Source organism: Gigantopelta aegis, chromosome 11, assembly GCF_016097555.1.
Source record: "Gigantopelta aegis isolate Gae_Host chromosome 11, Gae_host_genome, whole genome shotgun sequence".
NCBI lineage: Eukaryota > Metazoa > Mollusca > Gastropoda > Neomphalida > Peltospiridae > Gigantopelta > Gigantopelta aegis.
Genome location: NC_054709.1, coordinates 6,569,124 through 6,641,212, shown reverse-complemented (window position 1 = coordinate 6,641,212; position 72,089 = coordinate 6,569,124). Strand labels below are relative to the sequence as shown.

General features: G+C 39.0%; 3 protein-coding genes across 3 annotated transcripts; 1 reads left to right on the top strand and 2 right to left on the bottom strand.

The window, feature by feature from the left end:
* Positions 1-18,006: 18,006 nt before the first annotated feature.
* On the bottom strand, positions 18,007-22,281 carry LOC121385492 (octopamine receptor 1-like). The gene is made up of 2 exons (XM_041516192.1): positions 22,090-22,281; positions 18,007-20,206 (listed from the first exon to the last, which is right to left on the bottom strand). The coding sequence occupies exon 2, from the start codon at positions 19,143-19,145 to the stop codon at positions 18,141-18,143; it is 1,005 nt and encodes a 334-aa protein (XP_041372126.1). The 5' UTR covers positions 19,146-20,206; positions 22,090-22,281; the 3' UTR covers positions 18,007-18,140.
* A 3,879-nt stretch (positions 22,282-26,160) lies between these two features.
* On the top strand, positions 26,161-27,693 carry LOC121385516. Its single transcript, XM_041516222.1, has 2 exons — positions 26,161-26,642; positions 26,673-27,693. The coding sequence occupies exons 1-2, from the start codon at positions 26,161-26,163 to the stop codon at positions 27,691-27,693; spliced, it is 1,503 nt and encodes a 500-aa protein (XP_041372156.1).
* Positions 27,694-36,954: 9,261 nt separating this feature from the next.
* On the bottom strand, positions 36,955-55,881 carry LOC121385469 (methyltransferase-like protein 24). The gene is made up of 8 exons (XM_041516166.1): positions 55,722-55,881; positions 54,696-54,801; positions 51,663-51,745; positions 46,433-46,539; positions 44,644-44,772; positions 43,939-44,013; positions 41,375-41,516; positions 36,955-38,089 (listed from the first exon to the last, which is right to left on the bottom strand). Exons 1-8 carry the CDS (start codon positions 55,836-55,838, stop codon positions 37,760-37,762), a joined length of 1,089 nt encoding a protein of 362 aa, XP_041372100.1. The 5' UTR covers positions 55,839-55,881; the 3' UTR covers positions 36,955-37,759.
* Positions 55,882-72,089: the final 16,208 nt, after the last annotated feature.

The window sequence follows — 72,089 nt, the reverse complement described above, 5'->3', positions numbered from 1 at the left end:
AATTATCGCTTGATGATAAACTTGTGTACCTGGGTTTTTTTTTGGAGGGGGGGCAGATTTATTAGTTACTATATCAATAGAGAACACCAACCAACAAACGGTTTACCTCAATACTGAAAACTCTGTAAACCGGATACCCCTCAAAACCGGACTTTTTCCTTGGTCCCATGGCTGTCCGGTTTTGAGGGTTTCACTGTATTTATATTGGGTACATAATTCCCCTGCCTGCCATTAAACAAGTGGATATCATCAAAACTGAATTGCATTATGCGATTTTTGTTTTCGTAATTGAATAAATGAACTAAAGGCCATAAGTCAAAAAAAAAAATGTTTTGTTGAATGATACCACTGGAGCACATTGCTTTATTAATCATCGGCTATTGGATGTCAAACATTTGGTAATTCTGAATATTAAAGAGAGAGGAAACCCGCTACATTTTTCCATTAGTAGTAAGATATCTTTTATATGCAAAATCAAAGAGGATAGCACATGCCACGGTCCTTGATACCAGTCGTGGTGCACTAGTTTGAACGAGAAATAGCGCAATGAGCTCATCGAAGGGGATCGATCCCAGACCGACCGGGCATCAAGCGAACATTTTGACACTGGGTTACGAGTACGTCTCACTTTCTCAAGAAACAGAGACCAAAGTTACAAAATGATTCCAGTATCTTGTCTTTTTCAAACCACCAGAGCACATTGACTGACAGCGTGTAACAATTCTGGCACATACTCTTCAAAGGAAACACGCAACATTGTTGGGGGGTTTTCTATTACCAGCTAGGGACAGCACATACCATTATATGATAATGACAGTCGTGTAACAAATTCTGGTATACAATAATTAATTATGGTATATAATAATAGCAATAATACATAAGTGGGTATAATTGACAGCGTGTAACAATTCTGGCACATACTCTTCAAAGGAAACACGCAACATTGTTGGTGGGTTTTCTATTACCAGCTAGGGACAGCACATACCATTATATGATAATGACAGTCGTGTGACAAATCTTGGATAGCAAAATTCCAATGGTCAGAACAGAACAAAACTTTATTTTTCTCAGAACAACAAACGATGATACGATGATACACTTGAGGTGGTTTACAAATTATATTTATATATATTAACAGCTGCAGTGTACTATGAACAAATTATGGTATACAATAATTAATTATGGTATATAATAATAGCAATAATACATAAGTGGGTATAATTTTTATATAAGTCAGCAGTGTACTCTAGACGTGTCCCAAATATACTCGGTTGTTTTTCTCGTCCAAGCCAGTGCCCCACGACTGGTATATCAAAGGCCGTGGTATGTATTGTCCTGTATATGCAAAAGTTCACCTGAAAGATTCATTGTTGCTTTCTCGCTAGCAGTAGCCTATGTGACAGCAGCGGGTTTTCTGTAATTTTCGTTTTAGACTAAATGTCGAAATAACAATACGTTAGACACTACATTGCCGAGGTGTCATTGAACAAACATATATTTTCCTTTCCCACTTGTCTCAGGAAAAACAGCAGCAACAACAGAATGAATGAACGAAATAACGCACGAACGAACGAACGAACGGACGGACGAAAGAACGAACGAAAGAACGAACGAACGAATGAACGAACGACTGAATGAACGAAAGAATGAATGTTTAACGACACCCCAGCACAAAAAAATACACATCGGTCATTGGATGTCTAACAAAGGTATGAAAAAGAATATGATTATTTATATTAAAGGGACATTCCCGAGTTTGCTGCATTGTAAGATGTTTCCAACTAATAAAATATGTCTATGATTAAACTTGCATATTAAATATATTTTCTTTTATAGAATATCAGTGTCTGTATATTCAATATGTTTCTGGTCGTCTTAATATTTGTAAGAAGCCCAAACTGAATTTTGTCTTCAAATAATTTCGTACGTAGGAAAAAATCTTTTTTTAGGAATAAAATAAAATTTAACCTAGTACAAATAATAGAACGATCAGAAGCACGTTTAATATACAGCCACTAATATTTTATGCAGAAAAATATATTTGATATGTGATTACAATCGTTAAAAAGTCTCTGTTAGTTGATAACATCTTTAAAATAGCAGCAAACTCAGGAATGTCCCTTTAAAAATAAAAATATATGTTAAAGGGACATTCCTGAGTTTGCTGCATTGTAAGATATTTCCGACTAATAAAATATTTCTACGATTAAGCTTAAATGTTAAATAGATTTTCTTGTTTAAAATATCAGTGTCTGTATATTCAATGTGTTTCAGATCGTCTTAATATTTGTAACAAGCCCAAACTTGATTTTGTCTTCAAATAATTTCGTACGTACGAAAAAATATATTTTAAGAAATAAAACGAAATTTAACCCAGTACAAATATTAGAACGATCAGAAACATGTTTAATATACAGCCACTAATATTTTATGCAGGAAAATATATTTGATATTTAATTACAATCGTTAAAAAGTCTCTGTTAGTCGATAACATCTTAAACATTGCAGCAAACTCAGAAATGTCCCTTTAAACCAAAGTGTAAAGAGCTGTGGGGAAAAATACAATACAACATTTGTTTTTAAATTTGTAGAAATGAAAATGTTTTAAAAACTTTAAAATTAATTCTGGATAGAATTTAATAGATTTCAAAATAATAGCAACAGCATCACCAGCAATCCAAATGATTATGTACTTTACAAAGATGACAATATGTTATTTTGCTAACGTCTCACTTACTGGCGTAGCCAGTGAGGGGAGGGGGCATTGTGACTATGCCGCCCATAACTTCAGGCACACACACACACACACACACACACACACACACACACACACAATTCTGAATTAAATATATTATTGGTAGTGAATCTTAAGATAGAGATGAATTTTACTTGTAGAATTCAGTATTGGAATTTAGGACATCTAGGGTTTTGTTTTTTTAATTTGTCGGAGGGGCATACCCCACGAACCCCCTAGAAACGTTCATTTGCATTCTCGATCTCAGTCATAACAACCCCCCCCCCCCACACACACACACACACACACCATCCACCCACCCGAATGTATACTTGCTTTTCGGCCGTGCCTGTACTTGTTTTATATTTTTCTGTCACGATTCATAGACGCTATTGGGAGCTGGTACCAGGATGCGAACCCATTACCTACCAGCCGAAAGGCAGATGGCTCAAACACTATACTACACGTGCCTATATTTAATAAGGATGTACGCAAAGAAAGATAATTTAAATGCTTGAAGAGTTACATCCCTTTATTTGAGCATCACATGACATGCCTACCCCCCTCCCCCCCCCCCCCCCCATGTTACTGGCTATCCAGACATGCTCGAAACCTTCGTGGTATATGAGTATGATAAAAGTATCCGCTCCGCTCCCTGTTACTCGAATGTTCAATAGTTATAAACAGAAAATGGCACCCACGGCAAGCGTGTTTTAACCACGGTTGGATAAAAGCACGTTCAACAGTCGTGATAATTCGAGACAGTGAGATCCGAAACCGTCTTGCGCCTCATAGGTTACTCGTACGGTGTAGCATCAACAAGCCATAGTCTGCTTTTAGTTTTCAAAACATGTTTTTCATATATAATTTTTGTTTGTGTCAACATAGGGAAAAAAAGAGATGATGTTCTGTGAAATTAAATAACATTCTGTCAAGAATTTTATTATTTTAGGATGCTGTGGTGTACTTCCATGTTAGTCCTAAAATATACTGCAATCACAGGACAGGAGAGAGAGAGAGAGAGAGAGAGAGAGAGAGAGAGAGAGAGAGAGAGAGAGAGAGAGAGAGAGAGAGAGAGAGAGAGAGAGAGAGAGAGGCGCGCACGCACACACACACACACACACACACACACACACACACACACACACCTCTCCTCCGACCCCAGTCCTATTCATGCCCACAATTTAATTTTTGATGGAAAATAATGTTATTTGTACTGTTTGTCCTTTTAAGAACATCGTTGATCCCTCCAATGCAGCTGGGTTTTTTTATAAAACAAAAGTGCTCAAATGATTTATGGTGGAATTTTAATGAATATTTATCTATATATGGGGTATTTCAAGCTCTGACTGTGAAAAAGTTTCATCGGTGACAGTACATTTTTGTTATCTCATATCGATGTATTCACCCATCATTACAATCTGTGCAAAAATGATAACATTGTAAAGTAAATAGTAAATGTTTTAAAAAGTTACTTTTTCCTTTAGTTCCAATGTACATAAAACTTGGTTTAAGTAGTGAATATATGTGCTTGCGTTTGCTGGGTGTCATTTTAAGCAACACAACTAATGCTCTCTTTGTTGCATTACAGAAACGTTTTAAGTTAAATATGGTTAACGGATATAAAACATGATTAATTCGACTACACACGCAAAACAGGAAACGTCATAGTGATTCATACACCAGTTCACTTTATATCCCGTGGATAAAAAAAATTGTACGATTACCTATGATTTTGTGGGGGATATTGTAGTAATATAAGGACATTTTTATAATATGTGAAAATTTCAAGAGGGTATAATGGCTTAAATTTTGATGTATTGAACTCGTTTGAGAAATGTTTTATACCCCTCGCTCTCGATCGAAGTTGATAGACAAATATATTTCCTTTTTTTTTTTTGTGTGTGTGTGGGGGGGGGGGGGGGGGGGTAGAAACATTAGTGTTCGTGTTTTTTCTTTGGCAATTTGGAAGTTAAAAGTTAAAGATTGTTTTGTTTAACGACACCACTAGAGCACATTGATTTAAGTATCATTGGATATTGAATGTCAAACATTTGATCATGCTGACAGTCTTAGAGTGAAAGTGAAAAACCGCAGGCCCGTATGCAGAAATGCAGGGGGGGGGGGGGTAATTGACGGAGTTGCTAGGGGATCCGGGGGCATGCACCCCCGAAATTTTTGTATATCTAGAATGCAGGAGATGCATTTTTCTGCATTCTGGGAAGTAAATTTGAAATATTTCTTCATACAGTTCACATCGTCGGACTATTTTTATATTTTTTACACATCCACGGACGGACCTCGGCAGATTATAGGGGGTGCGTACGCACCCATCGCACAATCCCCCACACACCCCCACCCCCACACACCCGCGTACGGGCCTGAACCGCTACATATTTTCTCGTTAGTAGCGAGGGATCTTTTATTTGTACCATCCCACAAACAGGATATCACATACCACAGCCTTTGAAATACCAGCCGTGGTAGTTTGGAGAAAATTGTTTTTCTTAAGAGATAGAACTTGTTACAGTACTGGGTTTTTTAAATCATTATTCTTTAGCAGTTTAGAGAAAATCGTTTAACTCTCAGCAATCATTTCGATATGTCATTTAATAAACCCCCACCCCACCCTATATTCGTTACAAACTATTCCACGTTCGAACCAATCAAATCCCGCTAAATGCACCAATACTAGCTCGTCGCATTCCATTGGCTGACTGAAATCTGACTGGCTTTTGGAAAACTCTTTTTCTTTTCTTTTTTTCAGCACCAGGTACATTTGTTCCCGCCTTTCGTGTATGACGTCACATCAAAGAACGATAAGCCAGACGATAGGACACACCCTAAAGCGCCGACACTTTCACCGACATACAGGTGATCGAGATTCGGATCAGTCACCTGACCTCTCTTGACGTGCTTCTTCTTCCCATTCGTTGTTTTCTGCGCGAACAGCGACTGAACTAGATTTTTGCTAGACCTACTGAACCTTTTCACAAGACGTTTCTTTATTTTCGTCTTCTTCATTGCCTTGCTGTTTTTGCTGAGGTAGTCTCCAATTTTGGCCAGCAGTTCTTCCTTCCGCGTCGATTCTGCGCTCACCTCAATGTCTAGCTTGGTTTGGACTTGTTTTTGTAGCCGATTGGTCAATGTTTTATCCAGGTAGCATAGCGACGTTACTTCCGGTGACGTATGCCCACCATCTGTTTCTGTATTCTGAAGAAAACAAAATCAATGATATCATGTTTTTTTCAAGAGACTGCCTTCAGTTATCTGCCATTATATAAGATAGATCTGTGTAGGCTAATATTATCCTTTAATTACGATCAATATTGCATACATATTTTTAGAAAGAATAAGATATTATATAAGATCCAGTATGTGTTTGGGTCCCGTTTTACGAAGCTACCTTAGTTCTAAAATCACCTTGGGCTAGCGTAGCGGCCGTAACATTCTGCAATTCGCAGGGGTCTAGGCTGTGGTTAACAAATGTCTAAAGGGTTCAAGTCATGTTGCCCGGGTAAAATGTATTTAAAAAGAAAAAGAACAAAAAAAAAAAAAAAAAAAAATATATATATATAGAGAGAGAGAGAGAGAGAGAGAGAGAGAGAGAGAGAGAGAGAGAGAGAGAGAGAGAGACAGAGAGAGAAGGAGAGACAGACAGACAGAGAGAGGGTGGGGGGGGGGAGAGGCAGAGAGGCAAGGCAGGGGTAAGGCCGTGGTATGTGTCATCCTATCAGTGGGACAGTGTAAAAGAACACTGCTAATAGAAAAAGTCCTGTTAGACTAAATGCCACAAGGACAACATCATTTTAATGTTTAATTTCCAGTGGATGATTAATTTCTGGTGTACGTAGCCAGCCAGAGCCCTGAGGAGGTATGGGAGCCGTGGGCACCTTAGTGACACCTCTTTTACGTCACTACCTTTTATATTTATGTCGCGTCATTACTCGTGTACAGACTACTGGAACTGGGAAACTCTTTTTACGTGCCCCTATCCACAAGGGTTCAGGCACGCCCACCCCGGATTCAGCCTCTGACTACGCCAGTGACCGACTCCGGGGCGGGAGTGTACAGACTACTGTGCATGGCCCACGCCCCATCCAATATACGTGCTCCCAAAATCTTATTAATCCCAATGTGATTAATAATAATAAATCAATATATTATGCTTTAATGGTATCGTTAAAAACAAAACCTTTAACTCGTAGTTCAGTGGGTTAATCCGGTAGGGTTCGGAGGGGGGTGGGGGGGGGGGGGGGGGTCGAATGAATATTTATTATTATTTTTATTTTATTTTTGTTTATTTACAGTGAAATATTAGGCTATTCGTGTCCTAGGAAAACGTACACAAAAGGGTCCAATCTATTCATATTCAAAATCTCCCCCTCCCCCTCCCTCTCCCCACAACAGACCTAGACCATGCTTCGGCACATTCCAGTAATTACATATTAATAGCTGGGAACAATGAGTCTCAGCCCCTATTTCTAATCTTGTTATTAGTTTATCTTTGTGTGATGAGTCTTGTTCAGGCCCTAGAACCGGGGTTTGGTGGCTGTGCCCCCACTCCATGACAAAACTAAGGATTCTGTTTTGTCCTATTCTATATAAATAAAGGAAATATATGGCTTATCACAAACACACACACACACACACACACACACGCACGCACGATTATGGAGGCTGGTAACCCTCTAGAGGTTGTGCCCCCCCCCCCCCCACCCCCCCTCCTCCAGATGTCGTTCCTCCTCCGGGCTTGGTGGCGGGACGTAGCCCAGTGGTACAGCGTTCGCTCGATGCGCGGTCGGTGTGGGATCGATCCCCGTCGGTGAGCCCATTTCTCGTTCCAGCCAGTGCAACACGATTGGTATACCAAATGCCGTGGTATGTACTACCCTGTCTGTGGGATGGTGCATATAAAAGATCACTTTCTGCTAATCGGAAAGAGTAGCCCATGAAGTGGCGACAGCGGGTTTCCTCTCTCAATATCTGTGTGGTCCGTAACCATATATCTGACGCCTTATAACAGTAAATAAAATGTGTTGAGTGTGTCGTTAAATAAAACATGTCTTTCTTTCCTACGGGCCTCTTTATCAACGCCACCGAACTAATTTGTATTAACAAATCTTTAAGAACTGCGCAAACAAAAGGTATTTGCTGCGTTAACAGACTTTTCCTTGAGTCCTGCTGCATTTAATCATCTCTTTAGTACCAGAGTAATAAGTACTAACGGTGTTTACACTTCATTTGGTTCTTTTGTCTTGAGTGATTCGCGTACCATCCGTTCGGCAATATTGTATTCCTCTACAACTAAAGGTTGAAAATCTTAATTAAAGACATTATGTCTAGTTAATCAATACAGATAATCGATACTGTAGGCTTCAAGTACTGGAACATCAATAGCGCATGACCACGGTGTAATTATTGTACTGACGGAGCCTATATGCGTATAGTGTAGTAGAGCTGTGACATATAGTAGTAAAATAGTAAACACATGTGATACTAACATGTCACTTTTCATGCAGTTAGGCCATCTGTGTAGAGTAACACTTGATATAGGACCAACCTGACAGTGGCTCCTTATTGGCCAGGGCTTCGTTCCACGAAGCGACCTTAGCGCTAAGATCAGCTTAAGTGCATAAGGTTGTTATGCACTTAAGGTGAGCTTAGGGCTAAGTTCGCTTCGTTGAACGGGGCCCTGGTGATGTCACAATTCAAAATGGCCGCCAATTAACTGTTTCTTACTCTGTTTGTATCGCATTTAAAAGAGCAAGCTACAGAATATTGGCTCCAATGACAATGTAATTACTATTTATATGTTGCTGTTATATATTGATCATTATTTTTGAAAACAAAATGAATATACTGAACAAAAAAAGAAATGCGTCTAATAACAAATACCCTGCATTAGCCCAGTGGTCAAGAAACAGATATTAATAAAACTTGGTACATATGATCTGTATCATTGTGGGGTCAATTTATAATCAGGACATAAAAACATTATTATCTCCCCATGGTGGACGCTATTTTAGAATTTTAGAATGGCCGTCATTAGCTTCAGTTTGTATTGAAACTCTTATTCTAGAAGGCACATGGAACTTTTATGCCATAACCTATACTCATGTTTCAAGGAACTATGCATCTAATGCTGCATACAAAAATAAAGTAACTCCTTTAGCAAGTTAGCATTATCTCCTCACAATGTGATCATATGTAATGGGCTGTCTGATGCGGATAAAGACAGTCAACGAATTCCGGCTTTATTGTATCTCTTTGAATTGCAAGGCAACGATATACTGGGGTAGGAATTCCCGTGTCATTATATGCAAATTTGTGTCTTAGGTTACTATTAGACTTTGGACTGTTTAATATTTGGATCACACACCATATTCACCAATGATAACAATGTGCAGGGGATGATATTTCCAGTCTGTTCCTCACTTGCCTCACTGAATGAATGGCTTGACAAAAACATTATTTTCAAACTGTTACAGCAATTTAGCAATGTGTATTACAGAATAAAGTCTCCAAATCAGATCACCATGTTAATAGCAAAATTCCCTTATCGAGTCTTGGGGTAAGAACAGCTTGTGCCCCACTAATTATCCGTGTATCAATATCAAGTGCAGTACTAGGGAACAAGGCAAATGAATTATTAGTTTTAGTTCTTGTGTACTGACTACATATAACAGAAATTTATATTGGGGGGAGCGTAATCGACGGCCCAAAGGGCATTCTGGGAAGTAAATTTGACTATTTTTTTTTTTTTTTACACATCCACGGACGGACCTCGGCAGACTATGGGAGGTGCGTACGCACCCCTCGCACGCCCCCCACCCCCACCCCCTCGCACCCCCAGCCACCCCCCCCCCCCCCCCCACACACACACCCCCCCCACCGCGTACGGGCCTGATTATATAACTGATGATAATCTGTTTTAAACAAATCAGTAAATCATTTCTTGTCAGGGGCGGGACGTAGCCCAGTGGTAAAGCGCCCGCTCGATGCGCAGTCGGTCTGGGATGGATGCCCGTCGGTGGGCCCATTCGGCTATTTCTCCTTCCAGCCAGTGCACCACGATTGGTATATCAAAGGCCGTGGTATGTACTGCCCTGTCTGTGGGATGGTGCATATAAAAGATCTATTGCTGCTAATCGAAAAGAGTAGCCCATGAAGAGGCGACAGCGGGTTTCCTCTCTCAATATGTGTGTGGTCCTTAACCATATGCCATATAACCGTAAATAAAATGTGCTGAGTGCGTCGTTAAATAAAATATTTCCTTCCTTCATTTCTTGTCATCAAATTGTCATGTGCCACATTTGCCAATAGTTTTTTTTAACACGTGTAGTAGTGAGATAAAAACCGATAAGGAAGCTCTAGTGTGTAGTCCTACTTGTTCAACAACGTAATCACATGTACCGACACTTTTATAATAGGGCGGGAGGTAGACCAGCGGTAAAACGCTCGCTTGATGCGTGGTCGTAGTGGGATCGACCCCAGCCGGTGGGCCCATTGGGATATTTCTCGTCCCAGCCAGTGCACCACGACTGGTATAATAAAGGTCCTGGTATGTGCTATCCTGTCTGTGGGAAAGTGCATATAAAATATTCCTTGCTGCATTAGGAAAGATGTAGCGGATTTCCTCTAATGACTACGAGTCAGAATTACCAAATGTTTCACATCCAATAGCCGATGATTGATTAATCAATGTGCTCCAGTGGTGTCGTTAAACAAAACAAACTTCTTCTTTTGTAATAGAATAAGTCGCTGGCAATATGACACATTACAATGTGTAACAAGAGGACATTTTCAAATACATAATTAACATACATGACAAGAACAGGCGTCAACATAGAAGTATCTATAATTAACAGAACACAAGATATGCAAACAAAATAGCTAAAATATGCGGAGAAACGTCAGTTCACAAGACAAGATAATCTTTTAATAAATATAGTCAGGTTTTTTTTAATAATGGTGCATTACATAATGACAGCATACCTTTCATTTTAAAAACGCTAGGATTAATTTTATAATATTGGTTTATATATTTTCTTCTAATGTTTTCAATATTATCATTTTTACAATTAAATAAATAATAGTATTCATCTCCAATATCGGTATTACAAAGTTTGCATATTCTATTTTCTCTAGGAACTTTAAACCATTTACCAGTTTCGATTGGTAATCTTAAACTTGACGTACGCAATTTAATTATCCAGCATCTATTTTGATACGATAATCTCCACAAATAGGTTTCGAAATAAAATTCTGTTTTAAATAATGTATAAAATTGATCCCTAGAAGAGTTTGTAATTTTCACACTTAGTTGAGTACTTAAATTTATCGATTTAAAGGTAAGTTCGTATTATATAAATGGTGTATTATATTTTCATTCTTTCCTTAAATTCGTTGACTGCACCGGCCTCGGTGGCGTCGTGGTAGGCCATCGGTCTACAGGCTGGTAGGTATTGGGTTCGGATCCCAGTCGAGGCATGGGTTTTTTAATCCAGTTACCGACTCCAAACCCTGAGTGAGTGCTCCGCAGGGCTCAATGGGTAGGTGTAAACCACTTGCACCGACCAGTGATCCATAACTGGTTCAACAAAGGTCATGGTTTGTGCTATTCTGCCTGTGGGAAGCACAAATAAAAGATCCCTTGCTGCTAATCGGAAGAGTAGCCCATGTAGTGGCGACAGCGGGTTTCCTCTCAAAATCTGTGTGGTCCTTAACCATATGTCTGACGCCATATAACCGTAAATAAAATGTGTTGAGTGCGTCGTTAAATAAAACATTTCTTTCTTTTTTTTCTTTCGTTGACTGCACTAGTCCACAAATTACACGAACATTTGATCACCACAAACAAACGTGATTTCACAGTAAGCATAAACCTTAATTTGAAATACTTTGGTATCTTGCTATATACATGTAAGCATACTTTCAACAACTCAAAAAAGGTGACTTAGTCGAATATAATTTCAACATTATGCATCTTCAATTTTTCTTTCTTGTAATTTTATTTTGTAAAATATGTATACACGTTTTGGAACCACTGTTCTATCTGCTTTAGATTTCGACATTCGAGATTTTCATTGAAAACGTTTACATATGGCGGCCATCTTTAAATCCAATAAGGCGAATATATTACCTACTTTTTAGATGCACTGATGGATTCGCAGGTCATTAAAACATGAAAAATGTTTTGAAATCATGGTTCTATGTGGCCTTAGAATCCGAGATTTTCAGTACAAATTGTAACAGGGCTGATATATTACGTAATATCTGTTTTTAAATTGACACCACTAAGCAATAGTAGATTTGTGTCACGTTTCAAAAAGTGAACGACTCCATCGATATTTAGGCTTTAGCCATTGGGCTATTGTGTGTGTATATATATGGAGCCTGGCGATCTCGCCCCGTGTCGATCTCGCCCTGGCGAAGTCGCCCCGGGCGAGTTCGCCAGGACTTATTTTCATCGTTAGGCGAAGTTATCATACATATTAGACTTGCTAGAAGACATATATTACAACATATATTATAGTATATATCTACTGTCATTATCAGCATGTTTTTGTGCCAAAATTACAGGGTTATACCACTTATACTACTAGTTTTGTGTTGGGACACGCTGTGGCGAGATCGCCATATTTACGTCCGTGTTGCATGTCTGTTTAGCGAAGTCGCCAGTACATTATAACTCAACAATATTCAAGTTACAAGCTGTTATATGTTTACTTCATTAAGTAAAAACATGTGCAGTAGTCATGGTTTGATTTTCTTGTTGTAAAATGTAATACATTGGTAGTTTACATTTCTGACGATTTCACTTGCAAGCCGGGGCGAGATCGCCAGGATTTTTCTTGTTTACGTTTACAGTTTATTATAATAAATACACGTAAAGTACACATTTATGGTTTGTTTCATCATGTAATGTAATATTTTTTAAGTTTACATTTCTTATTATTTCACTTTTTCAGGCTGTGGCGAGATCGCCAGGATTTTCTCAGTGTAGCATTTTTATGTTTCCCGGGCGACTTCGCTAGGGCGAGATCGACACGGGGCGAGATCACCATACTTTATATATATATATATATATATATATTTTTTTATTTTTTTTTTATTTTTTTTTGCTAAGCATATTCATATTTATTTCAAGAATAATTATTAATATATAACAGCAGGACATAAATAGTAACATTATTGTCCGAAATGTGTCATTGGAGCTAATATTTTATAACTTATATTTTTAAATGTGATACAAACTGAGTAAGAAATAGTTAATTGGCGGCCATTTTGATTGACCCCCCTCCCTGAATTAAACGAAAATGCCCGTATTTGGATAACAACATTTATTTATACTGGCATTACGGATAAACAGCTCTATAGGGTTGTAAACTAATAAATACGTAGGTTTACATGGATTACAACTAATATTGCAGGTTACGTAGCTTGATGGAAATTCATATATAGTGTAAAGGTGTCAGCCCAGCTCACTTTGCCCGTCTATCTCTATCATTTTTGAACGAATTTGAATATTTGCTTCAGTAGTAAAATTAAAATTTCCGGAAAAGTCAAAAATTTATATTCATTACCTGTAGATCATGTGAGGTATTTCCGAGAAGTGACGTCACATCTAATGAAATAACATCAGACTGTGTAACATCCATTTGAGATCCCGTGATATCAACGCAGCTAACATCTGGAGTTATCTCCCTATAATCAAAATGGTTGTGCTGTTTTGGTGTGCTGGTCCACTTTTTGACTTCAAAGGTCATTGTCACGGGTAACATCTGCAAGCAGCTGCAGGGTCATCTGTTTCTAGACATACATGCATGTTTGGTGCAATGAACATAATGAATCACACTCGCAGACAAAATGACACTTTGATTGACGTGTGTCATGTGTTACGTCACCTTGAATGAAAGTTAATTAGATGAACAAACATAAGCCCCAGAGACACGGATTATAGCGGCATACAATTGGGCTGGCGTTGGAAGTCGTAACAGAACATTGTTGATCTATTTACTAGTAAATTAGATGCAAATTGGAAGTACGTCTCATATTGCCTCCAGACAGAATTTAACTTAAGTTTCGTCTGGCTGCACAACATACATGTACCTGATAAAGACCACTGTTTACCTGGGTTCGTTTTATTAGTTTTAAATTTATACACACACACGCACGCACGCACGCACACACACACACACACACACACACACATATACATACATGCATGCATATATACACACACACACACACAAACCGACACATTAAAAACAACTTTGTTTTGTTTAACGATACCACTAGAGCACATTGATTTATTAATCATCGGCTATTGGATGTCAAACATTTGGTAATTTTTACATATAATCTTAGAGAGGAAACCCGCTACATTTTCCCATTAGTATTAACGGATCGTTTGTTTGCACCATCCCACAGCCAGGGTAGCACATACCACGGCCTTTGATATACCACTGGCTTACGTCCTGCCTTTAAACACGCAACAAAAAACAAAGCAAAACAGACATGTATATATAAATGTATGTATACTTTCCCACAGACAGGCCATTACTCACACGGCCTTTGATATACCAGTCGCGGAACACTGACTAGGACAGAAAACAACACACACACACACACACACACACACACACACACACACACACACACACACATACATACAGACAGAGAGAGAGAGAGACACAGAGAGAGACAGAGAGACAGAGAGAGAGAGAGGGGGGAGAGGAGAGGGGGGGGGAACAAATGATTTAGAAACAAATAAATAAACAACAAACAAAACAAATAAAAAATAATTAAATTCATATATTCTAAATTTAAATCTAATCTATATATATTTTTTCTTAAATGTCTCGTAGGCTTATATATTTCATACGTTACTCATCAGCAGTTGTGATAAAGTTTGTTGATGATACTTTCAGCTTATAAATAATGTTACTTGTAAGACGAAAACAAGGACAGAGTTCAGATACATTATATAGATTTATGTCCATGTTATTAAGTTGGTGATACATTGGGGTCTTTGGCCGATATGCTGGCCACGCTGCACTGTTTGCGACAGTCGTGTGCCAGCTTATTTAGGAAGCATTTCAGAAAAACACAGTGAAATGACCACACTGATTGCGGTTCCGTTAAACCAAATCAATTGCTATTGACATTTATGTCACAATTTTTAAAATAAAAACTGACGTATTATCCACTTATGTCTGTACAAGCATGTTTCTGGGGAAGATCAGTTATAAAAGTTCGTTTTGTTTAACGACACCACTAGAGCACATTGATATATTCATCATCGGCTGGCTATTGAATGTCAATTGTTTATGGTAATTTTGACATATAGTCTTAGAGAGAAAACCCGCTACATTTTTCCATTAGTAACAAGGGATCTTTTATATGCACCATCCAACAGACAGGATAGCACAATCCACGGTCTTTGATATACCAGTCGTGGTGCAGTGGCTGGAACGAGAAATAACCCAATGGGCCCACCGAAGGGGATCGATCCCAGACCGACCGCGCATCAAGTGAGCGTATTACCACTAGGCTACGTCATGCCCCACCCAAGTCGTAACGTATTATACAAAATGAGAGACGTAATTGCCAATCATCTCTTCGCAAAACAACAACAACGACAGCATTAAGACAATATATAGCAGTATGGATTAATTCGAGACATTTTCCCCATTAGCAGAAATAAATATTTTATGTATAATTTCCCACAGACAGGCCATTACATACAAGGCCTTTGATATACCAGTCGCGGAGCACTGGTTGGGATAGAAAACAACACTTCTGTATCAAACATTGTCGTCTTGATGCTATTGCATTAGATAATTATATATTATAATATATATATATATATATATATATATATATATATATATATATATATATATATATATTATTTATTTATTTAAGGATTGTCTGTTGTTTCTTTTACGTTCATCGGGGTATAATTCCAATCTCTAAAAATCCCTTTATTATAAACCCTTGGATTGGTTAAATTCGTATCACGTGATGATAAAAACTGGCATTCATAGCACCATGAATCTCAGTTTAGCACTGTTTTTGGCTATATAGCCGGAACTACTTTATGAATTATGTCAACAAAGGAATCCCCGAGGAATTTCCTTGAGATTCTATTTTTAGACATCAAACAGTAATCGTCTGCCGTCAAACTTGTAAACATCTAAAACATCTTCACATATAAATTATACCATACAAAATAGGTCGCTTCAGACATTTTTTATTAAAGGTTAAAAGTTATTGAAATTACTTACGTTACATGTTTATAGTGAATTCAAAATCCCACAGCTAAAAATCTATTTTGTCGATCTAAAAAAAGTGTATAATTCCAATGGAATTTGGTCTTTTACAAAAGCGATTTCAAAAACAAAATTCAGTCAGTTCATGCCAACCATTAGCAGTAACGCGGATTCAACGGCATTGTAGTATGACGTACACGGTACACAACACATAGCCACTGCGATCCAATCTTTAAACGACTCGGGTTTTGAAACTAGGCATATCATGTACATGTCGGGACACAGGAACGAAGCTTCAATTCGAAGGTACAACAGAGAATGTTCCACTTTCCAAAAACGAAACATCAGCATGGCACTGTCAAATGTCACGAATACTTGTGTCGCACCACTTGAAGTCACACATGCCAAAACCATCCTGTGTTGCCACTTCCACAATTACAAGGCCAGTAAACACAGAAACTCGCGACACATCTGTTTCATCCATTTCCGGAAACATTGAAACCACTTTCTCAATGTCAAATCTATCAACACATGGAATTTTCACGCCCTCAAATATTTTATAACTGTAAGTTCAACGTCGTAATTGGTAAATCTGGACAGTAATCAAAAAATGGCGCCCATCCACAGTTCGTAGTTAAATATTCATACACCAACCGCTTCACATATAAATTATACCATACAAAATAGATCGCTTCAGACATTTTTATTACAGGTTAAAAGTTATTAAAATTACTTACGTTATATGTTTCTAGTGAATTCAAAATGTTTCTACTTGGTATTGATATTTAATGCAAAAAATTAATATGAATTGTATTAATGATTGTAACATTGTCATTCTCTCATTCGGCTATTGACGGAAAAAGCCGAAACTACCATAGGCATTCCGCTAATGTTGAGTATGAATTTCGTGTTAATAAAATAGTAAATAGTTGGAAAATAGAGTTCACTTTTTATTTTAAAGAGGTTTACATTAATGACATGGTTATGTGTTTGGAATTATAAGAATTGAACGTGAATATTTTTGAGTTTCATACTAGCATGAAACTCAAACAATTTCACGTTCAATTCTTAAATGAACCAAAAAAATCATCCGCAAACTGTGTGAATAGGCGAAGCCGTTCTCACATAAGTTTGCGGATGATTTTTTTTGTTCATACCCCGATGAACGTAAAAGAAATAACAGACAATACTTATAATTAAATTTGAATGATACATGCTAATAATAACACTAAAACATTATACTTTATTTTGAAATATTTTTTATCCATAAACAATAACGCTCATTAAGACAACTTGCCCATATAAAATGACGTCATCACATATGACGTAATTTTTACGTTCATCGAAAAATGAACAAACTCCTGTTGCTACGTCTGGACCAATCGGATGACGTTACGTTGTAATGAATGTAACAGAAATTTAATTATATATATCGAATAATGGCTCTAGACGCAATAAAGTTCTGTTCTCCGCCATTCTGTTCCACTGACAGGTGTCGATCCAAAGGACCATCACTTCCTTGTCCACAGGGAACAAGAAAAAGATACATTTTGAGAAAGCCGTCGCAAAAGGCACCGAAACACACATAATAGGGCCTACTCCGTGTCTCTGAACTTTGAAACTGTTGTCGACGGGGATGTTTTATTTTACGACGAAATGAACGTATTTTGCGTTGGACATATGATTTATTGATCACACATAATAAGAATTTGGTTTGTTTAACAACGCCACTAGAGCACATTGATTTATAAATCATCGGCTATTGGATGTCAAACATTTGGTAATTTAGTCTTAGAGAGGAAACCCGCTACATTTTCTATTAGTAGCAAGGGATCTTTTATATGCACCATCCCTCAAACAAGGTAGTACATACAACTGCCTTTGATTTACCAGTTGTAGTGAACTGGCTGGAACGAGAAATAGCCCAATGGGCCCACAGACGGAGATCGATCATAGACCGACCGCGCATCAAGAGGAGTGTGCAATTGTCTTACATCTACCCATTGATTCGTTAAAACTCGCTCTCGGTGGGAGCCGGTACCGGGCTGCGAACCCAGTACCTATCAGCCCTTATGTCCGTTGACTTAACCACGACACCGTCTGTTGGCAGGTAAGTGTGGGGCCTATCAAATCGGTAAGAAGTTTAGACATTTCCGCTTTATTCGTTTCAACAGAATGTCAAAGGCCTCCTTAAAGTCTTTCCTCAGTATCCCATAAATCAGCGGATTAACTGCGGACGAAAGAAAGGCGGCGAGGCTAGCAATTAGATAGATGTATCTGGGCAACGAGTTCTCCTTGGACACCGTGACGTTATAGAGTTTTGTGACGCTGAAAGGTGCCATGCAAATGAGGAACATGACGACGACAACCAGTAGACTAATAATCGCCCGGCGACTCACGCTGTAGTTTTCAGTCGTCGAAAGGTGGACGTTTACATCGCAGCTGCTCTTCTGACAGGCCAGTCTAAGCACTCGACCGTAGCAGACGACGAGAATCATCCCTGGAATGAGGAAGCTCGTCACGAAAGAAATAATGACGTAATAGACCGCTTGATGCTGCTGCTTGTACCACTGGATAGCGCAGACGACCTCCCAGTAGTTGTATTCAATCCAACGGAAAGCAACGGGAACTACCGAAATACACAGTCCTTGGGTCCACGTGTACACAATGGCGACGAGGACCTTCCTTTTCGTGACATGCCCGGTGTACCGTAACGGATGGAAGATCGCTTGGTATCGGTCGACGCTGATCAGAGAAAGCGTTAGCATGGAGACGACGATGAACAGGTAGTTGGCCATGCAAATGAAGTCGCACCACGGTTGACCAAACGGCCAGTGGTCAGCTACCAGGGACACAAAACTGCTGCCCATGACAAACACTGAAGAGCCGAGATCCACGAATGAGAGGTTGACGAGGAACAGGTTGCAGGGTTCGTCACGGAGCTTGTCACACTTAAATATAGCAGCTATGACCACCAGGTTCCCAAAGAAAGCCAGCAGACATATTGATAGTTGCACAACTCCAATGACGGCTATATCCCACCTCGTTCGCGCCAGAAAGGACGAGTCCGTTACGTTTAGCGAGTCATTTGTTGTCAGATTCATGATGGCGCTGAACTCATGGGAGTTCATTTGACCTTTCAGAGCAGTGTTTCCCTGTTCTTTAGTTGTTGTTTTTTTGTTTTTTTTTTTTTTTGGGGGGGGGGGGGGGGTTTGTAGTGGGTTTGGTTTTGTTTCTTGTTTTTGTTTTAAGTGGCTTTTTGGGGGCTTTTTTGTTTGGTTTCTTTTTTTTTCTTCTAATTATGAGATTCTGTTCTTTCACATGACATATTGTGCTGTACACATCTATATGACCTTTCCACTATAAACCGATTTACGTCGAACCCTTGTCCTCTAAAAGTTTGCTTCTTAGTGGCCAATTCTTTTAAGTTATTAAGATTGTTTTCCACTCGTTAATTCGCATTATATTACGTGTGCTTAATTTGCCACTACTATAAACTGCTTCCGTTTATGTTTTGTTCTTTACTCCAGTTCCTTGCTGGTGTTTTTGAGAGTTGGTTACTCCAATTCCTTACTTATTTTAAGACTGGGGAGAACTCCAATTCCTGAATTATTTTAAGCGTTGATGCATCTCCAGTTTTGTACTAATGCTTAAAGAATGAATCCATTTATCCATTTATCCAGTTTAACGTTCAAGGAGTGAAGAACTTTGTTGATATATCTCTACTGCTGGAGAATAAAGAAAAATCCAGTTTGAAGTTAACTCTAGTTCCTTGCTGCTGTTTCTAGAGTGGGGGAATCTCCAATTCCTTACTTATTTTCAGCGTGGAGGCAACTCCAGTTTCTTACTAATACTTTAAGAGCAAAGGTGAATCCAGTTTGAAAAGAACTCTAGTATCTTACTGGTGTTTTAAGTGGAGGCAACTCCAGTTTCTTACTAACACTTAAAGAATAACGGTAAATCAAATTATCCAGTTTAACGTTCAAGGAGTGACGACGTTCGCTGATCTATTATATGTCTATTGCTTGAGTTGCATACACAATGCACCAGAAATATCACCTTTCACAAAGCATCTTCAACACATATTTTTATACGGTATCCAATCTCCAATCAAGAAATAGATCATATCGTTAGTCATAATTAATTCATCTGTATATTCGTCACATCGTTGTGTGTGATCTTCTGGATGTTTCTGAAAACGAATGGAAAGAAAATTATAACAAAAAAACGCCAATAAAAATGTTATATTCTTGGAACAAAAACGAAAAGAAAGATAAAGCCTATTTGCTTAACGATTTGTACTTCGGTTATTACGTGTCTGACGATTGGCTATTTCGACAATTCATGGGTGTCGAAAGGGGTAGGAGGGTGAGGGGTAGGTCAATCTTATTGGCTCCAAAACTAAACAAAACATTGAGAAGCCAACGAAACATTTGAAAGCGATCTAAATATGGATTTGAATGAATATATTTGTTTTTCACTCAGACTGTACACATAATGTAGCTCATATTTATCTATGTGCGTAGACACCAGGCGCGGATGCAGGATTTCTGAGAAGGGGTGTCCAAATGTGATAACTGATCGCTGACAGTTTAGTTATGGTTGGTTTTCAAAAAAGGGGGGGGGGGGGGGCATGTCCGGACTCCTGGACCCCCCTGGATCCCTACTGGACACTGTTTTAATATGACTGGAGTTGATTATTTAACATTTTAAATTGTTTTATACCAATTATGTATGAACAGATATTAACATAGTTATTTGCAGTTTCCCATAGACAATGATGCACCATTTATGAATCACTGGTTGGGCAGGTCAAAAAACAACAAACAAACAAAAAACAAAAAGAAACAAAACATCACACCTAAGCGTATTACCACTGAATTGCATTTGCTGGACAAGCATAGATTTAATTTCAGATAACTCATATTGGTAAACAGCTGTCGCCGTAAATGCAATACAATATTATACTACACAAATTGAGTCATGCGCCCGAGAGATGGAAGAGTTATTAAAAACAAGCTATATAATTATGCTGTTCTACTATTTTCAGACCAGTGTTAGATACATATATATATATATTTTTAACCACACCACTAGAGCATACTGAATTATTAATAATCGGCTATTGGATGTCAATAATTTGGTAATATTGACAAATGCTAGTACTAGTTTTCTCCTAGAGAAAACCGCAAATGCTTTCATTAGTAGTAGCGTTAGGGTTAGGCTTAGTCTTTAGAGCCTTTGACATGGAGGGGTACAGGTCGAACACTTTCTGGGATCTTTTATATACATCATCTCACAGACAGGATAGCACACACCACAGCCTTTCTTGTGCCATCGTGCTGCAATGGTGGAAATGCGAAATAGCCCAATGGGCTCTCCGACGGGGATCGATCCTTGACCAACCGCTCATCAGTCGAGCGCTCTACCACTGGGCTATATATAAATGCACTATTTAAAAAGTTGCTACATATACTTCAGGCACTGATTGTTCTGGGTATGACTTTCTTTTGACACTGTCACGTACAAAGAACACTATAAATATTTATAATCAATGGCGTTAGGGTTAAGGTTAGTGACAGTGCCAAAGGAAAGTCCTTCCTTTTTCTCTTGCCATAAATGTAGATGAGGTTTGATATTTTCTCCTCCTCAGTTTGCATTATGATATTTCCCTGACGTCCACATGCATATTGAGGTGTGACATTCTATCCTCCTCCACATATTAAAGTGTTATATGTCACCCTTCTCCACATTTTGAAGTGTGATATGTCACCCTCGTCCATATATTGAGGTGTGATATTTCACCGCCCTCAACATTTTTTAATGCTATATTTTACACTCCACATGTTGAAGTCTGCGATTTCTCCCTCCTTCACATTTTCAGGTGCGAAATGTCACCCTCGTCCATATTTTTAGGCGTGTTATGTTTCCACCTAATCCACATTTTGAGGGGTGCTGCTATTCACAATACCCCACAAACCAAAACATAAAAACCGCACAAAATAAAAACAAAATAAAATAACTATTCAGTAATATTGTTAACGACTCCCAAAACCTTCTGCTAGTTTACGTTACGGAACAAGTGCTCCCCCTGCATAGATATCCACTCGAAAACCACATCTGTGTTTAAGAAAATTGTGTTGTTGTGTTTTCTCTCTCTCTCTCCGAAAGGACAGCTTTTTAAAGAGATAGTATGGCGTCGTTTTCTAATCAAACACGTAGTTATCCTTCCGCATAGATACACCCACTCGGAAATCAGTTTACAGCTTATCGGAAAATCACTTTTGCTCACGGCGTTTTACAGATGTGATAGGTCATCATTACTGCCAGCTCTATGCACAGTTGTGTTTCTGAACCCAAGCCGACATCATCAGGTCTACATATGTAATATAAATAAAGAAAGAAAGAAATGTTTTATTTAACGACGCACTCAACACATTTTATTTACGGTTATATGGCGTCAGACATATGGTTAAGGACCATACAGATTTTGAGAGGAAACCCGCTGTCGCCACTACATGGGCTACTCTTTCCGATTAGCAGCAAGGGATCTTTTATTTGCGCTTCCCACAGGCGGGATAGCACAAACCATGGCCTTTGTTGAACCAGTTATGGATCACTGGTCGGTGCAAGTGGTTTACACCTACCCATTGAGCCTTGCGGAGCATTCACTCAGGGTTTGGAGTCGGTATCTGGATTAAAAATCCCATGCCTCGACTGGGATCCGAACCCAGTACCTACCAGCCTGTAGACCGATGGCCTAACCACGACACCACCGATGCTGGTACAAGAAGAAGAAAAAAAGATATACTTACTTACAATAGTGTCTCTTTCTCCTTTTCCCTTGTTTCGTCTATATTTGAGTATTTGTATGTAATCAGTCGAATTCTGTAGGCATAACTGAATTATACAAATGTAACCAGGTTATAGTTATTACTGGAAAGCATGCTGCATACGCCAATTACCCTAGTTTTTTTCTCTTTTTTCTTTCTTTTTTAAAGGGACATTCCTGAGTTTGCTGCACTTTTTAAGATGTTATCGACAACACAGAGACTATTTAACGATTGTAATTACATATCAAATATATTTTTCTACATAAAATATTAGTTCCTGTATATTAAACGTGTTTCTGATCGTTCTACTATTTGTACTAGGTTAAATTTCATTTTATTTCCTAAAATATATTTTTTTCGTACGTACGAAATTATTTGGAGACAAAATCCAATTTGGGCTTCTTGCAAATATCAAGACGACCTGATATTCTAAACAAGAAAATATATTTAATATGTAAGTTTAAGCGTAGAAATATTTTATTAGTCGGAAACATCTTACAATGCAGCAAACTCAGGAATGTCCCTTTAATATTTAGGTGGGTTTTTTTCGTACGATCCATCCTCTCCCTGAATATTGGAACTGAGGTGGCATTTTAAAATGTGCAGCCCCTCCCTAGAAAAATCCCGCACCCGCTCCTGATCCCATACATAAATATTAGATACTGATATTCTAAACAAGAAAATATATTTAATATGCAAGTTTAATCGTAGAAATATTTTATTTTTCGGAAACAGTTTATAATGCAGAAAACTCGGGAATGTCCCTTTAAATAGGGTAGTTTTTTTGTTTTGTTTTTTTTGTTTTTTTTCTTCAATTTTTAAAATTAAATTGTTTATTTCTTCTTTAATCTTAATCAGTTCTCTTCTGTCCCTGGAAAAAGAAAAAGAAATAGTTTTTCAAATCTGATGCATTCGCTCTCAAAATGTTAATATTCCTGAAAGTGTCAGCTTAATATATTTACACGATTCTCATTTTAATGTCATTTTAATCAGTATGTTTTAAAATCATGTCTAGACATTGTAGTGGTATAGAGAGAGAACATCATCTCGGCCACTCCGCCTCCTTAATGTCAGTTTACTTCTGACGTCCCTATGACAAATATCATCCACTGAACATTAATTTCTTAATTATATAAAAAGCAACAAACAAAAACAAAACAGCACGATTTTAAAAGCACAGTAATGTAGAGTGTCTTTAGTAAATACTTACATAGAAGTGTTCTTTTGAGGCCTTCAAAAAGCCTTCATTACAGGGTAAGTGTTGGCGGCAGTGGGGGTTGTGGCGACGGTATGGGGGAGGGGGGGGGGGTGACGGTGGTAGTGGAGGTGGTGGTGCTGATGGCGGTAGTGGTGGTGGCCGCTGTTGCATAAAATTCGTCACTGGAAATATACAAATATTACTTAAAAGTACAAGCATTGATCAAAACCGTGTATATTGTATAAATAACCTTTTGAACATCGCCATGTGGAACATAAAATATGGTGTAACATAAAAAAAAAAATCAACTATGACGATAGTGAGTTATAACAAAACTCTTACCTCCACTGGTCGATCAGACTGAAAGTCAAATTGATCGATTCTGAGAAAGAAAAGGCATTTATAAGTTTTAACGTGAATGGGATTTTTTAACTGAAATTTAGATGTAAAATTAATTTGTACTGGAACAAAACAATACCGTTTTTAAATGATAAACTTTAAGTGTTGCAGATGCAGTATATGTAAATTATTTAACTAAATGTAACTAAAATAAAATAATGAATACAGTAAGAATTTAACACTTACGCATTATCACCGTGGAAGTCCATGTGTATTAGTAATGTTTTACAATAGCGTGAATATATACCCCCTCGTTGGCACGACCTGTCCCAGTGACCCACCCACGAGGCCACACAATTGGCATAGAAACCTCCAAAACTCCTGAAAAATTACCAAACGAGAAACAATTTCCATAATTTTGGCGCCAATTTTTGTCATCAATACGTTTTCTCTCAGCATTATAGAAAATGAGAAGGAAAGAATGGAATAGCGTTGTTCAATAATAAGTTACACAATCCAACGCAACAACAACACCGTCTCTTGGTGCTAAAATTGCAAAATGATATATTTTTTCACGTGCAATAGTTGCAGGCCAGTACGCAGTGGGGATGCGAGGGGTGCGTACGCCCCCGGATCCCCCTATCAACTCCGACCCTTTGGGACGTCGATTCCGCACCCCCCCCCACCCCCACCCCTACCCCCCATATAAATTTCTGCGTACGGGCCTGAGTTGAACAAAGCATGACAAGTAAATGAATGCAAATCACCAAATCAATTAAATATAGTTTAAAATATAAATAAAAAGACTAGTGTAGTAGCGCACACACATGAAGGATAAGGTTTAAATTCTTAAAATCCATGACCGCCTCGGTAGTTTGAAAGGGCACTTCAGAAAAAGGGGGGTTCGTTCGAACCCTACGAACCCCCCTGGCTACGGGCTTGGGTTATTCTCCATTTCCCATGTGAACTCGTGGAAGCGTGACAAGAAGAAGAATTACCTGAAGGAACCATGTGGGCAGACCTGTGGATTTCGTCGTCATCTTTCAAGGCGACGGAGCCAACATTCGGTTTTGCCACAAGGGTTTCACAGCCATCGCCCATAACAACAAGGTCTATGATTCCTACTTTATCCTCGAGTACCTGATCGACCAGTCGATGTATCCTCAAAAAATCATTTGCAATGGCTCGAAAATCATGTACCTGCAAGTGGAGAGAGGTTTGAACATCAGAATCATAGACAGTTTGAATTATTTTCTACCTTTGAAGCTGGCTGCTTTCCCCAAGGCCTTTGGTTTAAGGGAACTGACGAAGGGATACTTTCCACATGCTTTTAACACCCTAGAACATCAGAATTATCGTGGACCATTTCCAGAACCTAACATGTATGGCGTTAACTACATGGGATCTAAGGACAGAATCAATTTTTTGAAGTGGTATGCTGAACAACAGGGAATGTTCGACTTTCAAAAAGAAATGAAGGAGTACTGTGTCTTTGATGTCGCTGTTCTGCGAGAAGCCTGCTTAAAGTTTCAACAGCTCATGCTGGAAGCCACTGGTGAAAAGCAAATCGACCTTGATATCAAAGCAGTCAGCTACATCAATGGCATCGACCCGTTTGCCGAGTATATCACCATTGCCTCGGTATGTATGGGCATTTTTCAAAGCAAAGTTCTCAAGAAACACCAGCACATCAAACTCACAGATGGACAGAAAATCACAGACTGGATGACGGTCAGAGAGAACGGATCCATCGAGGTCACACAAGATGTGTGACTGATGGAATACGAATTAAGAGATCGTGGGATGACCGTAGCTGAATCGGAAACCGTATCCAGTCCCATTGTTCAGGTTCCAAGTGAGTGGTACATCCGAAAAGATCAGTTTAGCGAAGTGTCCATCCAGTGGTTGAAATGGCTTCAACACCAAACTCAGAACAAGTACCAGATACAGCATGTTCTGAATGGTTGGGAACATCTAGTACCAGGAACTCACTACCGACTGGATGGATATTGTGCTAAAACAAACACAGCCTTCGAGTTCCACGGCTGTTTGTGGCATGGTTGTCGTCAGTGTTTTCCACATGAACGTTCTTCCACCATCCATCCTAGAACCAATCAGTCCATCGATGAACTTTATGCTCTGACGTGTAGAAAGAGAGAAGATCTGAAAGTGAAAGGATACAAGGTCATCGAGATCTGGGAACATCAATTCCACGACCTTCTGAAATCCAACCCAGAACTGTCACAGTTTGTGAACTTGTTGGATCTTCAAGACTGACTAAATCCCAGAGATTCTTTCTTTGGAGGGAGAACGAATGCCAGCACGTTACACTACAAAGCAAAAGAAGGGGAAGAAATCAAATATGTCGATGTTACGTCTCTATACCCTTGGGTCAACCAATATTGTCAGTATCCCGTGGGTCATCCTAAAATCATACACAAGGATTTCAAGCCATTGGATGAATACTTTGGAATCGCCAATGTGAAAGTCATCCCACCGAGAAGACTCTACCATCCTGTTCTGCCTTACCGTTCCAATGGAAAACTCAAGTTCCCCCTATGCAGAAGCTGTTCTGACCAAGAATTACAGACGCCACGCCAACATACTGATGACGAGCGAAGCATCATTGGAACCTGGTGCATTCCCGAAATTCTTAAAGCCGTGGAAAAGAGGTACCAAGTCATCAGAGTCTACGAGGTCTACCATTGGCCTGAAGCAACACAGTATGACCCGGCAACACGCGAGGGTGGTCTCTTTGTCGAGTACATAAACGCCTTTCTCAAATTGAAACAAGAAGCCAGTGGATGGCCCGAATGGTGTGTCACTGAGGAAGCCAAAGACAAATATATTAGACAATACAGAGACAAAGAGGATGTACAGCTTGACAATGAAAATATCGTAAAGAATCCAGGACTTCGTTCGCTGGCTAAACTGTGTCTGGACAGTTTCTGGGGGAAGTATGGTCAACGTCTGAATTTGAAGCAGTCTGTCTTTATTCACGAAAACAATGCAGAAGTCTTCTTCCAGATGTTGGCAGATCCCATCAAAGACGTCATCGATTTTCACGTGCTGACAGAGTCCATTTTGCAGCTCGAATACCAACACAAATCCACCTTCATACCAGAAGACCTAAAAACCAATGTTTTTCTGGCAACGTTCATTACCTGCTGGGCAAGGCTGAAGTTATACAGTGTGCTGGATAAGCTGGGCGAAAATGTGTTGTACTACGACACGGACATCTTTGTGGCCAGACCTGGAAACTATCAACCCGGGAGATTATCTGGGAGATTATCTTGGACAGTTGACTGACGAACTGGATGGTCAGTTTATCACAGAATTTGTCAGTGGAGGTCCCAAAAATTACGGCTACAGAATCAACAAAGGTTCAGAAGTGTGTAAAGTCCCTGAACTATGCCAATGCACAGCTCATTCGCTTTGAAGCTATCCGTGAGATGGTCCTGTCGCCGACCAGAGATGGTACCCTGACCGTGACTAACTCATCGAACATTTCAAGAGAGAAAAGAAAGAGAAAGATTGATAACAAAGTGGAAGAGAAAACCTACAAGATTGTGTACACCAAACGTGTCATTCAAGACAACTTGGACACTCTTCCTTATGGCTATTAAAGTTCATGTCAGTTAAATCAAACTCGGTATGAAACATCAAACTTTTCCCTCCACTTCAGTCTTCACAAAAACATCAAATTTGGCATCAAAAATCAAACTTGGTATATTTCCCTCCACTTCAGTCTCCATAAAAACATCAAACTTGGTATTTTCCCTCCATTCAAACTCTGTATGAAACATCAAACTTGGTATTTATTTCCCAAAATCAAACTCGATATAAAACATTAAACATGGTATTTTCCCTTCACTTCAGTCTCCCTATAAATATCAAATTTGGTATATCTTGTTCGAATCTCTCCGACCTTCAAGTGGTGAACAAGGGGCAACAAGTAATTCTATGTCACTGGCAAACAGGAGAGAAACATCGTAGGACACATGCATGGACTCTGGGTGACACATTTGTATGTTGGAGGGACACATTTGTATGTTAGAGAGACACAGAGGGACATACAGAGAGACACATTTGTATGTTGGAGGGCCACACTCAGGGCCACACCAGGACCACTCAGGGCCACACAGGGCCTCTCAGGGCCACACTCAGGGCCACTCAGGGCTACACTCAGGGCCACTCAAGGCCACACAGGGCCACATCAGGGCCAGATTCAGGATCACACAGGGTCACTCAGGTCCACAATGAGGTCCACACTCAGGTCCACAAAACGCCACACTATAAAATAGTTGTGATTTGCACAGTAGTTTAGTTTGGCAGATACATTTGTCGCTATGGGTCGTGTCAGAAAAGATTGTCCGGTCCCAGGATGTCTGGCCAAGGTTTTGTTGAGAATTCCTAACCATCTGTCTCAAGTACACTATCTAGTTTTGATGGTCGTCTTGCATGGCGCAGGGCACAATCGAGTTCAGCTCTGGTACAGTCACACATGACTGTGAAACAGCCTTTCAGTTTCTCCCATTGTGGTAGAGAAAGGAATATTCCTTTCCTCGATGGTTTCACGAATTTAGTTTCTTCACACCACCACCACTGTCGTACGTCCACACCAGGGATGTTCTTGTCGACGCTGACATGGATGTTGGCACCAAGATGACGTAATAATTTGTCGTCTTTCCCTTGGTTTAATGCTGTTATCGTTTCGTCAATTTGGCTTTTACAGGTGCACAGTTCGATCCACTGCTTTAGACTGAGGGCAATACCTCTCTTGGTGGGGAAAGTTTTCCCCTTGTCACTGTCAAATTTCCTTATGTGAATAGCACTGTCCCCTTTCCATATCTTGGCCACCACATAGACGTTAGTTCCAAGTTCTAGACGACATTTCGTTTCAACACTTGTCGAGCAGGCCATATCAAACGTACATAGATCTGATCTGTAGACTTTTTGGCGAGCGAATGAAAAATTCCAGAAAAATACCTTTTTTTATACTCTTGGGGCTAAGTAAGTAGGTCAGTACCGGGTCAGTAGGACGGGGCCGGGTCAATAGGATGGGGTCGGGTCAGTAGGACGGGTCCAGGCCAGTAGGTCACCGGCCCGTCAGTGGCTAGGTCACCGGGAAGTAGGTCAAGGTCACGGAAAATAGGTCATGACCCTATATAGGCCCTTATACTACTCTGGGTTTTTAATTTTTTTTTTGTTTCTTGTTTATTATTTGGGGGTTTGATGAGAGGTTGTTTTTTTTTTGGTGTGTGTGTATGTGTGTGTGTGTGTGTTTTGTGGCGTTTTTTTGTTTGTTTGTTTGTTTTTTCTTTTTTCTACGATGTTAAACTGAATAACCACGTCAGGATCCAGCGGAAATATAACAGTTTGCAAACGTTTAATGAAAACCGGCTGGATGAACGAGACCATTATCCCTAGCAAATGTTGAGTAGTTTATTTTCCTCTGCAGAACACACCCGTAATGCGGAGAGCACCACAGCGATGTGTTTCAATTGATCCCAGTCGGACCATTAACAGTGTTATTTACGTAATCTAGATATTACGCCATGCTATCAATCCCATTGCTGGCGATTTCTATTAAGCCCACATTATACCAGCAGTTTACTTTTCACTTAATTTATCGTTTTCGTATTAGTAAATGGAATTGCATCACTTTCGATGATCTGGTGTTACTGGAGACAACAAGTTTGTATAAATGTACTTATATTGTTTTCGAGATGCCCACAGAGAATTGGGTACACATTGTGATATTAATTAAAGGTGTACTTTTAAATTAACAGGATGTATTACAGTTCGGAAGGAAGGAAATGTTTTATTTAACGACGCACTCAACACATTTTATTTACGGTTATATGGCGTCAGACATATGGTTAAGGACTACACAAATATTGAGAGGAAATCCGATGTCGCCACTTCACGGGCTACTCTTTTCGACTAGCAGCAACGGATCTTTTATATGCACCATCCCACAGACAGGATAACGCATACCATGGCCTTTGATATACAGTGAAACCTCTCAAGACCGGACCCTCTGTAAACCGGAATTCCCCCAAAACTGTACGTTTAACAGTCCTTTAAAAAAAATTAGAACATAACTTAACCTCTGTAAACGGGATCCCTCTAAAAACCGGACATTTGTCTTTGTTCCAAGTGTGTCCGATTTAGAGGGGTTTCACTATACCAGTTGTGGTGCACTGACCTGAACGAGAAATAGCCCAATGGGCCCACCAACGGGAATCGATCCCAGACCGACCGCGCATCAAGCGAGCGTTTTACCACTGGGATCCGTCCAGGCCCGTACATGATAAATGCACCAATGAAGACCGAACGAACAAACTAATGAACAGACTTTCCAGAAAGAACGAAATCGTCTGCTATTTGGTATCAAACAATGATATATAATTTACAATTTATTATTATTGATATCCAATAAAAGTACGAGCATAAAAACTACCACAAGTTTGTTTTGTTTAACGACACCACTAGAGCACACTGATTTATTAATGATCGGCTATTGGATGTCAACATTTGTTAAGTGACACGCAGTCTTAGAAAGTTTAAGTTTTTTTAGAGAGGAAACTCGGTATATTTTTCCCATTAGGAGCAAGGGATCTTTTATATGCAGCATCCATTAGACAGGATAGCAAATACCACGGTCCTTGATATATCAGTCGCGGTGCACTGGCCGGAACATAAAAAAGTCCAATGGGTCCACCGACGGGGATCGACCCTAGACTCACCGCACATCACGCGAGCGCTTTACTTCCGGGCAACGTCTCGCCAAGGAAATTTCTGTAAAATGTGTGGGGTGGGGGTAGGGTGAGGTGGGGGTCCCCAACCCATAAATGGAAGCCTGATTTGATATGCTTGTAAATATACAAAAAACAAAACAAAACAAAACAGAATCATGGAACTCTGTTGCTGTTTATTATGTTAAAATATATACAATAAATTGGTCCACAATTGAACAAAATTTACAAATAATTGCACTTCCTTTTGTTCGTTTCATAAAATACATATATATATATATATATATATATATATATGCATATGTATACCCACAATTGTATCATCATGTACATACTAAATTGTTTTGTATAAAATGGTACAAAAAGCCCCAGAAACAAATAAGTGTGGAATAAAGTAGATATACCATTGAATAAAATAATAAAACTGTTTGGTTAGTGTTGACAAAACAGCCACGGATCTTTTATATGCACTTTCCTACTTATTCAACTCTTTTTTTTGCGATAGCATTTCAAATTGTTTATGAACTAAATAAACACTTTCTCGGGTCCCCATTACAAACCCTACAACGCCACCTACTTGTTACAGCCTGGTTATAGTCCAAAAGCAAAGGGGGAGGGAGGGGGTGGGTGTGGGGTGGGGGGCGTATATAACCTTAAGGGTTCAAAAGGTCTGAGGGTATCTTTTAATACCCAGATATCTGTAGTTTATGGACATGAGTTTCTTAGTTTCCAAACCTATTACGATTTTAAACAGTTTTTAATAACAGTGTTGAAATCTGTGCCATGAAGGAATTAGGGGTAGGGATAACTAAAATATCTGTAGTTCAGTCAATATACAAGATAGAATAACAAATGACCCTCTATTTTAATGCTACTATAAATTTATTTTTTATTTTAAAAAATATTTTCATTAAGTCAGCAGAGGTCAATAAGTCACCATTTTGGACCGGCGCCTAAATTCTGGTCCATTTTGGTGATAACCTCTCTCTCATTTCAGTAAAATGTGGTTTATCAAATCTTTTAAAACTATTTTTGTATACTTCTGTATACATGGAAGATATATATATATATATGTATACAGTCAAACTTCGATCACTCCACCTTCGATCTCTCGATCTGAAGCGACGGTCCCAGCAATATACGCAAAATGAATGTACCCCAGGCGTCGAAAATGTCAACAGCTGGGTTGGGGTGGGAATGCATAGTTTTCAGAGTTCAGAGGTAGGCAGCGAAGCGCACGCTTCTTACAATATTAAGCGAAATCAACCAGCTGCAATGCTGCAACCAGCTGCAATGCTGCAACCAGCTGCAATGCAGTTTCAAATTTGAACCGTTATATATTAATTTCGAAAAATCGAACTCCCTGAAACTCGAACTATTTCCTCGTCCCCTTCAAGATCGAGTTATCGAAGTTTTACTGTATATAAATAATTGTACGATTACACACTTTTAGATGTATTTAGAGAATAACTAACGAGCTACGAGGAATTATGAATTATCTGTCCCGAGTGAATGAATGTTGTAAACCCGAGCCTTTGGCGAGGGTTTTACAACATTCATTCACGAGGGACAGATAATTCGTAACTCCTAGTAGCGAGTTGGTTATTCTCTTTATTACCCATTGTCAATTTTAACTGATTTTTAATGTAAAAATTCCTCTGCAGTCTACAACAAAGCCATCAGCCATTACGTCATATAATCTTACGCACATTACATGACGTAATGTAAGTGACGTCATAGCATAACGGCGTTCTTTTTACAGCCAAATGTTTACAGTACAAAATAATACGACTGTATTTGCATTTGAAAATAATTATTTTTATATATTACTAAAGCCGCTGCTTATGAAAATATACCATTTCATGTTTACGAAACAAGTGAGTCCATTTGTTTTTGTAAATCTTTGTATATCGTATAACGTATGTGTAATCTGACTCATGAATGGAAACATTATATGAATGAAAGTGAAGTTCCGGCCATGACAAGCAACCAACCAAACATCGTGATTTTTAAGCCAGCCAATCAGTGGCTGTAGAAGCAATCTGCACAATGTGCAGAGATCAACAAATATTACCCCGTATATTTGAGCCCATATGGGTAATAAATGACATTATGTTTCTCCTAACATTAAATATTGGAAATTCTCAAACTTTCACATCACAAAAATCGTACCATTACTATCAGGGTATTCAAAAATACCCTCAAATTTTTTGGACCCTTTCGATTAAATAAACACCCCTCCCCCTTAGCCCTTGGACTATTACTGAATGTTCTATAGTCCTTCCCGCGGGGAACGCCTTTTCTCATTCTATGAAAACTACTACAAGTTATTTATTTCTAAGTCGATTGTTTTTTTAAATTGTACGCAAAAATAGTAGGTTTTTATTTTTATTTTTATTATATCTAAAAAAAAAATCCACTTTTCTTGTATGTCAAACCAAACTGAAATTATATACAAACAAAAAAGAAAAAAAAGAAAAGAAAGAGGATGAACAATCCTATAGATATTGTTTTCGATGTGTGTGTGATTATTTGGTCTGCATTCGTCAGACACCGACATCTCTATATTATATACATTTCACAAATTACATCTGGAATAAGTTAAAACAACCACCCGCAACCCCCCCCCCCCCCCCCCCCAAAAAAAGAAAAGAAAAAAAAAGAAGCCCAAACAAACAAAAAAAACAAAAAAAAAACCCAACCCTAAGAGACAATTCACCCCCAATATAAAATGTTCTAAAAGTTTTACATTCATATCTGAAATTTCACTTTCATTTTCGCAAACTATAACAAATGACAAGTCACAGACTTAGTTTCAGTTTGTGGAATGATTCACATTCTAATTATAAAAAAAAAGATATGTAAAAAAATAAATAAGTATCACATTATTTCTTTGTTAAGTTATAAAAAAAAATATCTAAACTTTTTATTTTGGTCAGTCTTATATTATGATATTTTTAATATGGGATCACCCTGTCCATTACTAAATTAGTCATTTGCTATTTCGTCTAAACTGGCTACAGTATTTATTATTTGGCCAATGAAATGGTCTTTACATCTGCCACTTTTGAATCATTTTCAAGGGAACAGTCTACATAATTATGTGAAAAGTGGCTAAACAAAGTGTGAGCCCTGTTAATAAACAAAAACTGACAGGGTTTCAGACATGAACAAAATCTCACGAGTCAGGTCAGGTCAGGTCACAGTGTTTAACGTGCACATTCAGAGCAAGCTGTTGTAGTGCACGCCTGTCCTGGGCACAGGTGCCGGTCTGGGTCGGCTCCTCCGTCCAGGACTGGACTCGCGAATTCAGCCGTGGAGAATTTCATTGGCCATAGCACTCTCTCTTTTTTTTTGCTGTGGACTATATTAAAATTTGTTTCCATGTCATGGGTTTTTTTCCGTAAACATTTTCTTAATTGCAGGGTTGAATTTCCTAGCGCACCAGAATGTCTACTAATCCATCACCGTACATCACAATAGTATATTGTTACAATAAAACATTAACTCAGCTATTGCTGTTCAAGGGGAGCTATCACTTTGGCTCCCTATTAATACAACATTAACTCAGATCTCGTTGGCTCCCTATCACTCCCCCGAGACTAGATCAAGGAGAGTAATTTTTTGCCTTCCTTAGCACATGAATTAAAAAAAAGAAAAAAGAAACCACTACAAAATGATTAAATATCAATGCACAAAATGTCAATAAATGTATCATTTTCCATAATCTAACTAAGGGGAGCAAATAATCACTCCCCTCAAAAAAAAATTCACGTCGAGGTTTGTTAACTTTAAACGACCATGCAGAGAAATAAAAGCAGTATTATCCCCTCAGCACAAACGTTTGTGTTTAAATACACTATAATTAAATTCCAGTTACATTCATTACCATATAATTACAAAATTTATGCTGTTATATGATTTACTCTAGACTGATTGGACGACGTCGAAGAAACGCTGAATGTTATCCTTCAATAAACCTCAGAAAATGACCTCATTACGTCAAATGGGATGTCATTACGTAAAACAGGTCTACGCGATTTAATACAATTTGTGACTGTTATACATCGATAAATTCACACAACAACAAATTACAAACAATTCGTATATAACGTCATCCTATTGATCCAGCCATAGCAACTGAGTTTGTTTATTCTTCGATGTACGTAAAAATCCACCGTGACTATGATTATTGATAACACATTGTCATGTAATAGAATCTACGGTTACCATGATTAGTAATATTAGTAATAAACAAGTTTCCCATGGGGTCCAATGATCACGGGACACAAAACCCCAAAAAGTGTTTCAAATAAAAAAAATTGAAATCATGTGGCTTGTATTCTGTTAATTCCATATTTGACATTATAACAAACAATTAACAGATCAAATATGAATATTTACATTTCAATTACATTTATTAGAATAAAACGTCATCTCATTGGTCCAGCCGTAGCAACGCGAGCCTTTTCATAGCTCGATATATGTAAAAATGACATCATCAGATAACGTCACTTTATACTGGTGTTTTGTATTATTTTAAAACTAAAAAAACTAAATATAATAAATGAAAATAAAACATGAGCTTTTAGCTTTATTATTAGTAAGTATGTTTTAAATTAGTTATTTATTTTACGTTCATCTGTCTCATAGTTTTAACGGCGGACGGAAAGAAAGCATTTGAAAACAGTTTTGTTCGACAAAAATGTGTGCAGATGATTTGCACTACGTGTATGATGACAATTTATTTCAACAGTAGAACGCAGTAGTTACTAGTTGTAAAGTCAAGAATGTGGGTAGCAGTTTATTTTTCAGTTTGTACATCAGGCACAGTTTGTGACGTTTTTCTCCATTCTGATAAAGGAAATGCGTCAGTTCCCTTATATAATAGCTGATGGGATGTTTCCCGGACAGCACCACAAATTGTACGGAAAGCATCTAATTGGATATTTTCAAGAGAAAATGCCTGATGAATGGTACAATTAGCATAGATAATGTCTGCGTAATTGAATATAGGAAGAATAAATGAGCTGCACCTGTATATTTGTTCTAATGACCTGTATAATCTATATTTAGAAGAACGGAGACAGTTTATTAGTTTACTGATATGGGTTATGTTATGGTTGTCAGCTTACTTGGCCCTAGCTTTTGAACTCATCGGCCTTGGTGGTGTCATGGTTAAGTCGTCGGACATAAGGCTGGTAGGTACTGGGTTCGCAACCCGGTACCGGCTCCGACCCAGAGCGAAGGAAGAAAATGTTTTATTTAACGATGCACTCAACACATTTTATTTACGGTAATATGGCATCAGACATATGGTTAAGAACCACACAGATACTGAGGAAACCTGTTGTTGCCACTTACTGCGCTATTGTTTTCGATTAGCAGCAAGTGATCTTTTATATGCACCATCCCACAGACAGGATAGTACATACCACGGCCTTTGTTACACCAGCTGTGGAGCAATTACTGGGATTGCAGAGCAAGCTGTTATAGTACATGCCTTTCATGGGCGCAAGTTCTGACTATACATCCAGCTCTTCCGTCCAAGAAAGATGATGAATGTCCATAAGTGCAGCTTTAAAGGCATACTGTCACGGATTTAACGACCTTATTTCTCTAAAAATGGATAATAAATAAAAATTACATTAATTGTTGGAAACCAAATCTAGCTATCGCATCACCTTCACTGAAACATGATGGAGTGAAATCCATGTCAACCCTCTCGGGAATTTAGTTTTTGAATTATGGACCATTGCCATAATTCAATAATTTTTACAAAATATCATTAATAAATGGAGTATGGTGCTTATGACGATGGATGAATAAAGTACATTTAGGGACAAATCAAATAATTTTTGTTCAGGTAATACTTGGTTAGACAATTAAATAGGTCAGTGGTCTGGGACAATATGCCTTTAAGCGATCTTTCGTCGATCTAGAACTTACAGTTGTGTGACAAAGTCATCTAAACGTGAAACTTGCTAAGGGGTATTCTCATTACGCGATTAGTCGCACCGACTTGTCGCATGCGATCGAATCGCACTGTTGAGAACACCTAAACTGGAACAACTTTAGTCTTACACGTTCCGATTTTTGTAGGGCCAACAAATCACATGTTACAAGTCGGTTTGACTATTCACATAATGAGGATACCACTTTTATCGCAAAAGTCGACATCATCATCGCTCAAACCCTGCAATTACCCACAGCAATCAGCAATGCCGTGGAGTTTTTAATTCTCCATAACACATTTTTGTTTACCTTGGACTATAATATATATATATATTTTTTCAATGGCATGTTGTTTTTACCGTGGACATTTCCTCAATTACACGGGTTGTTCCTGCAGGGCTAGCTCTGGGTGAAAATAACATTTCGCCAAATTGTTTATTAAACCGCAAAAATCAACAGTTATTTTCTAAAAAAATGTCAGTTATTACATAAAATTATTTCGCCATATTAAAATAAAATTCGCCAATTGCTTTCAAAATTCGCAACTGGCGAATTTGGTTAGTGCCAGAGCTAGCTAGCCCTGTTGCTGCCAAAAAAAAAAATGTAGTACCTATATCCCTCCTTTAGATTTAGTAAAGGCAAGACAACACTAAAGTGTCTCATCTGATGTTAACAAAATGAAGCTCATGACACGCACTTCTTTCCTCCAGGCCAAACCGGGACACGTATTGACAGGCAGCGTTTCTGTGTGTGTGGTATATTCGGAATCCCGCCTTGTAAATATCTTGGAGCAGGCGCAGCGCAAGAACATATCTCTGTTTGCTCGGCTCCTTGTCCGTCAGCTGCGGGTTGTAGACAGAGCACGTCTCGCACGTATGGATCTCGATAAGGAACTGGCGCACGTCATCCAGCTGGTGCTTCCACAGCAGGTCGGGCAGCACCTTCCATTCCCATTCCTCAATGTCTATTTTTAAAATATCCAGCTTAGTCTGCAAGAGAAATACAAAAATTAGGCACTCAATCGGGCAAGATTTCAATGTCTATTTTTAAAATATTCAGCTTAGTCTCCAAGACAAATACAGAAATTAGTCATACAATTGGGCATGATTTCAATGTCTGTTTTTTAAATATTCAGCTAAGTCTGCATGAGAAATACAAAAATTAGTCACTCCAATCGGGCAAGATTTCAAGGTCTATTTTTAAAATATTCAGCTTAGTCTCCAAGATAAATACAGAAATTAGTCATACAATTGGGCATGATTTCAACGTCTATTTTTAAAATATCCAGCTTAGTCTCCAAGACAAATACAGAAATTAGTCATACAATTGGGCATGATTTCAATGTCTATTTTAAAAATATCCAGCTTAGTCTCCAAGACAAATACAGAAATTAAGTCATACAATTGGGCAAGATTTCAATGTCTATTTTTAAAATATCCAGCTTAGCCTGCAAGAGAAATACAAAAATTAGTCACTCAATCGGGCAAGATTTCAAGGTTTATTTTTAAAATATTCAGCTTAGTCTCCAAGACAAATACAGAAATTAGTCATACAATTGGGCATGATTTCAATGTCTGTTTTTTAAATATTCAGCTAAGTCTGCATGAGAAATACAAAAATTAGTCACTCCAATCGGGCAAGATTTCAAGGTCTATTTTTAAAATATTCAGCTTAGTCTCCAAGATAAATACAGAAATTAGTCATACAATTGGGCATGATTTCAACGTCTATTTTTAAAATATCCAGCTTAGTCTCCAAGACAAATACAGAAATTAGTCATACAATTGGGCATGATTTCAATGTCTGTTTTTAAAATATTCAGCTAAGTCTGCAAGAGAGCATCAGAAATTAGTCACTCAGTTGTGCAAGATAATAGAGTCCCTTCCATTCCCATTCTGCAATATCTATTTTTAAAATATCCAGCTTAGTCTGCAAGAGAAAAAAAAAAATTAGGCACTCAATCGGGCAAGATTTCAATGTCTATTTTTAAAATATCCAGCTTAGTCTGCAAGAGAAATACAAAAATTAGTCACTCAATTGTGCAAGATAATATAATATAACCACTTTCTTAATAAACTTTGTTTTGTTTAACGACACCACTAGAGCACATTGATTAATTATCATTAGCTATTGGATGTCAAACATTTGGTAATTCTGACACGTAGTCATCAGAGAAAACCTGCTACACTTTTCCTAATGGGAATCGGAAATTGTTTAACGTGCACATTCAGAGCAAGCTGTTGTAGCGCACGCCCGTCCTGGGCACAAGTACCGTCCACAGCCAGTTCTTCCGTCCAGGACAGGAAAAGGGTTGGGGTGGGTGGAGGAGGGACCGCCTGCACTGGCAGGTGCAAGGGAGCACCTGCAGTCCAACCGTAGCAGGCAACAGGCGGGAGGACTTTTCCTAATGTAGCAAGCGATCTTTTATATGCACTTTCCCATAGACAGGAAAGCACATGTATACCAAAACCTTTGACCAGTTGTGGTACACTGGTTGGAACGAGATAAAACCCAATCAGTTGAATGGATCCACCGAAGTGGTCCGATCCTGTGATGCAAGCACCTAAAGCGAGAACTCAACCGACTGGACTAAATCCCGCCCTTCCACGAAATATGACGTCATCATCTGACAGTGACTGTGAAACACTACTATTTTTAAATGATGTTGATTAAACAGATCACTCAGTGGCCAATGCCAAGACAACTGCCCATTTTAGACCAGACGTGTGCTGTACTGCTTTATCAGTTCGTACAATCACAGAGCAGAGAAATACGATCTGCAACAGAAACTAATGTAACATAACATACTGACCAAATGAAAGTTATGTGCAATATGTGTAATCATGTCGCTTTTACTGTTTTAATGATTTTATTATGCCAGTGTTTCTGCCAGAAAGAAATGTTTGGGTATGGCGCTATGGAACTGAATGCAACCACAGTCAATAGGTGGTATGGGGGACCTCCCCCAGAAGGAAGGAAATGTTTTATTTAACGACGCACTCAACACATTTTATTTACGGTTATATGGCGTCAGACATATGGTTAAGAACCACACACATTTTGAGAGGAAACCCACTGTCGACACTACATGGGCTACTTTTCCAATTAGCAGCAAGGGATCTTTTATTTGAGCTTCCCACAGGCAGGATAGCACAAACCATGGCCTTTGTTGAACCAGTTATGGATCACTGGTCGGTGCAAGTGGTTTACACCTACCCACTGAGCCTTGCGGGGCACTCAGTCAGGGTTTGGAGTCGGTATCTGGATTAAAAATTCCATGCCTCGACTGGGATCCGAACCCAGTACCTACCAGCCTGTAGACCGATGGCCTGCCACGAAGCCGGTCCCCTCCCCGAGAAAGAAAATGGGTTAAGTTTAGGGTAGGGGTTAAGAAAATTGTACAGTAATGATGAGAGTAATTAATTTTGTCAAAAAGTTAACTTAAAAAAGTAAAATTTTGGGTATGGCACAATACCCGTTTTACCCTCTGGCAGAAACGTGTATGCACAAAACACACATGCACCTAAACTATTGGCTAGGAACTGTTATTAACTTATTAACATTGCTATGAGAGAACAAGCAATCTGATTGCACTGATAAAGCAATACATGTCCGCTACGGGGCCCAACAAACATTTCTTATATCTTAAGTTCAAGGGCCATAACTCTGTGTAAAATGGGTAAGTCATCATAAAAGTCAAACTTGATCTGTAACAGTAAAAGAGAAAGCTACACACAAAATTTCAGATCAATATCTTTAAGTATTGCAAAAACAATGTCCACAAAACTAAAGTTCAAGGGTCATAACTCTCCGTCAAAAATGGGTTAATCGCCATACATGTCAAATTTTATCTGTAACTAGACAAAGCAATACACAAAATTTCAGCTCAATATTTTGAAGCACTGTGTAAAAAAAACATCCAGAAACATTTATGTGGGACAGACAGACAGACAGAAGGACGGAGATGAAACCTATAGTCCGCTCCAGTTGGACCAGTAGGAAAAAAAGAAAGAAATGTTTTATTTAACGATGCACTCAACACATTTTATTTATGGTTATACGGCGTCAAACATAAGGTTAAGGACTTCATGGGCTACTCTTTTCGATTAGCAGCAAGGGATCTTTTATATGCACCATCCCACAGACAAGGTAGTACATACCACAGCCTTTGATATACCAGTCGTGGTGCACTGGCTGGAATGAGAAATAGCCCAATGGGCTGGACCAGTAGGGGGCTAATAATAGTGAATATTTCATTCGATACATCTGCTTACTTTCAAGTGTCCCAGCTGTTGTTTTATAGCAGCCAGCGTTTTCATGAGCCAGCCGTCTGGTTGTGACGTTCCGTTGAAGTTGGCCAGCCCAAGCCGGTGGAAGTGAACACCACTGGCACGGCGGTAGTCTTTCTTCTTCATACTGGAGAGAAAAACAAAACAATTCCTTTATCCTTGCTATATAACCCTTTAAAGGGACATTCCTAAGTTTGCTGCCATTTTTAAGATGTTATCAACTAACAGAGACTTTTTAATGATTGTAATTGCATATCAAATATATTTTTCTTCATAAAATATTAGTGGCTGTATATTAAACGTGTTTCTGATCGTTGTAATATTTGTACTAGGTTAAATTTCATTTTATTTCCTAAAACAATTATTTTTTCATATGTACGAAATTATTTGAAGACAAAATCCAGTTTGGGCTTCTTACAAATATTAAGACAATCAGAAACACACTGAATATACAGACACTGATATTCTAAACACAAAAATATATTTAATATGAAAGTTTAATCGTAGAAATATTTTATTAGTCACAAACATCTTACAATGCAGCAAACTCAGGAATGTCCCTTTAAAATCCTCTTTATTGAGGCTTGTTCAGTAGATTTTTACACTTAAAGGTGCTATGTCTAAGTTGCTATAACGTCCATTCCCGCCAAAACTATATTAATTTTTTAAATTAAAATATAAAGTTTATACCTTCAGCTATATGCCTATCAAAAATTACAACCAAATAATTGCATTTACTAGTAAAAAAACCCAGTGTTTTAGGGGTGATCTTGAGAGTATGTCATACACATTAACTAGTGATGTCACTGTTCTATGCGTACACATTCAACACACTAAGGTTTTTTTCATAATTCTTTGCAGACAACTAACAAAAAGACCCAAAGATGAAAGAAAGAAATGTTTTATTTAACAATGCACTCAACACATTTTATTTACGGTTATATGGCATCAGACATATGGTTAAGGACCACACAGATTTTGAGAGGAAACCCGCTGTCGCCACTACATGGGCTACTCTTTTCGAATTAGCAGCAAGGGATCTCTTATTTGCACTTCCCACAGGCAGGATAGCACAAACCATGGCCTTTGTTGAACCAGTTATGGATCACTGGTTGGTGCAAGTGGTTTTACACCTACCCATTGAGCCTTGCAGAGCACTCACTCAGGGTTTGGAGTCGGTATCTGGATTAAAAATCCCATCCCTCGACTGGGATCCGAACCCATTACCTACCAGCCTGTAGACCGATGGCCTAACCACGATGCCACCGAGGCCGGTTCCCAAAGATGATGACCATGCTATATTTAGCCATAAATTATTTGGGAAACACTTCTTGTCATCCAGTACAAAAATTATTATTCTAGAGTTAATTATGGAAAGATTGCGTGGGATCGATTAATTACAAATAAATATGAAAATAATGAAATATTGTAGTTTCAATTTTAACATAGGACCTTTAATGTTAGTTGAATGTAATGTGATACAAAAAGATGGTTCCAGTCAAGCAGTTATTACTGCGGACATAAATATTTACGGACAATAACCACAGCAAGGTCTGCGTAAGCAGAAAATTTCACCAAATTGTCTTAGAAGTTTTAAGAAATTGCAGAAACCCAGTTATTTGTTATCAAAATATTGAATGTTACAGTAACATAAAATTATTTCACCAAATTGAAATGTAATTTGCAAATTGTTTTTAAAATTCTAATCTGACAAAAATTTTGAGTGTCAGAGCTAGGGAAGATAACAATGAAATTTATTCTTTCATTTCATTTTAACTTATTTTCGTCCTTATATCCAATTAAGGTTCAAGCACGCTGTCCTGGGCACACACCTCAGCTATATGGGATGTCTGTCCAGGACAGTGGGTTAGTTGTTAGCTGTTAGAGGTTAAGACGTTAGTGAGAAAGAAGAGGGTGTAGTGGTCTTATACCACTGAGTCGTTAAAACTCGCTCTTGGTAATAGCCGGTACCAGGCTGTGAACCCTGTACCTACCAGCCTTATGCCCACAACACCACCTTTATTCTTTCATTGTACCATTCAGTACACTCAACTCTAGGGGGAGATAATGACATTGTAATGACTTCACTGTAACTATAGGTATAATTATACCCAGGGGAGATAACAACAGAAAGAAAGAAAGAAAGAAGTGTTTTATTTAACGACGCACTCAACACATTTTATTTACGGTTATATGGCGTCAGACATATGGTTAAGGACCACACAGATTTTTTTAGAGGAAACCTCATAGGCTACTCTTTTACGACAGGCAGCAAGGGATCTTTTATTTGAGCTTCCCACAGGCAGGATAGCACAAACCATGGCCTTTGTTGAACCAGTTATGGATCACTGGTCGGTGCAAGTGGTTTACACCTACCCATTGAGCCTTGCGGGGCACTCACTCAGGGTTTGGAGTCGGTATCTGGATTAAAAATCCCATGCCTCGACTGGGATCCGAACCCAGTACCTACCAGCCTGTAGACCGATGGCCTAACCACTATGCCACCGAGGCCGGTAGATAACAACAGTTCACTGTCACTACCACCATACCTGGGATCAAACGAGTGAACTTCACAGCCAATCTTCTTCGAGATAGCATCATCAAAACTGAAATCTTCACCAATACTGAAAAAAATTAAACGAATAATAATTAAAATGTTACACATGTACATTGTGCTTCTTAACATTTCAAATTAGTTGTTTCCAAGACAACAGTGTTCGACAAATGTTTGTGAAAGTCACTAGCCCTGAATGAAGCTTTGACACGTGGATGCATACAGCTAATACCAGGCAAGATGACATCATTTACCTAAATGACATCATTAACCTCTTACCCAAATGAGTACTGACCCCTTACCTGAATTAGTACACGAGACAACTGACCTCTTACCCGAATGAGTACACGAGACAATTGACCCCTTACCCGAATGAGTACACAAGGCAATTGACCTCTTACATGAATGAATACACGAGACAATTGACCTCTTACCAGTGATAGAAATAAGCAGAATTTTTCATTTGTCTACCAGACAAGTGCATCGGGAAATCTACTTGTCCAGCAATATTTTCACTTGTCCAAATAAATGTTTTGGTTTATTCAAGTACAATGACCATATTTTTGATTTCTCAAAATTAAAACTCCATTGAAAATGTTTACTTGTCCACTGGACAACCATTGAGGTACATTTTGCTTGTCCGAGCAGATTTTCACTTGTCAGGACTAACGGACAAGTGCTTATTTCGAACACTGCTTACCCGAATGAGTACACGAGACATGGCTTCTTTGGAATGTATTTGTCGTCCGCACACACGTCCCACCCTCCGTCGGTCACTTTACCAAACCGCTGCTGATCCAGACACTCGATCTGCTTACTGTCAACATAGCTACAAACACACACAAAGAAAGGAAGGAATGTTTAACGACACAGTAGCTCATTTTACAACCCTCTACACAGCGACCGATTTTGGTCACATATTTTTGGCAACTAAAAAATTTCATATTATCAATACTCTTCAAAAAAAGTAGGAGAACTCTAATAATAATTTACAATTGCCAAAATTGTAAGGTATATTAGATGTGGGAAATGGTTATATGGTAATAGTGAATAAATTGGGCAAACATTACAACTAGTAGTTCAATATTACAGTAGGTTTTATGACCACCAAAGATCGTGAAGGACGATTGGGGTCAGAGTGAAATTTGACGTTTTTTTATCAGTAAATCAAAAATTCAAACAATAAAAATGACTAAAAACAAAACAATAACAACTGTATGATCAACAGAATGAAAAAGATTGACAGAAATAATGTTCCACAGTGATTAATGGACCTTCATGGAAATTGTAAAAATCCAGAATGACACTCCATGCATGTGTACAGAAGCAACTGCATGATGCACGTGCAAACTATGGAATCGTTCGGTGTGTTGATAAACAGACCTGAACGTTCTTTACCAGGATGTCAGTGGTTAAAAAGTATGTTTGGTCTAATAGTTGATATTAACATTAATATTTCAGGTTCACCTACCTTTTTTGAAGAGCATATATAAAAAATACAAGTATGCGAAATCTGGCTCCTAGGTGGAAAAGTTAACATGGAGGCCTGTTGTAGACCAAAATAATGTTTTAATAAAAAAGGAAACTATGATTACTTTTTAAACTTGATCAATCTGAGTGAGTGTCTTGTAACATGGCAGACTTATGATCAATCCTGTTGTAGTTTATGAATAAAATATCAGCCTTCACAATTCAGAAATTGACCTCAGAAAAAAGCTAATGTTAAGACAAGTCAGGGCTTGCAGCATTTTTTTTACAAAATCCACTAGCCATGGGATCAGTGATATTAAAATTTTACTAGCCATGATTAAAAATTCACTAGCCCTACTTTACTTAGTTAATACAATTTTACTAATAGTAATAATCAGATATGTTACCTAAAGAGGGAGACAGCGATTAAGAACACTAAGACTGGTGGTGTTGGGGGCAGGATATTCATACATTGTGTATTTACAAAACAGACTTAAATGCAGCATTTGACAACAGCATTTTTTTTCTACTAGCCATTGGACATGGCAATAGCAGTCATTTACTAGGCCAACATTGAATATCAGTAGCCATCTGAGTGAGGCTACCATAAACTAGAAGCTCAGCAAAAGTAATTCACTTCAGCTAAATACATCTTACCTCAGCAATTTAAATTACACTGCTTTTTATGTCACCGTGCTATGACAGAGATTCATCCAGGACTTTCGCCTATTTTTCATAACTGATGGGATTGGGAAAATTAGCACAAGCAGGGGCGGATCCAGAAAATCCATTTGGTGGGGGGGCCCAATGACATGAGGTGAAATGCCAAGGGAACTTTGGAGGGGGATCGTAAAAAAAAATGAAAATATATAATAAAATATATAACTGTCGCAAATTTAGGGGGGGGGGGGGGGGGGCCCCCTAGATCCACCTCTGACAAGTTGGGATATGTTTTCAGGCAATGGGAACCCATACACATATATGTATGTGTACGTCATGTGCAGTAAATCATCACTTACTTGTGGTAGAGATATGATAGCTCTGCGTGTCCGAGACTCGACAGCTTTTTTGGGGACACTGTTAAGAGTCTTTCTGAAGGAGACATCTTCAGTGTGTGTGTTTTAACCTGGAAAACAATTGAGACATTCAATCTCAACAACATAAAGACTGTGCCTATATATACAAGTATATCACTTTTTCTGTAGGTGAAATCTTCTTTGTGTGTTTTAACCTGGAAAACAATTGAGACATTCAATCTCAACAACATAAAGACTGTGCCTATATATACAAGTATATCACTTTTTCTGTAGGTGAAATCTTCTGTGTGTGCGTTTTAACCTGGAAAACAATTGAGACATTCAATCTCAACAACATAAAGACTGTGCCTATATATACAAGTATATCACTTTTTCTGTAGGTGAAATCTTCTGTGTGTGGGGGCGGGATGCAGCCCAGTGGTAGAGCGCTCGCTTGATGCACGATCAGTTTAGGATCGATCCCCAACAGTGAGCCCACGACTGCTATATCAAAGGTCGGTGTATGTGCTATCCTATCTGTGGGATGGTGCATATAAAACTTTTTCTGATACCTTCTTTGTGTGCATTTTAACCTGTGAAACAATTGGAAAAATCTTAGCGGGTTTCCTCTGATCTTCGTGTGTGTGTAACCGGAAAACCCTTCGTGTAATAGAGACATTCAATCTCAACAACATAAAGAATGTGATCACTTTTTCTGTAGGAGAAATCTTCTGTGTGTGTGTTTTAGGGGGCGGGAACCTGCAGCCCAGTGGTAGAGCGCTCGCTACATGTCAAAATTGCCAAATTTTTTACATCCAATAGCCGATAATTAATTAATCAGTGTGCTCCAGTGGTGTCATTAAACAAAACAAACTTTTTTTTGTATGGATTTTAACCTTGAAAATCAGGGTTACAGAAATGAAATATATTCAACTAGCCCATCAGGTCAGAATGAACTAAAATTTACTACCCCGCCAGAATTTCTTCTAGTCTGCCAGCCTATAGAACAATATATTATTGTTTTACAATGAGGCTAAATTGGAACCACTACTAAAACAGAACCATTTTTGTTGGCGAAAACGGAATCGATTTGGATATAACGGCACCTCAATGTATTGGTAAAGACGGTATGGTTTTAAATAAAAACATTTTAGCTATAAAGGCATTTCAATGTATTGACTTCACTTATATATACAAGCATTATTATTATTATTATTATTATATCACTGTTTAAGTAAGACAAAACATCTTTGTGTGGGATTTAACATGTCAAACAACTGAGACATTTAAATCATAACTTACAAACTTTGTCTTCATATAGAGAGATTATTATACGAGCTTGTGTGACATACTGATTTTACGAAACGAGTGCCAGGATTATTGTACTGCATGAGCAAGCGTGAGGGTAATATATGAATCCTGACACAAGTTTCCTAAAATCAGTATGACTCACACACAAGTGAATTAATTTCTTTATTATTGTTGTTATCTTTTATGAATAACAAGGGCTATCTGAATATATTTCAACCACAACTAGGAGACAATATAATGACATCATACATGTATTACACATTAACAGTCTGAGCTAGGACTCGGGAAGCAAAATTACGTCATTACACTTGTTATTACATACATGTGTGTGCTTCGTATGGTTTTTATTAAGTTTGTTACATGGCAGGGTTTCTGCCAGAGGGTAAAATGGGTATGACGCCATACTCAGATTTTTTAGCAGATTAAAAAAAAAAAAAGTTAACCTTCTGACAAAATTAATTACTCTTATCATTAATGTATGATTTTCTTGACCCTAACCCTAAACGTAACCCATTTTCTTTCTGGGGGAGGCCTCCCATACCCGCTGATTCCATAATACCATACCCAAATATTTCTTTCCTGCAGAAACACTGCATGGAACCACATGGATAATAAACACATACAGTATATCAGCCTTTCAAAGAGAGTGTGAGAGGATGCGTTCTAACACCATACAGCTGGCGCGTGTGGCAGAGGTCGGTTTCGGGGGTCGAAGCCCCACCTGCTTAAGCATATACACATATTTAGTTTTTTACTAGAGAAGCATGTTTCAACACACACACATACCCAACCCTATAAACTTTGCTCAGTCTCCTCATTATAATTACCATTGCGTGAAGGATTTACTTTGTTTACTGGAACCAGACATGATTATTTACATAGAGGATTCGTCACGAGTATTTTTTAATATGGAAAAATATCAACTGAGTCTATGTTAATCGGTATTTGTCGAGGCTCTGCCGAGACAAATACCGATTAACTAGACGAGGTTGATATTTTACATATTAAAAAAAACAAGTAGCGAATTCTATTTATCCTATAACACTTCTAAAATAACATTCTAATTACTTTTTTAGTAAATCACAATACTAAAGTCTCCGCCATCGATAATATGACGTCATCATGATTAGCACAGATTAGTTTGAAGTCACGCATTTAAAACAAATCTTTGAAAACGTTACGTTCAGGTACACGGGTCTTGTTGGCTTGTAAGCAAATGACCCATCCACAGCAACAAACTACCTAGAGACCTTGCAGATTTGCATACCATTATTAACCGGGTTAATAAAATAAATTATCACATGGGTTTATGACATGGATATCATGGGTAAGTTATAGGATAAATACATTTATATCCCAAATTATTATTAAACATTTCTTTTAGCACTATTAAGGGTAAATTGGGTTTTTAAAAAGAACTTTCGAATTTTTTCCAACTCAAAATTCTACGACTTTCCAGGATTTCCATGACCTGTAAGAAAAGCCAGTAAAATTCAGCAGTTTTACACCTTCTGCAATGATTTGTAATGCTACATACGGTCACTACCCCATCTAAAATTACACCACACTCAACAATACAACCCCTCACAATCTGCCTGTCATAATGACATAAGTTGGCCATTGTTATTTCTTTCTGTTTGTATTTCTGCTGGTTTGGTTTAAATATAAACATTAGATAGAAATCTGTTGAGAACAAAATAACAAGGATTGGCTGCATTTGACTTAGGTTCTGGTATGTGTTATCCTGTCTGTGGGATGGTGCATATAAAGATCCCTTGCTACTAACAGAAAAATGTAGCCATGGGCGTATGACTCGGGGGGGGGGGGGGGGGCAACTGTACCCCCAAATTCGGGCCAAACAGTGGGAAAAATTCGGGCAGTTTTTATCTGGGTAAAATTTCGGGCAAATCAACCCCTCCAGCCCCCCTAAATCAAAGAGTCCCCATACGCCCATGAATGTAGCGGGTTTCCTCTCTTAAGACTATATGTCAAAATTACCAAATGTTTCACATGCAATAGGCGATGATTAATAAATTAATGTGCTTTGACTGAGGTTCATAAATAAAAAATAAGATAGTTGTTTTAAAAACATTACCTAACTGTCAATAGCACCTCCTCTCTCCCCCCCCCCCATAGCATTGCGTTACACATCACATAATACCCACTTCCCCCTACAGCGTTATATATAATTGTTGACAGTCTCCAATATTTTGCAGAGACAGATTTAGTGGGGGCCCTAGGGGCCCACCCCCCCCCCCCATAATTTTTGCGATAGCTATATTATTATTATATATATATACTCTTCAAAAAAAGAAACGCAAAAGGGTACAAATGGGTTACAACTCCGATTTTATGTTTCCTACTGGTTCATGCTTTGTGAATATAAGGTCATTGCATGTCCCAAACACATTCCCACGGTTACATTCGATAAAACGCAGCTACTGTACAATAAAGTTCCAAAATGTGAATATTCGCAAAAACGCAGCCACGTGCAAACCATGTCACCACTGCACGTGCAACATGAACACCGACAGTATAAAAGTGCAGGGTGTTCGCTTGCCTGGCCTCTGTATCTGGCCGACAGTTGACAATCCAGGACATGCCACGTCTCAGTGAACCGCAGAGAAACAATGCCATCGGCCGACTAGACGCAGGCGAATCCAGAACTGCCATTGCCAGGGCATTCCATGTGTCCCCAAGCACCATCTCCAGACTGTGGGACCGTTACCAGCAACATGGATCAACACATGACCTCCCTAGATCCGGTCGACCACGGGTCATTACCCCCGGGCAGGACCGCTACATCCGGGTACGCCACCTTCGGGAACGATTGACTACTGCCACCTCCACAGCCGCAGCAATACCAGGTTTGCGCAGGATATCCGACCAGACCGTACGGAACCGAACGTCCAGTTCGAGGTGTCATCTTAACACCACAACACCGTCGACTCCGACTGCAGTGGTGCCAGATTCATCGACAATGGCCTCAACTGCGATGGAGACAGGTGTGGTTCAGTGACGAGTCCCGATTTCTGCTCCGACGTCATGATGGAAGATGTCGCGTGTATAGGCGTCGTGGTGAACGTTATGCGGCAAACTGCGTGCAGGAAGTGGACAGATTCGGCGGGGGTAGTGTCATGGTGTGGGCAGCCATCTCACACACTGGCAGAACTGACCTGGTCCACGTGCAGGGCAACCTGAATGCACAGGGCTACATTGACCAGATCCTCCGGCCACACATCGTTCCAGTTATGGCCAACGCCAAAGCAGTGTTCCAACATGACAACGCCAGGCCTCACACAGCACGTCTCACAACGGCTTTCCTACAGAACAACAACATTAATGTCCTTCCTTGGCCATCGATATCACCGGATTTGAACCCAATTGAGCATCTATGGGACGAGTTGGACCGACGCCTCCGACAGCGACAACCACAGCCCCAGACCCTGCCCGAGCTGGCAGCAGCCTTGCAGGCCGAGTGGGCCACCATCCCCCGGGACGTCATCCGTACTCTGGTTGCTTCAATGGGCAGGCGGTGCCAGGCAGTTGTCAACACACGCGGAGGCCACACCCGGTATTGACTCCAGATGACCTTGACCTTGGTGGTGTGTCCTATCACTTACTCACAATGGACTAGAGTGAATTGTGAACAATCCTGCAACATTTGGTAATTATCGGACTCACCATTCAATAATTAAATCAATTCTCCAAATGTTACGACAATGTGGTTTTGCGTTTCTTCTTTTGAAGAGTATATATACAAATGTATTAATTTTCATTTTTTTTACGATCCCCCTCCAAACCTCCCCCAAAGTTCCCTTGGCATTCCACCTCAAGTCACTGGGCCCCCACTCCTCCAAATGGATTTTCTGGATCCGCCACTGTTTTGACTTGTATTAGTACACAAGCTACAAAGTCCTACCTTGCCAGATCTTGTACGTTTCGATTTGTTTTTCTTCATGGCGATCACATTTCCATTCTTGTCTTTTCTGTTACGGTCAAAATCTGAAATATTAAAATAGATAGGGTTACATATACATACATGTATGAAATTATTGGGAGTTACACGGAAGCGGTATGGCCATGACCGTACCACTTTTTGGGATTGTTCCAATGGAGCGTTTTTTTCTCTTCCTATACTGCTCGCATAGCATAGACTCATCATATACATTGCTTTCATGGCTGTACTAACTTTTAATTGCTTTCGACGCTCCTCATTTAAATCCTTTTTGGGTTATTATAACATTAACTCCCATATCGGAAAGATTCTCCTAATACCCAGGAATCTGATCAATACTGTAGAATACTTTATTTTCGCGATTTAATGAAAATGGGTCAATTCGCGAATCTCCCAACCCCCGTACAGATGTCAATAATTTTGTTTTAAAAACGGAACTTAGTTTTGCTGGTTGTTACGCTAATCTGTAGAACTAAAAACCGAAAACAAACAAAACGAAATTTGAAGGCACAAGCTACTAGTACTCAGTAACTTAAGTTTGATTGAAACAATATTTATTGCCGTCAAAATACTAGTTCAAAACGGTTTGTGATTGGCTAACAGGCCAAAAATAAAAATAAAAGGAAAACAGCATAAAGCTTTTTAGTGTTAGTATTGTTTTATTATCATGTATGTACTTACAATCGTGTTCTTGATTTAAAGTTTTAAACAGCTTTTGTGTTTTGTGATTTGTTCCGTGACAGGAGGGAGCACCGCTTTGTTACTACTAGCCTAGTACATCGGAAACTAATGTGGTATAGTTGAACGAGACTACTTTTTTTTTTTTTTGTCGGTCTTTATAAAAATATAATTTCATTCACACGCGAAAAACGCGAAAATAAAGTATTATACAGTACATGCCCCTGAAATCTGTGTGACTCTTTCATTGGTTACGTAGAAATAAATCCAAAATAACCCATTTCCTTTTTTGCACAACCCAGTATGTAAATCCAAGTAAATGGTGCTCCCAATTTTGCGCAAACAAAAAAAAAAGGTTATAAAATGCAAAATTAGATTTGTGCGAGCAACGCGTGAATGAAGCAATTGTTCTCACAATCTTCCCCGAGGCCTGCAATATATGTATATGTAGGTGGCCAGGGTTTTAGTTTGCACCAAAGTCAAGGCAAAAATATTTGTGCCCTCCCAGGATTTCTGCCAGAGGGTAAAACGGGTATGGCGTCATACTCAAATTTATTTGCAGATTTAATGACTCTTATCATTACTGTATGATTTTCTTAACCCTAAACCTAACCAATTTTCTTTCTGGGAGACAGCAGGTGGATGCAGCATACACATTGTAAATGTTCAATTCTATAGCGCCATAACCAAAAATTTCTTTTTGTCAAAAACCCTGACTCCAAAATTAAGTACAAACATGTTGACATCAAAATATGTTAGCTCAAAATCAGTGAAATGTTAAGCTTTAATTACCTACATTAAAATAATTTGCAATGCATTTCTGAATATCCATAACCAGGGATTCTAGAATTTGTTTTAAATCCACTAGCTATGGGATCAGTGATTTCAAACATTTACTAGCCAGGATTAAAAATTCACTAGCCCTACTTTATATTTACTTAATACAATTTTACTAAATAATAGTAATAATCAGATATGTCAACTAAAGAGGGAGACAGAGATTAAAAAGACTAACACTGGGGGCTGGGGTGGGGTCAGGATATTCATATTTACAAAATAGACTTAACTGCAACATTTGACAAAAACATTTCACTAGCCATCAGGCATGGCAATAGTAGTTATTTACTAGCCCAACATTGAATATCACTAGCCATGAGAGTGGGGCTACCATAATCTAGAAGCCCTGTCTGGCATGGCAATATTAGTTATTTACTAGCCCAACATTGAATATCACTAGCCATGAGTGGGGCTACCATAATCTAGAAGCCCTGTCTGGCATGGCAATAGTAGTTATTTACTAGCCCAACATTGAATATCACTAGCCATGAGAGTGGGGCTACCATAATCTAGAAGCCCTGTCTGGCATGGCAATATTAGTTATTTACTAGCCCAACATTGAATATCACTAGCCATGAGAGTGGGGCTACCATAATCTAGAAGCCCTGTCTGGCATGGCAATAGTAGTTATTTACTAGCCCAACATTGAATATCACTAGCCATGAGAGTGGGGCTACCATAATCTAGAAGCCCTGTCGGGCATGGCAATAGTAGTTATTTACTAGCCCAACATTGAATATCACTAGCCATGGGAGTGGGGCTACCATAATCTAGAAGCCCTGCTAACTCCAGCAGCTGTTAAAGACATTACTGCCCTAACAAAGACCTCACTTCACTTAGAACAAACAGCAAAAATTGCTGCGCACAAATGAGTGACATCTGGATAAAGCCCTGATGGCAACTGGCAATTTATCATTGTTTTCTAAATAAATTGTTGCCAGGTGTAGATCGAGGTACGACATACTTTGACTTACAGGACGTAGCCCAGTGGTAAAGCACTCACCTGATGCACGGTCGGTCTAGGATCGATCCCTGACGGTGGGCCCATTGGGTTATTTCTTGTTCCAGCCAGTGCATGATGACTGGTATATCAAAGGCCATGGTATGTGCTATCCAGTCTGTGGGATGGTGCATATAAAATATCCCTTGCTACTAATGGGAAAATGTAGCAGGTTTCCTCTCTATGACTGTCAAAATAACCATATGTTTGACATCCAGTACAGGGCTAGCTCTGGGTGAGCAAAACAATTCGCCAAATTGTCTATTAAACTTAAAAAATAGCAGAAATTGTCACTTATTTTCTAAAAAAAATTCAATTATATTACATGAAATTATTTCGCCAAACTAAAATAAAATTCGCCAACTGCTTTCAAAATTTGCAATTGGCGAGTTCCAGAGCTAGCCCTGCAGTAGCTGATGATTAATAAATCAATGTGCTCTTGTGGTGTCGTTAAACAAAACAAACCTTTAACCATTACTTACTATGCACGGGGTTGAAAATGGGTTTAACTTTAGGAAGTAATAGTTCCTGTGACTGATCATTGGCCAACACGACTCTGTCAACCGCCATATGGTCGAACACCGAACCCTGTTGAAAAGAAAACAGCAATCTATAAATCATCCGATATCATCATATAGTCGATCTCGCCCCGGCTTGCAAGTGAAATCGTCAGAAATGTAAACTACCAATGTATTACATTTTACAACAAGAAAATCAAAACATGACTACTGCACATGTATTTACTTAATGAAGATAACATTAAACTGCTTGTAACTTGAATATTGTTGAGTTATAATGTACTGGCGACTCGCTAAACAGACATGCAACACGGAAGTAAATATGGCGATCTCGCCACAGCGTGTCCCAACACAAAAATAGTAGTACAAGTGGTATAACCCTGTAGTTTTGGCACAAAAACATGCTGATAATGACAGTAGATATATACTATAATATATGTTGTAATATATGTCTTCTAGCAAGTCTAATATGTATGATAACTTCGCCTAACGATGAAAATAAGTCATGGCGTACTCGCCCGGGGCGACTTCACCAGGGCGAGATCGACATACTTCATATAGTCTGCACACATGGGACAGGATATAGAGATACTGAGCAATCTCAATTTGTGGGCCACTGGACCACAAATGCTTTAACAAAAGTTGCGGTATGTACTATCCTGTCTGTGGGATGGAGTATTAATAAAAGATCACCTGCTTGAAGCCGGTTGCTGCTAACAGAAAAAGAGTAGCTCATGACATGAAGTGGGGAGGGAGGGTGGCATAAGTTTGACCCGTACACCCCTTTCAATGGTTAGGGTTAAATTTAAGGTTAGGTCTTTAGAGCCTTTGATATAGAGTGGTATGGGTCCAAATCTCTCCGAGAGGGCGTCATATATTATAAATATGCACACTTTGTGAACTTTATTTATAATATTTTATGTTTTGCGCTGAATCCGAAATAACATTATACACGGTAACAGATGCTAATAGTGTACTTATAATTCGTACCGCATTCTTAGGCTGTGTATTTCCTCGAGAGAAATACAGGACTGTGAGAAACAATAAACTTAAACAACAAAAATAAATAATAACAGCCTTTGTTCTGAATCGAATCAACCTCATCATAGAAGGCGACGAGTGTTGACATCAGGAACCGAAAACTTCCGCCTCCAACGTGACAAAATTCGTTGGTTCGTAAATTCCTCCTTATAATGTTCAGCACCCTCCTACGATTAGTATCATAGAAGGAAATGTTTTATTTAACGACGGTTATTTACGGTTATATGGCGTCGGTGTTATCATGGAACATTGTCCGATATACTAGTATATGCCGTCAAACTCAATTTAACGACAGATCTATCGGATTACATGGATCCGGAATCACTTATATATAATCACTTTGCGACTGAGAAACTGATCATACGGCTGATGGATACTGGGTTCGCATTCAGTGGCGTAGCGACGCGGTGGATGGGGCAATCCCCCCCATCAAGCATTTTGTCTTCTTTTTACTATATTAGATTTTATAAAATCATACATACATACATACATACATTAATAGTGTGGCCCCCCCCCCCCCCCCCCCCCCCCCCCCCCCCCCCCCCCCCTATATATAATCCACCATTCCTGATACATAGAATAGTACATGAATGGGCGTTAGATATCATTTATCTTACAACGAGTTGTTTCAAAACGTATTCTAACGAGCGAAAGCGAGTTGGATACGTTTTTTAAACAACGAGTTGTAAGATAAATGGTATCTAACGAATACGAATATAGTATTCTGTATCTTACATATCCTGACTAAAAAAAAAAAAACCTGTTTTAAAACAAATTTACATGCCTTTTCTAACGAAAACCTATTCACGGCCGTTTCGCTTATAGTTAACTTAATTGTGGGTCACAGACAAGTCACTTTCAGGTTAACTTGTACGTCATGGAGTGATCGATTCGACGTTTCTTTTTCATTTTTTTCATTGGATGGTATGGCACTGGTGACCTGGTTATCGTCTAGGACCAGCCAGTCTCTCTCTCTCTCTCTCTCTCTCTCTCTCTCTCTCTCTCTCTCTCTCTCTCTCTCTCTCTCTCTCTCTCTCTCTCTCTCTCTCTCTCTCTCTCTCTCTCTCCCATCTCTCTCTCTCTCTCTCTCTCTCTCTCTCTCTCTCTCTCTCTCTCTCTCTCTCTCTCTCTCTCTCTCTCTCTCTCTCTCTCTCTCTCTCTCTCTCTCTCTCGCTCTCTCTCTCTCTCTCTCTTTGTGTTTCTCTCTGTCCAAAATAAAAATAACCAACCAACTGACCAAAACTCTATTTGCGTGCCTATATCCACTGAGGGTTCAAGCACGTCTATCCCGATCGCTACCTCCGACAAATGTCGGTTGTATCGATCGGGACAGAATGGGGGGCTGTTATAATATTGAGGGAAATTTAGATTGGTGTACATTTCAAATGGGGGAAAGGAGATTACTTAATATGTTTGCGTCTGTCCAAAAAAAAATATATACATGTATATATATATATTGCACATTGGTTAATTATTGGCGCGTTTTAGCGCGGGCATTTGATCCAAAAAGAAAGAGAAAAAATAATTTAACTTAATTTGGTTATTTACAGTTAAACTTCATTATTAACTATATGCCCTGTAGGTTTTTAAGGTCGGCAAATGATTGAAAACACTCGCAACCCAAGGCCCAGAGGTTAAAAATAACAAAGACACCCGCCGTATACCCCGCAAGTTTGTAAACTCTTTAATGTTTAAGAACCCAGAAACGACTGGAGGGAGACATTCACCCAGGCGCCCTGAGCATTGCTAGTCAGGGGCCTAATTCACAAAGATCTCTTTGGCTCTGCTACACAACAAAGCATCCTCTTTGCAAGTGTTTTAGCATTGCACTGCGATATCGCAAAGTTGCGAGAGTTTAGTGAATTAGGCTCCAGAAGACAGCTTGATTAAAACCTAATATTAAAAATATACACATACTACATTAGTGAAACTATAAACATGCCTGTATTTATGTTAAGATGGGTTAGTAAAAATAAATTAAGCAAGCAACTAAGATGAAAATAATCATTTGTTAGACACCAAATAGCTGTCAACCAGCTATATATATATTTATTTGTAATAGTATTTTATATTGATATTCGGACATAGTGATATAATAATTTTATCTTAATTGAGAGTTTATATTATACATGTGCGCGGAAGTGTGAAAGTTAATGTGTGATTGTAAGGAATGTTTGTATTATATTTTATAGGTTTTTCCAAAAGGCCTACAATAAAACATTGGAACCACAAGAAGTGTTGTCATTACTTCAGCCCCGGGTTACACACACACACACACACACACACACACACACACACACACACACACACACACACACACACACACACACACACACACACACACACACATACATATATATATATATATATATATATATATTTTTTTTTTTTTTTTTTTTTTTTTTTTTTTTGGGGGGGGGGGGGGCAGTCAAATCTGCCTAATCATTTCCCCCACGATACCCAACCCCTCCCTGTGACACTCTCAGACAATTCCCAGGGCTGGTAAAACTAAACGTTTCAATTATGTTTTGCAATTGTTGAATTGGTTTTAGCAATTTATTAGTGCTAAATTTCAACATAAAATTTCGCGCGTGATATCATATCACGTGTTGGATATTTCTGTTTCATGTAAATGTATCGTTGAGTAATTGTCGTTAGAACCACGATTCGATTTAAAACAATTTGTCTGTGTCAGTGCGAAATCGCAGATCAATCAATTTTGACGTTCTGCGATGGTTCATACAACTAGAACCTCCCTTTTATTTCTCCTAATGCATTAATCTGTTAGTTTATAATTAATTGTGAGAGCGTGGGCTAATCAAGTGGAAATACGAGATGTAGAGTGTGTGTGTTAGTGTGTGTGTGTATGTATGTGTGTGTTTGTGTGTGTGCGTGTGTGTATGCATGTATGTGTGTGTGTGTGTGTGTCTGGGTATGTTTGTGTGTGTGTGTTTATGTGTGTATCTCTGTGTGTGTATGTGTGTGCGTGTGTGTGTTTATGTGTATATGTGTGTGTGTGTATGTATGTGTGTGTGTTTGTGTGTGTATGTGTGTGTGTGAGTGTAATGTGTGTATGTATGTACGTGTGTGTGTGTGTAACGTGTGTGTGTAACGTGTGTGTGTGTGTGTATGTTTGTGCGTTTTAGTGTGAGTGTGTGTGTGTGTGTGTGTGTGTGTTACTATGAGTGTGTGTATATGTGTGTGTGAGTGTATGTGTGTATGTATGTGTGTCTGTGCTTGTGTGTGTGTGAGTGCGTGTGCGTGCGTATGTGTGTGCGTGTGTGTGCTTGTGTGTGTATGTGTGTGTGTCTGTATGTGTGTATGTTTGTGTGTGTGCTAGTGTGTGTATGCGTGTGTGTAATATGTGTGTATGTATGTGTGTGTGCGTGTGTGTGTGTGTTAGTGTGAGTGTGTGTGTGTTTTTTCTGTGTGTGTGTGTGTTAGTGTGAGTGTGTGTATATGTGTGTGTGAGTATGTGTGTGTGTATGTGCGAGTGTGTGTGTGTGTGCGTGCGTGTGTGTGTATGTATGTGCGTGTGTGTCTGTGTGTGTGCTTGTGTGTATGTGTGTGTGTCTGTTTGTGTGTGTCTGTTTGTGTGTGTGTGTGTTAGTGTGAGTGTGAGTGTGTTTGTGTGTATATTTGTGTCTGTGTGTATGTGTGTGTGTCTGTGCGAGTGTGTGTGCATGCGCGTGCGTATGTGTGCTTGTGTGTGTGTCTCTGTGTGTGTGTGTGTGTGTGTGTGTGTGAGAGAGTGTGTAAGTGTGTGTGTTAGGAGAGAAATGACCAAGCACTGGCGTAAAAAGCGGGAGGGGTCATGTGCCCCCCACCTTGTAGCAGCAGCAGTGATGGTTTTCATATATTTATACATGTAATTATACAAGTATATATATTTATATGTATATATATATATATGTATGTGTGTCTCTGTGTGTGTGTGTGTGTGTATGTGTATGTGTGTGTCTCTCTGTGTGTGTGTGTGTGTGTGTGTGTGTGTATCTGTGTGTGTGTGTGTGTGTGTGTGTATGTGTGTGTGTGTGCGCGCGCATCCTCCTTTTGCACCTTCCTATACCCGTGCGGCAAGGGAACGACGGGAAGAAGTAGGCTTATGTGTAGGGATTGTAGCAATGGCACGTCTGGACTGGAGATTCTATCCTGGACGGAGGAGCCGGCGAAAGTCGACACCTGCGCCCATGACAGGCGTGTACTACAACAGCTTGCTCTGAAAGTGCACGTTAAAACCTATGACATGACCTGACCTGACTGTGGCGAGCGAAGCTTATAGCAGGGTTGTGTGTGTGGAGGGGGGGGAGGGGAGGGGGGATTGAGTCATTCTACCCATGAAAATATCTCTCTTTTTTTTATCAGGGAGGGGTTTGGACCCCAAAACTCTCCCCCATTGCACACACGCTTGAATTGGTTGTCTGGGCGAGGTGACGATTACCCTGGAATAAGACAGAGCATAATACTATTACCTTTCTCATGACAGAACCGGCTCCAACCAACTAACAACTAACCACCAATCCCTGTACGTGTGACATCGCTCGATGCGCGGTCGGTCTGTGGTTGATCCCCGTCGGTGGGCCAATTGGGCTATTTCTCGTTCCAGCCAGTGCACCACAACTGGTATATCAAAGGCCGTGGTATGTACTACCCTGTATGTGGGATGGTGCATATAAAAACTTCCTTGCTGCTGAAGTGGCGACAGCGGGTTTTCTGTTTCAATATCTGTGTGGTCCTTAAACATATATGTGACGCCATATACCCGTAAATAAAATGTGTTGAGTGCTTCGTTAAATAAAACATTTCCTTCCTTCCTTCCTTCCTGACAGCTCAGATCCCATGCTTATAAACCTTTTAGTCTAGACTCTAGACACTTAAAGAGACATTCCTGAGTCTGCTGCAATTTTTAAGATGTTATCGACTAACAGAGACTTTTTCACGATTGTAATTACACATCAAATATATTTTTCTGCATAAAATATTAGTGGCTGTATATTAAACGTGTTTCTGATCGTTCAAATATTTGTACTAGGTTAATTTTTATTTTATTTCCTGAAAGAAATCTTTTTCATACGTACAACATTATTTGAAGACAAAATCCAGTTTGGGCTTCTTACAAATATTAAGACGACCAGAAACACATTGAATATAGCGTACATACACTGATATTCTAAACGAGAAAATGTATTTAATATGCAAGTTTAATCATCTTACAATGCAGCAAACTCAGGAATGTCCCTTTAATTTTCATTTTATTTCCTAAAATATAATTTTTTTATACGTACAAAATTATTTGAAAACAAAATCCAGTTTGGGCTTCTTACAAATATTAAGACGACCAGAAACACATTGAATATACAGACACTGATATTCTAAACAAGAAGATATATTTAATATGTAAGTTTAATCGTAGAAATATTTTATTAGTCGGAAACATCTTACAGTGCAGCAAATTCAGGAATGTGAGAATTTAACGCCGTGGCATCGCCATAGAAATTAATTGCATGCGTTAGATATTTGTGTCTGCGTCTAAAAGTTTTATAAGCATGGGCTGATATTTCTGGCGTGTGTCCAGGACACCGTGGTTGTAGACACCTCGGATAACTGATCTGTGTTGTCATGACGTTGGACGATGTGCACTTTAATTGAACTAGCACTTCTTGCTATTAGGGGTGGGACGTAGCCATGCACGGTAAAGCACTCGCCGGATGCGCGATAGGTCTGGGATCGATCCCAGTAGGTTGGTCCATTAGGCTATTTCTAGTTCCAGGCATTTCTCCACATCTAGTGTAATAAAGTCTGTGGTATGTGGCCTTCTATCCTGCATGTCTATGGCATGTTGCATATAAAAGAAACCTTGCTGCTAATCATAAAGCTCGTAAATCTTGTCCTGGACCAAGAAGCCGGCGTAAGTCGACACCAGAGCCCATGACAGGCGTGCGCTGCAACAGATTGCTCTGAATGTGCACGTTAAACCCCTATGACCTGGCTTGAACTAATCGTAAAATAGTAAGCCATTGTGAGGCAGCAGCGAGTTTCCTTACTCATTATCTGTGTGGTCCCTAACCATATATGTTCTGACGCCATATAATCGTTATTAAAGGGACATTCCTGAGTTTGCTGCATTGTAAGATGCTTCCGACTAATAAAATATTTCTACGATTAAACTTACATATTAAATATGTTTTCTTATTTAGAATATCAGTGTCTGTACATTCAATGTTTCTGGTCGTCTTAATATTTGTAAGGAGCCCAAATTGGATTCTGTTTTCAAATAATTTCGTACGTATGAAAAAATAATATTTTATGAAATAAAATGAAATTTAACCTAGTAAAAATATCAGAACGATCAGAAACGCGTTTAATATACAGCCACTAATATTTTATGCAGGAAAAATATATTTGATATTTAATTATAATCGTTAAAAAGGCTCTGTTATTCGATATCACCTTAAAAGTCGCAGCAAACTTAGGAATGTCCCTTTAAAATATGTTGTGTGTCGTTAAATAAAGCATTCCTTCCGTCTTGCTGTTAAGATCATTCCAGATACAACAATTGGCAATGTCACAGAGATTGTCTGGTATTTTTATTTTTTTCTTCAAATTACTGTCACAAGATTATTTATTTTATAATGATACCGACAAATTAAACTAGTCTCTTAAAACATTAACTGCAAAACTGCCGTTGAAAATGCCGCGGAGACTACTTTCCACGGAATAAAGTTGTTCGGGCGGTGGCCATTTCCTCAAAGGGACATTCCTGAGTTTTCTGCAATTTTTAAGATGTTATCAACTAATAAAATGTTTCTACGATTAAACTTACATATTAAATATATTATCTTGTTTAGAATATTACTCGCTGTATATTAAACGAGTTTCTGATCGTTCTAATATTTATACTAGGTTAATTTTCATTTTATTTCCTAAAAGAAATTGTTTTTGTACGCACGAAATTATTTGAAGACAAAATCCAGTTTGGGCTTCCTACAAATATTAAGACGACCAGAAACGCATTGAATATACAGACAATTATATTATAAACAAGAAAATATATTTAATATGTAAGTTTAATCGTAAAAAAATATTTTATTAGTCGGAAACATCTTACAATGCAGCAAACTCTGGAATGTCCCTTTAAGAGAAACATCTTACAATGCAGCAAACTCTGGAATGTCCCTTTAAGAGAAACATCTTACAATGCAGCAAACTCAGGAATGTCCCTTTAAGAGAAACATCTTACAATGCAGCAAACTCAAGAATGTCTCTTTAAGAGAAACATCTTACAATGCAGCAAACTCTGGAATGTCCCTTTAAGTAATAGTCATCAGACTTCTTAATTTGGTCTTTGATTGAAAATATATTTTATTGTACGAAGAAAAAAAGAATCGGGCAAACGTTTGACAACTTACGAGGCCCTCTTCTATACTCTTCAAAAGAAGAAACGCAAAACCACATTGTCGTAACATTTGGAGAATTGATTTAATTATTGAATGGTGAGTCCGATAATTACCAAATGTTGCAGGATTGTTCACAATTCACTCTAGTCCATTGTGAGTAAGTGATAGGACACACCACCAAGGTCAAGGTCATCTGGAGTCGATACCGGGTGTGGCCTCCGCGTGTGTTGACAACTGCCTGGCACCGCCTGCCCATTGAAGCAACCAAAGTACGGATGACGTCCCGGGGGATGGTGGCCCACTCGGCCTGCAAGGCTGCTGCCAGCTCGGGCAGGGTCTGGGGCTGTGGTTGTCGCTGTCGGAGGCGTCGGTCCAACTCGTCCCATAGATGCTCAGTTGGGTTCAAATCCGGTGATATCGATGGCCAAGGAAGGACATTAATGTTGTTGTTCTGTAGGAAAGCCGTTGTGAGACGTGCTGTGTGAGGCCTGGCGTTGTCATGTTGGAACACTGCGTTGGCGTTGGCCATAACTGGAACGATGTGTGGCCGGAGGATCTGGTCAATGTAGCCCTGTGCATTCAGGTTGCCCTGCACGTGGACCAGGTCAGTTCTGCCAGTGTGTGAGATGGCTGCCCACACCATGACACTACTACCCCCACCGAATCTGTCCACTTCCTGCACGCAGTTTGCCGCATAACGTTCACCACGACGCCTATACACGCGACATCTTCCATCATGACGTCGGAGCAGAAATCGGGACTCGTCACTGAACCACACCTGTCTCCATCGCAGTTGAGGCCATTGTCGATGAATCTGGCACCACTGCAGTCGGAGTCGACGGTGTTGTGGTGTTAAGATGACACCTCGAACTGGAGGTCTGGCACGAATTCCTACCTCACGTAGGCGGTTCCGTACGGTCTGGTCGGATATCCTGCGCAAACCTGGTATTGCTGCGGCTGTGGAGGTGGCAGTAGTCAATCGTTCCCGAAGGTGGCGTACCCGGATGTAGCGGTCCTGCCCGGGGGTAGTGACCCGTGGTCGACCGGATCTAGGGAGGTCACGTGTTGATCCATGTTGCTGGTAACGGTCCCACAGTCTGGAGATGGTGCTTGGGGACACATGGAATGCCCTGGCAACGGCCGTTCTGGATTCGCCTGCGTCTAGTCGGCCGATGGCATTGTTTCTCTGCGGTTCACTGAGACGTGGCATGTCCTGGATTGTCAACTGTCGGCCAGATACAGAGGCCAGGCAAGCGAACACCCTGCACTTTTATACGTCGGTGTTCATGTTGCACGTGCAGACAACGCACGTGCAGTGGTGACATGGTTTGCACGTGGCTGCGTTTTTGCGAATATTCACATTTTGGAACTTTATTGTACAGTAACTGCGTTTTATCGAATGTAACCGTGGGAATGTGTTTGGGACATGCAATAACCTTATATTCACAAAGCATGAACCGGTAGGAAACATAAAATCGGAGTTATAACCCATTTGTACCCTTTTGCGTTTCTTTTTTTGAAGAGTATATATACATGTACATACAATATACATGGCGACCTATATCACAAAGCTGTATATTTAAACTACATTTAAACAGTCAATAATGACCAGTGGAAGGAAATATATTATGTACAAAAGAATATGAAAGAAGAAGAAGAAAATAAATAGTGATGCAAGATATTACACAAATAGTAGTTTACGAGCATTCAAACTTGTTACCACACTTACAAATAATCCATATGGTAATTTGAATTTTACTTTACTAATCAAAACGATGAGTTTGTTTGCTGTATATTTGAACACAAGTAAATGTTTCTTTATTATCAGCATCATTTAAAGGGACCATAGTTTGACAGCCAATAACCGATGTATTTTTCGTGCTGGGGTGTCGTTAAACATTCATTCTTTCATTCTTTCATTGATTCATTCATTTAAAGGGACATTCCTGAGTTTGCTGCATTTTAAGATGTTTCCGACTAATACAATATTTCTATGATTAAACTTACATATTAAATATATTTTCTTGTTTAGAATATCAGTGTCTGTATATTCATTGTGTTTCTGGTCGTCTTAATATTTGTAACAAGCCCAAACTGGATTTTGTCTTCAAATAATTTCGTACGTTTGAACAGAATTATATTTTAGGAAATAAAATGAAATTTAACATACATGTAGTACAAATATTAGAACGATCACAAACATTTTTAATATACAGCCACTAATATTTTATGCAGAAAAATATATTTGATATGTAATTACAATCGTTAAAAAGTCTCTGTTAGTCAATAACATCTGAAAAATTGCAGCAAACTCAGGGATGTCCCTTTAATGTGTTTCGACCATATAACAGTAATTGTAAATCTATCTTTAGTAGCCAATTTAAAAAATGACCATGACGTCACAAAAATCTTCTCTTTTTTTTCTCTTTTTTTTCATACCTGTTCGTCACCGTTGGTTCGTCATCAAATTAATTTGTTAGCTCAATGCCGCTACCAAGAGACAATATCATTGCGATTATTATTACATAGGCCTACAGACAAACTTTCTTAAAACGGCCACACAAGAGTAGTCAAAGACGGCCGCTTAAAACAGGTGGCCGCTGAATACATGGTTTCACGTTTACAGTCTTCATAAACTAATGTTGTGAGTTTGTTGTTGTTGTTTTTAATTAATTAATTAATTTATTTGTTGTTACTTTTGTGTTTGTTTGTGTGTGTGGGGAGAGGGGGTAATTTTTGTGTGTGTGGGGAGAGTGGGTAATTTCTGTGTGTTTGTGTGTGGGGAGAGGGGGTAATTTTTGTGTGTTTGTGTGTGTGGGGAGAGGGGGTAATTTTTGTGTGTGTGGGGAGAGGGGGTAATTTTTGTGTGTTTGTGTGTGTGGGGAGAGGGGGTAATTTTTGTTTTAATTGTTTGTTTATTTGTTTGTTGTTGCTTCTTTTTTTTTTTTTTTTTTTTTTTTTTTTGGGGGGGGGGGGTCGGTTTGGTTTTCTTTTCTGGGTGTTTTCGTTTGTTTTTGTTTTGTTTTTAGGTGGGATATTCTTTTGGGGGGGGTTGTGGGGGAGGGTTTTTGTTTTGTTTTTTGCTTGTTTCTTTTGGGGGTTTTGAGAGAGCCCGCTTTATGAACGATAAAAAAAATAATTGGCTCAAAACGATTTAATTTATCCTTCACACAATTTAGGCGCAAATGAGTGTTTTTGTGAGTATAATATACTCCCCCCCCCCACCCCCCCCCGCCCCAAAAAATAAAATAAAATAATAATAATAATAATTTAAAAAATAAGTAAATAAATAAACAAATGAAAAGTAAAAAAAAAAACATATATATATATAAAAATAATAAAAATATGCTTCACTCACCCATTGTAATGTGTTCCTTCACTCTTCATATATGGTTCCTACAAGCCTGTGAAAAATGCTCAACGATAGGAATAGACGACATTGCCTCTTTAAAGATTGGATTTAAAAAACAAAACAAAAAACAAAATTAGTCACATCAGTGCAGTGTGGTGCAGTGTGGTGCAATGCAGACATTCTAGTGGCGAAATGTATTGTGTGGACGACGAAGTGGGTTTAAAAAAAAAAAAAATGCCCAAGAAATAGTACTTTGTTCCTGTTTGTAACCTACATGTATTGACAGCTTTGTTAACACCAAATGTTAATTAGTGTTTTACTTCTTCCGTTCCAAATCTGCGCATTTTTCGTTTGAGAGTTTTTCATGACATTCAAGTCTTCCTGTTCACCATCTTTTAACAGGTCTTCATCCATGCGTGAAATGGTTTTCACTTAATTATGACAATTACAATTAGACTCGGAATAAAAGGACAATTACGTCATAAAAGTCCAACAAGAAGCCTAAGGAAGTGTTTGTAAAAGTGAATGGAAAATTAAACTTCACGAGGAAATTGCAATGATGGTATAAAGTAAATTGCATGCGTTTAAAGACATAATATTGTCACAGACCGCTGACCTATTTAATGGTTTAACAAAGTATTACCTGAACAAAAATAATTTGATTTGTCCCTAAATATACTTTATTCAACTATCTTCATAACCACCATACTCCATTTATTAATGACATTTTGCAAAAATAATTGAATTATGGCAATGGTCCATAATTCAAAAACTAAAATTGCTGAGAGGGATGACATGGATTTCACTACATCATGGTTCAGTTAAGGTGATGCGATAGCTAGATTTGGTTTCCAACAATTAATGTAATTTTTATTTATTATCCATTTTTAGATAAATGTCCTTAAATCCGTGACAGTATGCCTTTAACAACATTAAATACGTCTTTTAAAAAGCAGATGGGTAAAGCGCTCGATAGATTCCCGTTGGTGGACTCACTAGGCTATTTCTCGTTTCAGCCAGTGCAGCATGACTGGTATATCAAAGGCCATGGTATGTGATATCCTGTATGTGGTCTAAAGTGTTGTACGTGTTTAGAATCTGAGTCGGGACGTAGACCAATGGTAAAGCGCTCGCCTGATGCGCGGTCAGTGTTGGATCGATCCCTGTCGGTGGACCCATTGGGTTATTTCTCGTTCCAGCCAGTTCACCACGACTGGTATATCACAGGCCGTGGCATATTAGATATATTTTGCAATTAATTCAAATTCAATGTGCTCTAGTTGTGTAGTTATACAAAACACGGGCGGGATGTAGCGCAGTCGGTTGAGTGCCCGCCCGAGGTGTTTGCGTCGCAGGATCTAACCACTGCGGTTGATCCATTCAACTGATATTTTTTTCTCGTTCCAACCAGTGCACTACAACTGGAGAAAGGCCATGGTATGTGCTTTCCTGTCTGTATCAATGTGCATATAAAAGATCCCTGGTTTCCTCTGATGACTACGTGTCAGAATGACCAAATGCAATAGCCGATGATTAATAATTCAATGTGCTCTAGTTGTATCGTTATACAAAAAAAACCTCACTTTACTTTGTTATTCAAGAACATCTTCAGCACACCAAAGACCAATTTGTGTGAGTGGGATACAGTCTGGTAATAAACTAACAGAAATGCACAATTATCATCCATCTCGTGGAACGTTTGATCGAAGTGTTTGAACACTGAGGCAAAAACAACTGCAGTATACGTGTACAGTTAATACTTCGATGTTTTTCGATTCACCGATAATTTTCTGGACTAAAGTAAAGTTTGTTTTATTTAACGACGTCGCTAGAGCACATTGATTTTTTTATCTTATCATCGGCTATTGGACGTCAAACATATGGTCATTCTGACACTGTTTTTAGAGGAAACCCGCTGTCGCCACATAGGCTACTCTTTTTACGACAGGCAGCAAGGGATCTTTTATTTGCGCTTCCCACAGGCAGGATAGCACAAACCATGGCCTTTGTTGAACCAGTTATGGATCACTGGTCGGTGCAAGTGGTTTACACCTACCCATTGAGCCTTGCGGAGCACTCACTCAGGGTTTGGAGTCGGTATCTCGATTAAAAATCCCATGCCTCGACTGGGATCCGAACCCAGTACCTACCAGCCTGTAGACCGATGGCCTGCCACGACGCCACCGAGGCCGGTTTTCTGGACTAATGATGATGCGAAGAAGACAATGGCCTCAAGCCATCATCACTGGCGACAACAAGGTTGACGCTGCAATAACTTTGGATGTTTCCTCACTTGGGCGTAGCTAGCAGCGGGTAAGTGGGTGGGGTTTGGCAAGACGGGCAATCCCCCCCCCCCCCCAAAAAAAAAAAAAAAAAAAAAAAAAATAATAATAAAAAATATTGTGGTGGGAAGAGGGGCGTTGAGGCACTGCTGGAGGTAGTCATGTATTTCATTGGTTTCTCTAACTTTTGTGTTATTCCATGCTAGATATAGTGCTTAGGGCCCATAAGTTAACGTTTGTTTTGTTTAACGACACCACTAGAGCGCATTGATGTATTAACCATCGGCTATTGGGTGTAAGACATTTGGTAATTTTGACATATAGTCTTAGAGAGGAAACGCGCTACATGTTTCCATTGGTAGCAATAGATCTGTTATATGCACCATCCCACAGACAGGATAGTACATACCACGGCCTTTGATGCACTAGTCGTGGTGCACTGGCTGGAACGAGAAATCGCTCAATGGGCCCACCGACGGGGATCGATCTCAAACCGACTGCGCATCAATCGGACGCTTTACCACTGCGCTACGTCCCGCCCCTAGGGCCCATACGTTTTTCCAGGGCAAATTCTTTGCGAGCCCTCACTCAAGTATAGACGTGACAAGCAGAGGGAGGAAGCTCTCCCCCTACACTGTAGAGTATGCACCCCATCCCCCCACCCTAGCTGAATGACAAAGCAATGTAATGTTGGCTTTTCCATTCCATTAGTTGGCATCTTCTTCTATCTGCAAAGTGCTATCAAATACGACACCCCACCCCACCTCCTCCAACAATTACAACATTCTCTGCGACGAGTTTGTCCATCTCCCTACCGGCCTCGGTGGCGCAGTGGTTAAGCTATCGGACTACAGGATGGTAGGTACAGGGTTCGCAGCCCGGTACCGGCTCCAACCCAGAGTGAGTTCCTAAGGGCTCAAATGGGTAGGTAAGTAAGGCCACTACACCCTCTTTTCTCTCACTAACCACTAACCAACTAACAACTAGCCCACTGTCCTGGACAGATAGCCCAGATAGCTGAGGTGTGTGCCCAGAACAGCGTGCTTTAACATTAATTGGATATAAGCACGAACATACATTGTGTAAGTTGAAATGAAATGTCCATCTCCTGCGACGCCTTCACCTATATTTTCTGCTACTAGAACTTTTTCTCATTAATATACTGAATGCATTTCATCTAGCAGGACCGAACTAACCAGGTCATTATACATTTCAGATATTAATTACTTCCATCTATCTTCCTACCCGGTGAAATACATTAGCTACGACACTGCAATATTGCCCCTTTTGTGGCGAAAACAACGATCGTATCACTAGCCATCCATTAATCTATTTTTCACGATAATATCGACGAGGTGTTGTCGTCTGCTGGAACAGAAACTATAAGATCCTTTCTAATCCTTCTGAGAGGTGTTGAGTGGCTAATCGTTTTGAATCGTTTAATCGTTGATTAATTGTAACATTTTGTATGTTATCATCTTTCATTTGTAGGGTTCATTAAATCTTCCATCGTGAATTTATTATGTATTGTCAATGATGTCCTCTCTCGTTTTTCTCCTTAACCTCTTTATTCTGTGCCCATTCTCACTGTCTGTGTGTGTCTGTCTCTGTCTCTGTCTCTATCTCTGTCTTTCTTTATTTCAGTCTGTCTCCCCATCTCTCTCTCCTCTGGCTTGCTCTCTCTCGTTCTAATCCCCCCCCACCCCTCTCCTTTTCCCTTCGATCCATCTATCTCTCTCTCTCTCTCTCTCTCTCTCTCTCTCTCTCTCTCTCTCTCTCTCTCTCTCATTCCCACTTCTCTCTCTCTCTTTTCCTAGTCTAAAAATGTACAGTTAACGAGAGCATATCCCTATCGGTTCACCAATTAGGCTCGCTATTTCTCGATGCTGCCAATGTTCATAAACTGCACGTGCATGTGATACTGCCGTGCAATGTTTAACATCTCACGAACAGTGTTGCCTCCAAAGGCTTTCTAAGAAACCATAATCGATTTCCCTCGTGACGTAAAACCCGATACGATGCCATAGACAATTTGGATTCCAAACTTACCGATCATCCATTCATATTTCTTTTTGTAACGTCAATATGAAACTCGTATATGATTAAATTAAAGTAATGTGGTGTCACATTTACTAATTTTAGTAATAATCACGACAATGCGTAACCCTAGCCATAACTAGACATTTAAAGGGACATTCCTCAGTTTACTGCATTGTAAGATTTTTTCGGCTAATAAAATATTTCTACGATTAAACTTACATATCAAATATATTTTCTTGTTTAGTATATCAGTGTCTGTATATTTAATGTGTTTCTGGTCGTCTCAATATTTGTAAAAAGCCCAAACTTGATTTTGTCTTCAAATAATTTCGTATATATTTTAAGAAATAAAATGAAATTTAACCTAGTGCAAATATTAGAACGACCAGAAACACGTTTAATATACAGCCACTAATATATTATGCAGAAAAATATATCTGATATGTAATTACAGTCGTTAAAAAGTGTCTGTGTCAGGGTTTTTTAATTATCTATCTTCATCAAGGGTTTGTAATTATCTGTCTTCATCAAGGGTTTGCAGTTATCTGTCTTCATCAAGGGTTTGTAAGTATCTGTCTTCATCAAGGGTTTGTAAGTATCTGTCTTCATCAAGGGTTTGTAATTGTCTGTCTTCATCAAGGGTTTGTAATTATCTGTCTTCATCAAGGGTTTAATCTGCCTCGGTGGCGTCGTGGTTAGGCCATCGGTTTACAGGCTGGTAGGTACTGGGTTTGGATCCCAGTCGAGGCATGGGTTTTTTAATCCAGATACCGACTCCAAACCCTGAGTGAGTGCTCCGCAAGGCTCAATGGGTAGGTGTAAACCACTTGCACCGACCAGTGATCCATAACTGGTTCAACAAAGGCCATGGTTTGTGCTATCGTGTCTGTGGGACAAATAAAAGATTCCTTGCTGCCTGTTGTAAAAGAGTAGCCTATATGGCGACAGCGGGTTTCGTCTAAAAAACAAACAGTGTCAGAATGACTATATGTCTGACGTGCAATAGCCGATGATAAGATAAAAAAATCAATGTGCTCTAGTGGCGTCGTTAAATAAAACAAACTTTACTTTTCATCAAGGGTTTGTAATTATCTGTCTTCATCAAGGGTTTGTAATTATCTGTCTTAATCAAGGGTTTGTAATTATCTGTCTTCATCAAGGGGTTGTAAGTATCTGTCTTCATCAAGGGTTTGTAATTATCTGTCTTCATCAAGGGTTTGTAATTATCTGTCTTCATCAAGGGTTT

Coding starts and splice junctions, on each gene's coding strand:
- LOC121385492 (XM_041516192.1), bottom strand. CDS start 19,145: ATGAACTCCCATGAGTTCAGCGCCATCATGAATCTGACAACAAATGAC.
- LOC121385516 (XM_041516222.1), top strand. CDS start 26,161: ATGGAATACGAATTAAGAGATCGTGGGATGACCGTAGCTGAATCGGAA. Junction 26,643..26,672: donor CTGTCACAGTTTGTGAACTT/GTTGGATCTTCA, acceptor ACTAAATCCCAG/AGATTCTTTCTTTGGAGGGA.
- LOC121385469 (XM_041516166.1), bottom strand. CDS start 55,838: ATGATGAGGTTGATTCGATTCAGAACAAAGGCTGTTATTATTTATTTT. Junction 44,773..46,432: donor CTATCATATCTCTACCACAA/GTAAGTGATGAT, acceptor GTGTGTTTGTAG/CTATGTTGACAGTAAGCAGA. Junction 44,014..44,643: donor TGTCTCGTGTACTCATTCGG/GTAAGCAGTGTT, acceptor AATTTTTTTCAG/TATTGGTGAAGATTTCAGTT.